Source organism: Symphalangus syndactylus, chromosome 18 (genome assembly GCF_028878055.3).
Source record: "Symphalangus syndactylus isolate Jambi chromosome 18, NHGRI_mSymSyn1-v2.1_pri, whole genome shotgun sequence".
Taxonomy (NCBI): domain Eukaryota; kingdom Metazoa; phylum Chordata; class Mammalia; order Primates; family Hylobatidae; genus Symphalangus; species Symphalangus syndactylus.
This window is the reverse complement of record NC_072440.2, coordinates 13,765,457-13,835,082: the sequence shown is the minus strand read 5'-3', so window position 1 is coordinate 13,835,082 and position 69,626 is coordinate 13,765,457. Positions and strand designations below refer to the sequence as shown.

The window sequence follows — 69,626 nt, the reverse complement described above, 5'->3', positions numbered from 1 at the left end:
TCCAGGCCCCAAGCCCCTCTCCCTCCAGCACATGCGGTGCGAGATGGAAGAGGCCCTGCAGCCTCTGCCACCTGGCTGCCCCCCTGCAGCCTCTGCCACCTGGCTGCCCCCCCAGAGCCCCACCCAGTGTGAGGATAGAGATGTGCTCCTCTTAATCCGTTGGGGCCAATTGTCCTGTGTGATTTGGTTCAAAAAGTATTCGCTAAGTCCTGCTGTGTGCCAGGCTCTAGGGTACTCCAGAAAGATGCCCAGCCTTCTGTTCTTTTCCAGAAAGGTCTCCAGACCCTAAGCATGGGTGGATGGGTTGAGGGCCTCATCGGGGTCCCCTAGTCCCAGAGTGTGCCTGGATCTGACACTCAGTACACTGTTCCCAGGGCAGTCTTGGCATTCAGTAGTGCTCAAACAATACATTCAATGGACAAAGGTGCATGGGAGCTCGTGTTCTCTTAAGGATCTGAGCACAGACGGGCTGGGAGGGACGAGGCCTGGGGTGGGAGGAGGGGACATCAGCATCTCCTTTGGGCTTCCTGGTGCATCTGGCGGGCTCCTGCATCCTCCCTTTATTTTGATTTTTAATTTTTAAAATAGAGATGGAGTCTCACTATGTTGCCCAGGCTGGTCTCAAACTCCTGGATTCGAGCAATCCTCCTGCTTTGGCCTCCCGAGGTTCTGGGGTCGCAGGCCTGAGCTGCGGCACCCAGCCAGGTTCCTGCATCCTCTCTGCCTGGCGTTTGGTTCTGTACTCAGAGATTCTTGTTTTCTGAGTGTGCAGAGAGCCTCCTTGGGCTTCCGCTGGGCTGGAGTTTTGGCATCATCTCACCATTGAACCAGTATCTGGAAAATACCCCTCCACTGGTTCCACAAAAGATCGCTGTGTGCCTACCATGCCCCAGGCTCTGTCACTGGGCTATTGTGGTAACAAGCCGGCCACCACCTCCAACTGAGGCATTCATGCCGTTCAGAACAAACCAGAGGTCTGGGGACCGTGCTCAGTGGCCAGTGACTGGGAGGTGTCTTGAGGTGGGGGCCTGGCGGGGGCCTGAGGATCAGCAGGTTGGCCACAGGGAGGTCTGTGGGGAGAGTCAGGGGCAGAGGGGCTAAGGGGCTGAGAGGCTGAGGGTGCCGCGGTCCCAAGAGGGGGCTTGCTTAACGAAAGTTGAGGACCAGGGGGGGCACAGACCTCAGAGTGTCAGAAAGGATTAGGGGCATCCTCGGAGGTTTTGGACGGGCTGCTGGTGTGTTCTGTTGTGCATGTTACTAAGGTCACTCAAGTGGCAGCTGGGAGACACGGTGGGAGGAGGGCGCAGAGTTGAAGGGACAGATGATGGTGCTTGGGCGGAGGGGATGGGGTGGCAGGGTGCAAGACGGGTGTTGGGGGTAGTGTTCAGGGGACAAAATTGGGGTTCCATGTTCTCACCTGACCCACAGGCAGACGAGGAGGGCCTGGGGAGATTCCACAGGGAGACTCTGACCTCCTTGGAGTTCAGATGATCCCTGGCAGGAAGGCCTGGGGTGGGGCATGGGAAAGGTAAGAGCCACTGGTCACTGAACATCCACTCTGCACAACACCTCACTCCCAATGCCCACGAGAGCCCTCGAGCAGGGGCCAGGATGACCTGGGCCAGGCTCAGGGCCAGGTGCTTTGCTGCACACGGAGCCCCAAGCGTCAGAGCCGACGCTCACCCAGGCCTGCCACATGCCATTACCCACCCGACCAGCAATCATGCTGCTGGGGTGTAATGCACCAGGACCCTTGCTTTTCTCCCCAAACCCCAATTCTGGATGCCCAGCTGCAGCCAGCTCCGATGGACCCTCTTCTGTCCCCTGCTCCAGAGGAGCTGCCCCTGGGGTCTTCTCTGAGCCTCTCTACCCAGGCCACCTGCCGGAGGCTGAATGATGGCCCGCAAAGATGTCCAGCCTCTGAGCCCTGGATTCTGGAGAGATTGCCCTGCAAGGCAGATGGGGTTGAGTGGAGGATTTTTTGATGGGGGGATTATCCGGGATGATCTGGGTGGGCCCTAATGCAATCACAGGCATCCTTCTAAGAGGGAGCTTCGGCCCCAAGGCCAGGGGAAGAGGAGCTCAGGGAGATTTGAAGATGCTGCCCTCCAAGGCCGGGTGATGCCGCCGCAAGCCGAGGGCGCCGCAGTCATTGGAGGCTGGGTCCTCCCCTGGAGCCGGGAGGGAGTGCGGCCCTGCCCACCTCTGGATTTGGGCCCAAGGGTGCCGATTTCAGACTCCTGGCCTCCAGCACTGTGAGAGAATAAATGTTGTTTCAAGCCCCGTTTCTGTCATTCATTCCAGCAGCCCCAGGAAACCGTGCCCTCCCACCCCAAGGTCCCCAGCATAGAAGCCTTTTTGCTGTCCCCACCGGCGGCTCAGCCAGACTTCCCAGGCCTCTCCAAGCCTGGGAGCTCCTGGGGAACATCTTGCTTTCTTGGGACACAGCTCAGGGTCCAAGATGGGGCCATCAGAGCAGCACCCCCAATAGGAGGACGCCGGCCCCCACATGGCTCACAGAGGCCCCGCCAATCGCTGCAGGGAGTCCTGGGCAGGGAAGGGCGTCCCCAGGGAAGCAGGGGGGGTTCCAGCCAACCCTAGGATGCAGGGCGCCACTGCACAACGCACCGAGAGGAGGCGCGCTGGAGCAAGGGCGAGAGGGGGAAGTTACCAGGCGAGCTGAGGAAGGGCTGGGGAGCTCAGGGAGGGTGGGGACCCTGGGAAGCTCTCTGGAGCGGGAGGCTGTGCGGGGTGGGGCCTGTTGGATGACGCAACCAAGCGTGTGCTTCAGGCCCCAAGCTCTCCATTTGAGCCCTTTTAAGAATAAAAACAAATATTTGTGTTGCATATTGTGTGTGTTGGGGTTGAGTTTTCTTCTTAAGGCTAAAAATAGGTGCATCTCCGCGTCCCCACAGCGATTCCTCCCGCCCCACCCAGAGTTGTGCAAGTCCTGGTCTGGTGCCCCGGATCTCATGCCAAGTTTTGACTTCACCGCCAGCGATGGGTGTAGGAAAGGTGGCAGAAAACGATTATGAGGTGGAGGCTGCCCACTGCAGCTGCAGAAGGCTTGGCAGGGCCAGGCAGGCCACGCCCAGGCAGGTGGCATCGACCCTGTTCTGGAAGAGGCATCGTGCCCACTGAGGCCTGAAGGGTGACTGGGTGAAGGGACTGTGTCTCTGCCTGAGGGAACTGCCAAGGTCAGGCTGGGACAGTCCTGGACTTACTGGCCCCGGCTGGGCTGGTGTGGAGACTGAGGGGGCTAGTGAGGGGGAGCCAGGGAGCACCGGAGGATGAGAAGTCTGCAGGGCCTGTGGGGGGGTGTGGGGTTGTGGGGTCCAGGGTAGACATGTGGAAATGATGGTCAGCCACTTCACGGGGTTTGGGAAAGACGCTGCAGCCCCGAGTGCCTGCGATGGGCAGAACAGTGTGGGGGTGCAGCTTGGCATGAACATAGGGACCCCCAGGAGAGGGGACTGTAGGGTGCAGGGGGAGCCCAGGGCAAGTGGCCCCAGGCAATCTCCAGAAGGGAGGGGCAGTTCGGGGAAGGCGCAGCTCTTAGGAGATCATGATAAGTACGGAGGGGATGGGGGGTTCAGGGAGGAGCTGTCTGGCTGGCTGGGGACAGGAGGGAACCCAGGGGCCAGTGAAGGGAGAGAGGGCCCTGGGGAGGAACTGAGGAGAGGTGAGAGACACCAGCTGAGGGGCCCTTGAAAAGTAGCAGAGAGGCTGGGGCACGGGGCTTCTGGGCCTCAAGGCTGAGCCAGATAATGGTCATAGGGGCAATTCGTAAACTGTAAAGTGCTGTTGGCACATGGGCAAGGGGCTCTTTGAATCTTCACCAGGAAGCGATCCAGCTGCCATGAAAACCCCCTTCCAAAGCCCCGACTTCCCAGAAGCCAGCCCTGTGCTGCCCCCGGGTCTGCAGAGCTCCCAGGACACAGCCCTGCCCTCCCCTACTGCACCCACACCCCCATCTCCCCTCCACCCATGGGGCTGCCCAGGGGAGGGGAGGGACCTTTGCTGGGCCCTGAGCAGGGCAGGTGGCTAAGAGACCTCCCAGGGCTCCTGGCTTGGCTGCCAGCTGGAGGGACACAGCTGCTCTCTGCCGGTCTCTTGGCCCCCAAGGCGGGCAGGGGGAGGGGCTTCCGCAGAGTGCGCCTCCCTGCTGCTACCCAGGCACTCTCAATTCAGCTTACAGGGGAAACTGAGGTAGCATGAGGCCAAGGTCACACAGGTAGACCCCACCAGAGCCTGTCTGAGAGCGGCTGTCCAGCCCAGAACCCCTGCTCTCAGCCCGCTCCTGGGCCCAGCTAGCCAGTCCCTCCACCACAGGCCATGCCGGGTGAACGAGGAGCAGGTGCCTCCCACCCCAGGTTACCCGCTGAGCCTGTGTCCTGGCTCCTTTCCCCACCCCTGGGGGGCCCTGGGGCAAGTCCCCCCACAACTGAAAGATAGCTGGGGTGCTCAGCCTGGGCCAGGCACACACTTGCCTCCTCTGGCCTTCCCCTCCTTAGGGTCGCTGTCTAGAGCCTGCCTGACCTCTGTGTGGGGACGCCCCTGGTCTGCCTGCAAAATGCCTCCAGAACCCCATGCTTCTCTCATGCACCTCTTGACCTGACCTGAAAGTGGCCTCCTCGCCCTCTCCCTCCCTCCTCCCCTGCCCCCCTGGGCTTTTCCCTGCACTGCAGCTTAGGGACCCTCTTAGAAATGAAGGCAGACCATGTCCTTGTCTGCCACCAGCCCTGCAGTGCCCATTGAGTCACTGAGAGGAAAGGCCACATCCTCTTGGTGGCCCAAAAAAACCCTGCTGTCTGCTCGGCCACACCTCTGCACTCCTCCCCTCTCGCTCTGTCCCAGCCACCGACCTTCTACAGCTCCTGGCCATCATTCATTCTCCCGCCTCCCAGCCTCATGCCTGGAACACTGTCTACACCCTCCACACCCCACTCCCTCCTCTCCTGTGCTGCCATCTCTGTGTGGCCTGCTCTGTCTCTGGCTCTTCCTGAGCCATGATGACCTCCTTCCATGCTGAGTGCTTGATGATTTATAACATCTGCTTCCTTCATAGTAGGAGTTTATGGTCTCACATCCCCCTCCAGACTGTCACATCCCTGTGGGCGGGACTTTTGCCAGACACATGGGAGGAGCAATAACGTCTGTGGAATGAACAAGGGTGAGACAGAGCTTATCACCTCTGAAGAGAACTCCCAGTGTCAGGCACAGAGGCTTCCCCCAGACCCTGGCCCAGAACTGCAACCCCTTCCAACCACAGAACAAATTCTCCTTGTACCTACAACTAAACATACAGCCTCTCAGCATCTCAGAATCGTGGAATCAGAACACCGGGGGCTGCACACCTCCCTCTCCATCATGTGGAGATCAAACCATGCTTGAATTCCTCCAGTGGTGGGGAATTCCCTCCTCCTAGTGGCTTGGCTAGCCTGAAAAAGGCCTTTCAAATGCAGCCTGAGGGCTGCCCCTACTAGGCCTCCTAGGGCTGCCCCCTGCAGTGTCTAGAATGAGAGGTGCTGGTGGATCCACATAGCAGTAACCCTTGCCACAGAGCAGGGCCCTTTGAGATTGAGGAGTGCCCTTCCCTGCAGAGTACACTCCCTGGCTCCCTGATACAGTCCTGGTGACTCAGATCTGTTGCCGCCTGCCCTCCCCCTCCCAGAGTGTCTGTGGTTGAGATTTAATCGATCCCTCTTTCCTGGGAACCAGGAGAGGAAGCAGATGTTAGTCACTGTCTGTGTCAGGACCCATTGGTCAGCCAGTCCCCCCTCTCAGCAGGCAAGGTGCCCACCTTGCAGGGCTGGTTGACAAGGAGCTCAAAGCCCTTGGCATTGGCCTTGTTGGTGCAATGCAGGCAGGTATGATGAGCCTGGGGGGGCAGCCTGCTCTGTGCCCACCCAAGCTCAGCCCATCCTGGGGTCTGATAGGATCCCCAGGGATCAGCCTGTCCAAATAGTGCAACTGAGGCCCAGAGGAGGAGTGTGGAGCCCTCTCCTAGAGGGCTTTTGCTGGGCTAGACAGACCTGGGGAAACAGCCTCCTCCCCAGGGCAACCTGAGGCCAACAGCCCTAGCCCACCAGGCCTGGCAGGGGGCTTGAGACGGGGCTAGGAATAGCACCAAGAGGGGCCTCAGTGCCCAGCCCTCACTCCCCACTCCCCTGCAGCCCCCTCACAGCATGGGACACTTTCCTTCTGGGACCTAGGAGCTTGGCAGGCAGCCGGGGGTGGCCGGGCAGCCACAGGCCTTGTCCAGATAGCACCAGGCTGCAGGGCCATAGGTGGCTGGGGTGGAGGGGGTGAGAGCTCCTTGTCCAGAGGGCACCAGGCTGCAGGGCCACAGGTGGGTGGGGTGGAGGGGGTGAGAGCTCCTTGTCCAGAGGGCACCAGGCTGCAGGGCCACAGGTGGGTGGGGTGGAGGGGGTGAGAGCTCCTTGTCCAGAGGGTACCAGGCTGCAGGGCCACAGGTGGGTGGGGTAGGGGGGTGAGAGCTCCTTGTCCAGAGGGTACCAGGCTGCAGGGCCACAGGTGGGTGGGATGGGGGGTGAGAGCTCCCGATGAATGCTAGAAACCATGGGGCTCAAGAGCAAGAGTCCCCTCTGTCCCTCCAGAATCTTCTGAAACCTTGTCTCCAAGCTCCACCGGCCCCTGCCCCAGCTCCCACTAACTGCATCTCCACTGTCCCTTCAGTTACCCCAGGCTCGCCGCTTCCTTTCCCTCTGGCTCCCACTGTCTCCCCCCTTTCCTTTCCTACTTTTGCTTCTGGTCTCACTCTCCACACAGCTCCTCCAGGAAGCCGTCCCTGATTGCCCAGGCAGGGCTGCACTGCTGGCCCCTACTTCCCTCCATGGTACACTTGGTCATGGAGGCTGAGGGTAACTGTTCATTTGTCATTCTGTCCCTCGTCCTGGCCTGGGGCTAACTGGGAGAGGACCCCACTTGAGACTCAGCTCTGAGACCCCACAATGCCCAACCATGCTCCAGGCGCTGAAATGCCCAGCAGTGATGGGCACGTGAAGACATGAGTGGAGAAACGAGTGTGTGACTGGGTGGATGTCATGGGACGTGCTTGGTGGGAACCACAGGGAGGGTTGGAGCCAGGGGCCAGGGAAGAACACTGGGCAGGGCCCCCACCCATCTGGAAAAGTGGAATGGTGTGCACACGCTCGGCCGGCAAGTGGCCCCAGCTGTGGCTTGGCCCCAGCAGCTCGGACGGGGATGGTGTGCGCAGGCTCGGCCGGCAAGTGGCCCCAGCTGTGGCTTGGCCCCAGCAGCTCGGACGGGGATGGTGTGCGCAGGCTCGGCCGGCAAGTGGCCCCAGCTGTGGCTTGGCCCCAGCAGCTCGGATGGGGATGGTGTGCACGCGCTCGGCCGGCAAGTGGCCCCAGCTGTGGCTTTTTTGGCCCCAGCAGCTCGGACGACGGCTTCCAGAACGGCAGACGCTGCAGGGACCTCTTCAGGAGTCCTGTCTAAGACCTTCCACTGAGCTTGTCCTGGCACTGCTTGTGAGGCCACCCTTAGTCCTCAGGGTGGGTGGACTGCCCGCCCAGGGAGACCAGTGTGGCCTCAGGTAGGACACCTGGGTCTGGACCCAGAAGGTGTCCCGGCCTTGCCCCACTGGCCGCAGGCCCTTCCCTGCAGATGGAGTGAGAGGACTCCTCAGCTTCTGCCTGCATCTCCTCCCTGCTGCTTCCGAGTGAGGCTGGGAGGGTTTTCCCTTCTGTGGCTACAGGACTCCAGCTGTGAGAGGTGAGTGGCCCAGACCACAAGAGGACAGGACAGTGGCCTGGAGGTCCAGGCTGCCTCCCCTGGCACAACCTCCATGTGTCCTAAGGTGCGGTCAGTAGATGACTCAAAAAAGAGCTGGGTCTCCAGTTCTGGCTGGCGGCACTGCTCACCCCAGGGTCCTGGCAGGAGCACCTACCCAGGGCAGGCTGTAGGTGAGCTTTGGGTCCTGGGACCCCCTCTGCTTTGCATTTTGCTGGCCACCTGCCCACTGGGCACTGTCTATTTGTGGGGAACTGCTGTGGGCATCAACATGCAACTCCCTAGATCCCCAAAACTCACAGGCTCTGATTCCCAAGGGTCCTAGGGCACCCAGGCCAAGCAGCTCTGAGTCCTCAGGTCCTTCAAGTGCAAAGACCTGATGAACAGACGGAACCCTAGGGAAGGAAGGCAGGTGCAAGCTCAGGCTCAGAAGGAAACAGGCTAGGACGAGGCCTGGGTGACCGCCAGCTGGACTCCCCGTTTCCCGTGGCGAAAGGAGTCTGCAGCACCTACTCCAGCTTTGGACTCTCCCGGGAGCAAGCTGGCGGCTCTGCTAGGGGAGCTCAGGTTTTCCTGTGTGTCTGGCACACGGCGACTCAGCCACCCCTCCCTGTGCACCGCTCTGCCCTTCTGCCCCTCTACCACCTAGACCACGGCCCCTCCCAAGGGGCCAGCAAGACTAGCCCAGCTTGGGGAAAAGGTGGCCCACGGCCCCTCCTTCCTGATCCCCCTCCTTTACCTCCCAGTTCTGGGAGTTGTGAAGTTCACCCAGAGGCATCTAACTCAGACCTTGCCTGCTGCTTTTTAACTGGGTCTTTCTTGTTCTGTTGCTGAAGATACAGTGTTGCTTGTCATCTCTCTGAGACCAGCCGTAGCCACTCTTTTCCCCTTCATCTCTCTGTGACCTTGGACAAGGTCCCTGGGCCTCTGTGTCCCCTAATGGGAGGAGGCACATGAGTTGGGTAGAAGGAAGACCCCAGAGGGCCTGGGTTCAAATCCTGGTTCTGCCTTTCGCTGGCTGTTGAGCTTGGACAGCTTCCCTTGCTCTCTGTGCCTCAGTTTTGCCGTCTGTAAAATGGAACTAGCACTGACCTATTTGGGGAAGGGGTGTTGTGAAGGTCGTGGACACAGGTGGAACAGGCCCAAGGCCTAGCACGGGGGTGTGCTGGACCTCAGCCAGCTTGGGAGACAGGGGTCGTCACAGAAACAGGACCCCTGCCCCTAAGGGTGGGAGCTGAGGCAGGGGAGGAGGAGAGAGCAAGACTCTACAGCCAGCTTGTTGCAAGCCGGAGTCAGGGAAGGAAAACTGTGGGGTGCATCCTGGGAAGAGCCAGCGGGAGCAAAGGCAGGGCTGGGGCTCACTCTGCAGGGGGGCGGGGAGGGGATGGGCTGTGCGCACTGCAGTGGGTCAGGAAGGACTCTAAGGGTACACCAGTGAGACATCCTCTGCCCTCCCGGGCCACAAGGCCCGTGTGTGCTCTGGCCACCAGACAGTGCCAAGTGAATGGCACGGGCAGCCCTGTGGGACAGGGCAGGGTGGGAGCCAGGGCTGCAGCTCAGCTGTGAGCCAGGGAAGGACGTGGATCCCCCAAGAGAGGAGGAGGGGACCAGGTGGCAGCAGGGCAGAGGTTTTGTTCCCTTATGTCCATTCTACAGAGCGGGAAGCCCAGGCTCAGAGGCCTGCAGTGAGTGCAGAGAAAACCCTTTCCTCGCTCCCAGGCTGCCTTGGTCGTCAGCTGTTGCATCCCCCCAGATGGGCCACTGGCCTCACCACTGGCAGCTGTGGGCACAGGCACCACAGGGGAAGTGGGGAGAAGGGTGAGGGGTCGGAAGTCAGGGCCAGTCCAGGGCAGAACTGAAGTTGCAAAGGAACTAGCCAGCGAGCCTGGGGAGAGATGGGCTCCCAGAACTCCGGCCCTTCCAGCCATCGGTCCCCACACCTTACCCAGCAAAGCCCACAGGAATGGCCTATGTCTGGGAGCAGCCGGGTGGCAGGCCTGGTGTGGGAACCGCTGGGGCCAATCAGAGGGCAGGAAGGCCCCTGGTGTGGGCGACACCTGCAGGGCAGGGCTGGCCAGGGCTAAGCACGTGGGGGCACCACCCCATGCAGCAGTGAGCCACTGAGTGGGGGTGTGAGGGGCTGGCCAGGGGGAAACGCTCCCAAAATATGAGCCTTAGGGGCGGAGCCTGGGGCTGGGGTCAGGTGGGCCCCTGGGCCAGGCCAGCAGCAAGGGCGAGGCCTCCAGCAGGCCCCCGGGAGGATGTGCAGGGCAGCCCGAGGGGACTGGGCGGGGGTTGAACCAGAGCCAAGAAATCAGTACAGTCTGGGCACCAGGGCTGGGCATCTCAGAGGCTTCCTCATTCCTGGCCCCGTGGGAGTAGCCGGACCCCGGCGTGCCGCTGCTGCCGCCGCCGCCGATTCACTTACTGTCTCACGGGGAACCAGGGCCTCCTGCCAAACTGCACAGCCCAGGCTCCATGCACGCCAGCCCCACGAGCCCCACCGACCACCAAGTCCTGGCCCCGGGCCACCCTCTGCTCTTAGATGGGGAGACTGAGGCTGTACATCCAGGAGGGTCGCCCCGGAGGCTGCCCATGCATCAGGAAGGAACAGGGCTGGGACTGTGAGTCCAACACTCTTTTCTGGCTGTCGCCCCCTCCACACCCTGGAGGGGTCCATCCCCCTTGAGACGCCCCTCCACGGGGATCTGGGTCTGGGGCCAGCTCCGTGGGTGCCCAGGCTGGGCACAGCAAGGATGGGGTCTGTTTGATCAGCAGTTCCGCCCGATGCCAGGCTGTTGGGACAGCAGGCAGTGGCCAAACCGGCCCTGCCACATGCCTCCGGCCCTCGGGGAAGCGCTGTGCATCGCCGTGTGCGTGGCTCTCACAGGCTGCAGGCTGGGAGGCCCTGCCACAGCCAGGCTCTGGGGAGGAGCAGCGGAGCCTGTGGCCAGCCGCAGGCTGTTGAGCTTCTGGGGGCCTCATGCCACCTTCCCAGGCCTGGTGAGAGCAAGGCAGGCCCCAGGGCTGTGGAGCCCAAATCCACCAGACCCAGCTGGATGGACCTACAGGGACCCTGAAAGCCAGACCCCATCCTGGTCAGAGGGAAACAGAGGCACAGGGGCCATTGGGGCCTGCTGTCCCTTCTTCTTACAGCAGCTCCAGCCCAGCCCCTGGTAACCAGGTGCCAGGCCCATGGCCCTCCTGTTCCTGCAGCCTGAGCCTGGTGCTGTCCAGCAAGGCCTCAGGGTCTGTGTTCTATGCCCCAGCGCCCCTGGCTGGGTGGGGCCAGCCCAAAGGTGCCTGGAGGCAGGCAGGCGTGACTTGATCTCAAGGGTGGGCTCTGGGCAAGGGTGTCTGGTGTGAGGATGGGAGTGACAGCCCACAGAGGAACATGAGGAAGCCAGACAGCTGGGGGCACATGAAGGCCTCGGGGGCTCGTTCTGGGTGGGCAGAGCATGTGTCCCCACCGGTGGGGCCGCAGCTGCAGGCACATCGCATGGGGACTCCACACACACTTCTCTGATTACAGCTTTTATTGGGCCGAGCGCTCCCCTCCAGGGGAGGCTGCCATCAGAAGGGTGGGGACGCAGCACCTTGGTCGCCATCACCCCCATCTGGGCCACCCTGACCCCCGTCTCACCCAGGCAAAGGGCCTGTTGCTGACAGACTTCAGGGTGGGCAGGGGCTCAGTGGGGTGCCCGGCAGCGAAGGGACAGTGCGAGTGACTCGGTGGCATCAGGGGCCCCGAGGGTCTGTTCAAGCAGGAGGAGGAGCCTGGTTCGGGAGATGGGGGATGGGATGGGGGGTGGGTATGGGGAATAGGGATGGGGGACGGGATGGGGGATCGGGGTCAGGGATGGGATGAGGGATGAGGAATGGGGGCCGCAGCCATCCCCCCTCCGGTACCCAGTGTAGGTCACAATAATTTAAAGACACTATAGACATTTCAACGCTATATAACAACATAAGTTAACCGGGTTCCTTGCAGAGGCTGCCGGGCCTATGGACTCAGGTGTGTTCTGGGACTTGGGGAAGGTAAGGGGATGGGGCCAGGCTGAGGATGGGGCATTCACGGTGACCCGCAGACTCAGAGCATCCAGGCATGGTTGGGGCACATGGGCTGGACCACAGGGCCAGAGCCCCCAGGAGGGACCCACTTGCCCCAGGCTGAGCCCAGGCCCTTGGCTTGTCGGCTGCTCAAGAACACATTCCCACGGGCTTCCAAGAGAACACACCCTAAATGGGGGCCAGGCCGTGGGCAGTGGGGGTGCACCAGGAGCCAGCTGCAGACCATCCTCTCTGGCCTCGGTCAAGTTCCTCCCTCTGTCACTCATGCTCCTCAGAGATGGGTGGGAGCGTCCAGAAAGGACACGTCCAGCTCTAGATCCAGATTCTCTCAGCATTGGGGTCAGGGTAAAAGGACCAGGACAGGGTTAGGCAAAGCCTCAAAGGCACCGAGAGGAGTGCAGGCCCCAATGAGGCTGTCAGGGAGTGGAGGGAGCAACCGAGTGCCTCAAGGCATGGGAGCTACCTCCTGCCACCCTGGGCATCCTGATGTGTTCTCCCAGGTCCAGAGCCCCAGGCTGGGCAGGAGAAAGGTAGAAGCCTCCACTCAGAGTTGCAGGGTCTCTGGCAGGTCCTTGTGCCACTCTGGGCCTCAGAGTCCCCATCTGTCAAATGGGACAAATATCCCTGACCACTCACCACCTGCCTGTCCCCCGTGGCAGCACTGTCCCAGGGGTTAGGCTGGCTCCAGGGGGAAGGGGGTCTCTGTAAACTGGAGGTGCCAGGCCGGGAGGGTGACAGGATGAGGGAGGGAATGAAGCACTCCTGGAACCTGACGTGGGTGACATTTTGATTTGCTTGATATTATTCTTTTTTGTTTGTTTGTTTTTTTGAGACAGAGTCTTGTTCTGTCACCCAGGCTGGAATACAGTGGCACAATCTTGGCTCATTGCAACCTCCACCTCCGGGGTTCAAGCAAGTGTCCTGTCTCAGCCTCCCGAGTAGCTGGGATTACAGGTATGCACCACCACGCCCAACTAATTTTTGTATTTTTAGTAGAGACAGGGTTTCACCATGTTGACCAGGCTGGTCTCGAACTCCTGACCTCAGGTGATCCACCTGCCTCGGTCTCCCAAAGTGCTGGGATTACAGGCGTGAGCCACCACGCCTGGCCATTGATAGGATTTTCAAAAGAAGGAAAGAAGGCGTGGAGGAGCCTGTCCATGGCTCTCCTCCAAGGCCCGGTCAGGGCTGTGTGGTCCGACTAGCCCCTGCCCAGCTCACTTCTAGGACCCGCAGGCACCGCGTGGTCCCCATCAACCCCAGGCTGCCTCAGCTCTGCAGGGGCAGAGGGCCGGCCAGGTGGGGCCGGGAAAGGAAACAGAGGGTGTCGAGGGGATGGGCTGACACAGAGTACGAAGTTAGGGCTGGCTACGCGTTAGTGCTGAGAATCCTCTTCTGATACTAAGAAAACATAAATAATTTGTGTCAACATCTGTCCCCACCGCCCCAGCACCTGGTGGCAGACCCAGCCTGGGAACTGGTCTTGAGAGGCCAGCCAGCGTAGCTTTTCTGTGTCCCTGCTGCCAGGTGGGGCCGGGGACGCTCAGTCTCATCGTCACTTTGCTCTCTGGGATACAGGTGTGTCCTGGAGGTTCATTTTCCAAGAGAGAAGAAAGGGAACTTGCTGGGCCCCGTCGGGGAGCACCAAGGCCCCCTGGCCTTGCTCTCTCAGTGGGTCATGGGCGCTGTTCTGCCGCAGGAGATGATGGGAGGAGGTGGCAGGAAGGAGCCCCAGGGAGGTGGGCAGAGGGCGTGGGCCCCGGCCGGTGCCCTCCTGCACCTGGAGCTCCCCGCTTCTGCACCCGCCTCTGTCTGCCGCTGGCAGCACCAAGGCAGGGAAGGCGAGGAGTGGATGTGCAAAATGCCGCTGGGTTCCGGGGTGCCCGTGGCCACCTCTGGGCCTGGCCTCACTTGCAGGTGAAGACCTCGGTGCGCTCGCTGCAGGTGTTGCACTTGACGAAGCAGCACCAGTGGAATTTGCAGTTGCACTGCCACACCTTGGTGTACTGGTGGGTGTTGTAGCCGCGGCCGCAGCACATGGTGTCACAGCCGTCCGCGCCGGGCGACGTGCGGTTGCAGAGACGGCCCTGCGTGCCCACGCTGCCCGTGGCCGCGTCCTCCTCGCAGTAGTTGGGCGACTTCTCAATGTACACCAGGTCCGTCTCCATGGGCTTCTGATAGCTGCGCAGCTGTTTGATGCGCAGGAACGTGGGCTGCCGCAGACGGCTGGCCCGCACCACCTCCACCTGCACGGCCGCGTTGTACTTCTCCTTCAGCAGGTGGCCCACCTCGCGGAACTTGGGCAGCGTGGTCCAGCAGGTCTTGGTGGTGCAGGAGCCAGACACGCCGTGGCACTTGCACTCCAGCTGCATCCGGTCCTCTAGAACCTGAGGGCAAGAGGGAAGCTGCTCGGCACGGCATGGCCCAAGCTGGGCCCCTCCAAGTTCCCCTACCCCTGCCTCCAGCCCAACCCTGGAGCCCGCTCCTCCACTTGCGGCTGTGTGACCACAGGTAAATGTCTCTCCCTCTCTGAGCCTCAGCCTCCTCACCTATTACATGGGGCTGCTAACAATAGGTCTCCACTGCATAGGAGGTTGTGAGGGCGCAGTGAGAATATTCAGGACTTGGCGGAGCCTGCTGTACAGTTATTGAAGGTATTTTATTAGACTCTCACAGCCCTTCAAGGAGATGCTATATCCTGGTCATGCACTGGTGAAGAAACAGGGGCTTGGGGCTGTGGGACCTGCTGCAGGTCACAGGCAGCAGGTGGGGTAGGCCCAGCAACAGTAGGTGCTTAATAAATGCTCATTACCCCACCCTGCCATCTCTCCCGCTCCCCGCCCTCGGGCTTGGTGTAGGGTCTGGCATGCAGTTGGTGCTTAACAAATGGCTGTTTAATGGAAGCCTGGAGTGCGGTGGCCCTCGGCGCACGTTTGCCCAAGGCCGAGGGATGAGCGGGGAGGCGAGTACGTGGGTCAGCGAGGCCCGGGCGTGCTGAGAAGCCAGCAGCCCCGGCCCGCCCGCTGTTGTTCTTTCTCCCCAGCTCCACAAGGGCCCTCCACGGGTGCAGCCGAGTGTTTTCCTTGGGCCTCCCTCCATGGCCCTGGAAGGCTGATTCCGAGAGCCAGCCCTGACCCCAGGTACTCATTTACCCGGATCGAAAGGGCCCTGCCAGCCGGGCCTGATTGAAGATGGGGAATTATTAGCTGGCGCCCCGCGGCTGCAGAGAGGCCATTTGTCAGCTGTCAGAGCTCTGCTGGCCTCACTCAGCAGCCCAGCCCTGCCGGGGCTTGGCCACCCTCTGTCCCTCGGGCCAGAACTCACGGACATGGGGCACCTGCTGTTGGCCCCCAGCTCTAGCCTGGTGGAGAAGTCCCCCAGAAAATGAATGAATGAATGAATGAGTACAAGAAAAAGAGAGAACCCCACAGAGACGGCTACTGCCCCAAGCAGCTTCCCTCGCCTGGTTGCATGAGGTCCTCTGAGGCTCACAGTTCAGCATGGGACATAGTGAAGGTGCTGCAGGAACCCAGGAGAGCCTAATCCTGCTGGAGTGAGGGTGCTTGAGGTAGGGGCTTCCTGGAGGAGGTGTGGGTATTGATGGATGAGTCGGAGCTCATTAGACAAAGAGGACAGCATCCCAGGAGGGGTTCAACATGAGCGAAGGTCTGGAGACCACTGAGCACGAAAGAAAAGACTGGGTCCTAGACTGGCAGGTGGGTGCCGGGTGGACCCTAGACTGGCAGGTGGGTGCCGGGTGGGCCCAAAGGCTCATCAAGTGGGTGCTGGGTGGGCCCTAGGCTGGCAGGTGGGTGCCGGGTGGGCCCAAAGGCTCATCAAGTGGGTGCTGGGTGGGCCCTAGGCTGGCAGGTGGGTGCCGGGTGGGCCCTAGGCTGGCAGCCTGGAGCTGGGGTGTTCTCTGCTCTGCATGAGTGATGCCCTTCAACAAAGACTGGGGAGACTGGAGAGACTTGGGGGAGGTGGGAGAGGGAGGCTGATGCCCCTCCCAGGATGGCTGAGGGTGGGAGGAGCCCAGGTGTTCTGAGAAGAGGGCGGGGTGGCTTTGGGGAATTGCAGGGCTCGGAGGCTGGGCTGAGGGGCATCTGGGCCAAGGTCATGGGCCAGAGCCTGGACTGGGTGTCTGGGTGACCCCCAGAGAGTATATTGGGACCTCCTCCCTGCCTCCTGTCCCTCTCCCATCCTGTCCATCACCCCAGCTCCCTGTTCATCTCTGCTGGGATCTGTCCCCTCCTGGAAAAGCCCTTCCCTCCACTAACCTGCCCTTCAAGCCTGGAAGTGTCCCTGGCCCTGGCCACACGGCCTGCTCGGATGCTCCCCAGGCCAGGCGCCACCCCAGGAGCTGCCCTGATGGTGGCCCCTCTCGGAGTTCCCAGCCAGGAGAAGTTCACCCCACCTCGGGCTGCTCACCCTCCTCAGATGGGCCTGGATGGCCGGAGACCTGGCAGGCCTGTCCAGACTAGAGGGTGTGCAGGCCACGTGGTCTAGGCTCAAGCTGCCCTCTAGTGCTCCCGCTATGGCCCAGGATGGCTGCCTCTGGTACTGTGCCCTGTATCCCAGTCTTCATCAAGGCCAGGGAACCCAGCTGCATGCTACTGCCCGCCTGGGGATAATCGGCCCCTGCAGGGCCAGGCCCGTGACCATCCGCAGATAAAGCCTGTTGGGCTGCTGCTTGCAGAGCGAAGGGTCACATCCTCGCTTGGCTGGATCCTTTGGGTCAGAGCCTCTCCCAGGAAGTGATCACGGGGTTCAAGAATGTGCCATTTCCTTCTCCAGTGCCCTGGCCATTCGAGCAACAGCAACGGTGGCGCCAGCACTGAGACGGGCCCCCTGCCCCGGGAGACCACCTGGCAGGGCTCAGAGTGAGCTCATCTTGCTCAGGGGAGCTGCAGGCTGCAGCAGGGGCCGCTTCTCCAGGCCTTGGTTCCTCCTCGACCCTGGGGGCCTGGTTGGGCGGGGGGGTGGTGGACTGAGGGGGCTCCAGGAAAGGGCCGATTCAGTGTTCTTTCCAGAATAAGGCTTGTAGCCTGTGCTCTGGCAACAGTGCTCAGTTATAGCCAGGCAGGGGAGTCATGGGGTTGGTGGACTAAAGTCCTTCCAGTGGGAGGCTGACCAGCCCAGGAGCCTGACGTCCGATATTCCAGCCACTGGGGCCGACGGAAGGCACCTCACCCTGGATCCTGGCCACGGCCTGGGGCTGTGGAACGAGGTGCCTCACACCCCCTTCCACAGCACCTCCCCTGCCTGCTGGTCCCTGCCCCTAAGTGTGGCCCTGACCTGTAAGCCCCTCAGGGACACAGCCCACGTCTGCTTCACCCTCTGACCACGAGCCCACAGAGTGGATTGAATGTGGCCTCAAGTGAAGTTACGTCATGAGCCACTGGCCGAGGAGGAGAGAGTGTGGAGGGCGTGTCCCTCCCCAGAGCCGGCGTTCCCATGAGAACGGTGTGAACGATGTGCCCACCCCGCAGGACGCTGTGGACCCTCAGTCAGGGAAGGGCTGTGCAAAGACGTGGAACATGGCCAGCTAATGGGGTTCCCACCCCCTGGCTCCAGGAGCTGGTGGCACTCCCCGACAGCAATGGCTTCTAACCTCATGTCACCAAGAGAGGTGCCCTCAGCTGTCCGGACAACAGCCCCCAGGCCTCTGCAGGTGGACAATCTCCTGCCTTCACTGGGTTGGTCTTGGGGGCATGGCCTCTGTCTGCCCTGCCCCACACAGCAGTGGGGACCATGCACCAGGGGCAGAGCTGGTGCCGGGCACTGGGCACTCAGGTCTCCAAAACCTCAGGGGCTGCTCTGAGAGCTTTCTGCACAGGCACCCTGTGGCAGCCCATTAAAGGCCACCCCAGCCCACCAGGGAGCCTGGGGAAGGGCAGCCAGGGCCTTGGTCTGGTAGAAGTGGGGGCAGGGCAGGGACGGGCCTCCAGACTCTGCCCATCTCACCTTTGCCCACCAGGGACACCAGTCTGGGCCACATACCAGCTTGGGGAATGGCATAGCAGCCCCCCAAATTCATGTCCGCTCAGAGCCTCAGCAAGTGACTTTATTTGGAAGTAGGGCCTTTATAGATGTGATTAAGGAAATGATGGAGAGGAGGTCACCCTGGGTTGTCCAAGTGGGCCCTAAATCCAATGAGAGTGTCCATATGAGAGATGGAAGAGGGCCAGGCACAGTGGCTCACGCCTGTTAATCCCAGCACTTCGGGAGGCCGAGGCAGGCAGATCACCTGAGGTCAGGAGTTCAAGACCAGCCTGGCCAACATGGTGAAACCCCATCTCTACTAAAAATACAAAAATTAGCTGGGCATAGTGGCACACGCTTGTAATCCCAGCTACTCGGGAGGCTGAGGCAGGAGAATTGCTTGAACCCGGAAGGCAGAGGTTGCGGTGAGCAGAGATCAGGCCCCTGCACTCCAGCCTCAGCGACAGAGCGAGACTCCGTCTCAAAAGAGATGGAAGAGAAGGAGACTCAGGCTCAGAGGAGACCTGGTGCAGACAGGCGGGGGCTGGAGGGATGTGACCACAGCAGAGGAACACCGGGAGCTGAGGAATGCTGGGAGAGCCAGGAAGCCTCCTGCCCTGGTGCCTGGAGGGAGTGCAGCCCTGCCAACCAGCACCTCGATTTTGGACTTGGGGCCCCAGAGCTGAGAGAGAACAGATGTCCTTTGCTCTAAGGCCCCACCCGCGGCACTTGTCTGTGGCGGCAGTCAGCTGCTTTCCACCCACCTCATTGTGCAGTGGGGTCCTCAGGATTGGGGGGCAGGGGCAGGCCTGGTACTCTGTGATGGGGCCAGGGCCCCAGCACCAACCCAGGAAGGGCTGGATTCAGTGCTTATGGAAACTTCCAGAAGCCCTGCCCTACACCCACCTCCCACTGCCTTGATGAGCACCGTGCTCTTCAGAAAAGACCCTGTCCTTAGACACCACCACCTGCGGCCTTTTCCAAGGGCTCAGGCCATACTTGTGCCCCACAGATGCACAGGGTAGGGGCTGTTGGAGGGGCAGTGAGGAGTTGGGGGGACAAAGTGCATTGCACCCACGGTGCAGATGAGGAGGCCAAGGCCCAGCAGAAGCATGGGTCAGCCAGGGCCTCACCAACCATTGGAGACAAGGCTGGTAGGAGAATTGGCCACTGGTGGCATTGTCAGAGCCCTTTCCTGTGGCTGTCCTCTTTGTCCCCTGCCCACCCATGGGGACCGTCACCAGCCTTCTTGTTTTCCCACCTCCTGTCTCCCCAGGGGCCAGTCCTGCCTGCCTCCATTTCCCTTCTGTCTTTCCATCACTTCTGAGTCAGCTGACACCAAGTCAGCCCTGGGGTTCACACAGCACCCTAGAGCTAAATCAGACACAACCCTGGTCCTTGAGTTGGTCAGTGTCACTGCCCCAGGGCCCTGCAATGGCACCTGTAACCCAGAGACCAACACCACCCTACCCGGCCCTGGTCTTGCCACACTGCATACCACGACCGGGGTCCCCCATGCCTTTGCCTGTGCTATTCCCTCTGCCTGGAGTGCCCTTCCCCGCATCTCTGCTGTGTACACTTCCCCACGAGCAGGGACCTGAGCTTAGGCCTCCAGAGCCACTCATCCAGGTCTGCTGCTCACTGAGCCTCACTCTCCTTGTCTTTAAAATGGGGACAGTGAGAGCTGCTTCTCCAGGGGTGTGGGAAGGGCTCTGCTCAGAACCTAAGCAGCTGCAGAGGCTCAAGGGTGGTGGTGGTGGTTTCCACGAGGGCTCAGCCTTGCCTTCTCCTCCAGGGAGTCTTCCCAGACGCCTCCAGGTAGGTGACCCACACTTTCCTCTGGCCTCTCAAGGTTCGTGGGCCTCCATTATGGCATGGACTGTGATCTGCCTGTACCTGGAGACTAGTGCTCACATGCTGGCTGTGTCACTCATTCCTTCATCTGTTCACCCATCCATCTATCCTTCCAACCACCTACCCCTCCAGCCATCCTTCCATCCACTGATGAATCCATCCATCTATCCTCCCATCTAGCCATCCACCCACCAATACTTCCGCCCACTCATCCTTCCATCCATTCATGCATCCACTCATACACCCACCAACCCACCCAACAATAACTTAATACCCACCTGCATGATAACCTCCACATCTACAAGAGAAAGTCAAACCCCCGGCCTGGTGTTCAAGATCTCTTCTGTGCCAGGCCCTACTTGCTTCCCAAGCCCTGTGGCCATCAAAGCTTCACTCTGACACTCTCCTATGCAACCAGGCCCTCACCGTCCTGCGTGTGACCCCTGCACCCCTCATGTAGCCAGAGCCCTGGCTGATTCCTCTCTGCCCCGTGCCCAGCCTAGCACTTGGCACAGAAAAGGGCAGTGAGTGACCAGTGGCCTCAGCTATGGTCCCTGGGCCCGAGGGATTCTTCAGCTCCTCTTTGCCGGGAATGGCAAGTCTGTCCCACATCTGAGGAGCCCCCTAGGCTCTGCTGCCCTGGGTGCAGCCCCCAGGCCTCGCAGCCAGAGCTGGCGGGGCGTTCCACTTGGCTGGCCACCCTATCTCAGGCCATCTTGCCGCCGTGCGGCTGCTCCTCCCAGCCCAGTATCTGGGGCCCTCATCTCCAGCGGGTGGGGCCCGGCTTGCTCTGACTTCTTCCCCAGTGTGTCCCTGCCTGAATTTCCACCATTGCCACCCACCACACTCCGTCCCGCCCCGTACAGGAGCGGCTTGCTCCCCAGCAGCCCCCGGCTCACAGCTTCCACCTTCCTCAGGCTACTCCTGCCTCCTGGGGGCATCCCTTCCTTGCCGAGTAAAAAGGCTGCCTCTGCCAGGAAGTCTTTCCTGGTGTGCTGATGTGACCTCTGGGACCAGGAACGCCAAGGGCAGGGACATGAGCTGTGGCCTGGGACCTCCCCCCACCGGGTCCCCAGACAAGCCCAGCTCACACCCTGCATGGAAATGGGGTCCCCGTCTTAGCTGGGGGCTGTGAGCATCGCGTCAGCATTCAGAGCCTCGGCTCTCACATCTCCGGATGGGGACAGCCTCCTCCAGGTGTCGGGAGGCTCAGAGCCACGCACGTGGAGGACCCAGACGGCCCCACCTGCTGCACACCTACAGCGACTCAACTGCTTCTGCTAGAAGAGGAGCCTGAGGCTCCGAGAGGTCAGCGGGTGACACAGCAGTCCCAGCTAACGCCCCCACCAGCCGCCCCCGCCCCCTACCTTCCTGCCGGCCTCATTGTTATGCAGGTTCATGAGGCGCCGCGCGTTCTTCTTGATCTCCCGAGCGTCCACGAAGCGCCGGGAGAAGTCGATGCCGTAACGCACGTCGGCCGAGCAGCCACCCCACTTCCAGCCCTCGGCTTGGTTGTAGTAGCCCTGCTTCTCGCGGTCGCAGCCGCAGTTGCTCAGGTTGCCTTGGCTGCAGGCAGCGGTGACGGCGTGCGCTACGCCAGCCGCGGTGATGGCGTACGTGAAGGCAGCCTCACGGCTCCCTGCGGGGACAGACAGGTGCAGAAGGTGAGACCCCAGGCCCTGGGCCAGGTGGGCTCAGGGATCGGGGTGCCAGGCCTCGATCCACCTGCGGTTGGCTGGTTGCGTGACCCTGGGCTCATCGCTCGCCCCCCTCTGAGCCTCTGACTCACCAAAGCCGGGCTGATGGGAGCCACCTCTCAGGGCTATAGTGGGGGCAGCGCCTGGTATACAGCAGGCCCCAGGTCACCCTGTGAGCGCCTGGTACACAGCAGGCCCCAGTGCACCCTGCGACCGCCCTCCAGCATGCAGCGCTGCCAACGGCTTCTCTCCCTGTTCCCAAGACTGTGGGCGGGAGAGGCCCAGTTTCTCCAGCCCTGAGAGTGAGCGGTGGGGACCTGTGGAGGGGGATGGGCGTCCATGCCTCTGCCAGCCTCCCAGGAGCCCCTCCTCATGAACGGGCATTTGCACTGACCCCCGTGGGGACCAGGCATGCATGGCTGATGGAAGCTGGGGCCACGGGGAGCATGGGGGGGCCTCATCCCCACCTAGGAACCCAGTCAGAAGTCACACAGCTCAGAAGCTTTTTGTTGCCATCTCCCTCTCGGTCCACCCACCTTCAGTCCATCTCCAGATCCTCGGCCTCTTTTCCTCACTTCCTCCTAATACCCCTGCCTGACCCAGGGGCCCCAGAACTGCCTGGACTTGGGCAGCAGCCCTCCCTGCCTCCTCCATTCCCCCAGCCACCAGCTGGTTCCAAGCGCAGTCTGGCCAGGGCCCTCGCTGGCACCTTCGCTGCTCCCCTCCGCCAGTAGAGCCAAGCCCACGGCTGAGCTGGGAGGGGAGGGTCCCAGGTCAATGCCCACTGGCTGCCTCAGCCCTCTCTCCCCAGAACAATGACTCAGTCCTTCCACGCGCTGCTCACATCCCCTGGGGATTATGTGGTCTTTTTGGTGGAATTCCCTCCCACTTCATACCCAAATCCCAAGGACCTTCCAAGGCCAGGGTCTGAGGCCTCCCTCTCCAGGCAGCCTTCCCAGACCCCCAGCCAAAAGGGAGCACTTGGTACCTGACCCTTCAGTTCCAGATCTGACCCAGATCCGGACACCCTCTCCCTGGTGAGCCCTACAGGTGGGGACTTCCGTATGGGTCCGAAGGCCCCTGAGATGGGCAGCTTCAGCTCTCATTTCCTCTTTGTTTCCCCCAGCTCCAGGCCAGGCCCTGTGCATCCTTCCATCCTGGCTCTGGACTCTTGGGTCCCTCTCAACCTGCCCCTGGCTGAGTCCGTGTCATTTCTATGTCCCCAGCGCCTGGCCCATGTGGACACCGAGCAGGCTCAACCATGCCAGCTGGAGGACCAACAGCCAAACTCCAGTGAGCGGGAACCTCCCTGCCCATCTCAGCAACAGGCAGAACAGGGCCAGTGCTCAGCCGAGGAGAGGGCAGCTGGAGACTCACGCCACTGGCATGGCACAGTCTCCTGCCCAGCACCTGCGAGCACCTGCACAGCCCTCAGTTGCCCACTGCTGTGCCTGTTATTGGGGCTGAGGTGACAGCCCGCAGATTGAGAGTCGAGTCAGGTCTGTTCTATGAACAATCATTGAGCACCAATGGCATGTCCAGCTTTGTGCTAGGGGCTGTGTGCATGCTCTGGGGCCACTTCCTTGCCTGCAGCCTGCTGGGGGCTCAGCCAGGTGGGGTCCCTCTTCCCCTAGGGTATCTTCCATCAGGGTGAGGACTGGGGTGGGGCCCACCAGCCTTAGGAGAAGACCGTGGTGGGCTGTCTGTCTGCCGTCACGCAGGGAGCCACGGCTTCCTAGGAACTTACTTCCTGAGAAGAACTCAAGGGGAGGGTGGTGTCCAGCATCCCTCCCTCCCCAGCAAGGTCTGAGACTGCAATGAGTAGGCTGGCAGGGCCACGGCTGGCTCTGCACACTTGGAGGACGCTTCCCACAAGCCTCCCGCAAGCGCCCGCTCTCACCTGGCTATGCCTGCCCCAGGCTCAGACTCGGTTACTCACTGGTTACTCATCGCCTGCCGCTCCCGCTAATTCCTTTTTTATTTGCTTTTAATGAGCCAAACCCTCTGGTCTCTCGTCACGGAGACAAGGGGGAGGTGAGCTGCAGAGAGTCGTAGTTTTGGCAGAATCAGTAAGAACGACGTTAGGTCCGGCCAGAGTCGCTGCCGTGGACTGCGGGCTCCCGTGCGCCCGGCACGTTTGCCTGTGTCGTCCGGTTTAATTCTCACAACAGCCCACGGGGGAGGGCCCGTTACCCCATGTTACAGACCTAGACGCCCACTCCGAGGGTGTGCCTGGGTGTGTAGTGGGAAGGGCTGCAGGCTTCCCCCGTGTCCCTCCTGGGGCTGTGACTGGGGCACCTTGCCAGTCCGCGCACACGCCATGCTTCCTCCAGGCTGACAGCGAGCCAGTGCTTAGAAGCCGGTCCTCTGCAGCGGGTGCAGACAGCCTGGACCCATGCGCCTTGCTCAGCAGCTGTCAGTGGCCCCCAAGGCCTCTGAGACGACTTCCAGTGCCTTGGCCTGGCCCCCAAGGCCCCGGAGGCCTGACCCCACCGGTCCTCACCCACCACTGCCTGCAGGTGGGGCAGCCACCTCTGGTGCACAGTAACTACTCCTGAATAAAGGACCTACTGGCTTCCTGCCACCTGCCCTGGGGGACAGCGGCCCCCTCCCTTCCTGGAATACCTGCCCACCCTCCCACATATCCATGCACTACTCAGGCTCTGGATGCAGGGAGGGAGGCTCCCTCCTCCCCGAATGCCCACTGTGGTGGGCACGCCCTCCTCTGGGCTCTCACTGGGTGTCCCTCTGGCTGCAGGAGTGGTGGGCAGGATCCACATCTGATTCTTTTGTGTACCTCCCACCCATCGCTGTTTCCCAAATCCCATGCATGAGAAGGTGTGGGCTGGGCACGTCCCCCACACCACCTTATCTCCAAGACAGCCCCATTCTGATCAGACCCATTTCACAGATGGGAAAACTGAGTCTTCAAAGCAGGAAGGGATTTGCAATAGGTCCATGGCGGTGACCACAGCCATCTGAGCTCAGCAGCTGCCCTAGATGTGTGTGGTGATGGGGAAGCTGGATGAGGGCAGCATGGATACTCTGTTTGGGGCCGGCAGCTGTCCTGCTGGTACACTTGGGTCTTGGGAGGCCTAGGGCATCTCTGAAGACCCACAGCCTACCCAAGCACAGATCTGCACCCCCAGACTCTAAAGCCAGCAGCAGCATCCAGCAGTATCCCTAGAAAATGCCAGAGCAGGCTATATTCTGGCCACCCCTCACCCCACAGCCCTCAAAAGCACTGGGTGGGTTTCTGAGTAATAGTCCTGAAGGTTCCAGCCCTGCTGCAGGATTCACTGTTTCCAGTGCAGTCTATCTTTGGTGCCTCGGCAAGTTACCAACCCACTCTGAGCCTGTGTTCCCATTTAACACATGGAACTCAAAATCCTCACCTTGCTGCACAGCCCTAGCTGCCAGCTCTGAGAGCAAACAGGACCAATGGGCGTGGTACCCACATCACCAAGATGGTGGACAGTCCAGGGCCGGCTGTAGGTGGACGAGATGCAGGAAAGGACTCCAGGACAGACCCAGGCATCTCTCCGTGCTCCATGCAGACTGGGCTGGAAACAGCCTCCTCCCCAAGGCCAGCCCCATCGGCCCTGCCCAGCTGTCCGGAGTATCAGAGCAGCAGAGTCCTCAGAGACACGTGGGTAAATGGAGGCTGCTGGGTCAGAAATTGCCTGGCCATACAAGGGTCCTCCAGCTCTGCTCTCTTTTCTGTAAGTTATTTGAACTCAAGCCCTCACTGGACCCCCTGGCTGGGCCCAGGACAGGCTCAGAGGGAGGAGACGCAGCCCCCTGCCCTGCCCCTGCAGTGCCAGCCAGACCCTGATGTCCAGGGAAAGGGGGGGTGTGCTGGGGCAGAGCTGGGCCCTCATCCACAGTCATCTCACTCTGACCATGAGGAGGATGGTGGGGATCCTGGCAGATCTCTGTGAGCAGCTTCTAGAAAGAGCAGACGTGTCTCCTGCACAAAGCCAGGGCTTGGGCAGGATGAGGCTTCCCCCTCTTCTCCTCAGGGCACAGCTAGGGGCTGAGTCCACCCTCCCAGCCACAGCTGCCACAGCTGCCACAGCTGCCACTCCTCGATATCCACTCAAGCTCCCTGCCACTTCCTAGCGTCCATAGGGGCCAGCGCACTTTTGTTAGAAAGCCATGGTTGGGCTCCTACTGACCTCATTAACTGCATGGAGGAGGAGGTGGGAGAGGCACTTGGTGCCCTCCTAGGAGGAGAGCCAGGAGTCTGCAGCCTCAGTGCTGGGAAGGCCCTCGGGGACCATCCAGTGCAGCTCCTCCATCCCCAGCAAGGAGCCTGAGGCCCAGCGATGGGCAGCATGCTCCCCGAGGTCACACAGCAGCTCAGGAAATGGGGGATCCAGAACATGAGGTTCTCAAGTGACTGACGTGAGGGCAAAGGTCTGGGGGCCACACATGCTCCCGGAGTCTTCTGGAAGCAACGGGGAGGCTCAGAGTCTGACACCCTGCCTTCAAGTCCAGACCCTGAAATTGGCCAGCTGAGTGACCTCAGACTGGTGAAGGGGCCTTTCTGTGTCCCTGTCTCCCTGCCTGCAAAATGAGAGAATTGCTCCAATCTGGCCAGAGGGGCACACACAGTCCTGGGGGCAGGCTGACCTGAGCTTCATGCCTGCAGGTGTGACACACCACACATTTGGGATCTTTGTGGGCAGACACACATTTGGGCATCCCTGGACAGCAGGTGTGCGTGTCTGCATGTGTCCCTGGGCATACACCTGGGCTGACCCTTGGAGGCAGTGCCCACCAGTGGCCATGTGAACCTGTGCTCATGGGTCTGTGCTTCTGGCCCACATGGTTCAATTATCCTCCTGTACTTGCTCCTCTTTTTAAAAAATGACATTTTTGTCCGGGCACAGCCCAGGTTCACGCCTATAATCCCAGCAGCACTTTGGGAGGCTGAAGCGGGCGGATCACCTGAGGTCAGGAGTTCGAGACCAGCCTGGCCAACATGGTGAAACCCCAGCTCTACTAAAAATACAAAATTAGCCAGGCATGGTGGCGGGCACCTGTAATCCCAGCTACATGGGAGGTTGAGGCAGGAGAATCGCTTGAACCTAGGAGGTGGAGGTTGCAGTGAGCCGAGACTGCGCCATTGCACTCCAGCCTGGGCAACAGAGCAAGACTCCGTCTAAAAAAAAAAATGACATTTTCTACAAGTCAATAATAAAATGGTTAACAACTCAATTAGAAAGGACAAAGACTAACGGATGAATGGATAAAGAAAAGGTGGCATAGATACACAACGGAATATTACTCAGCCATGAAAAAGAATGAAACCCTGTCATCCCTGCAGTGGCATGCAGGTCATCATGTGAAGTAAAAGAAGCCAGGCACAGAGAGACAAATGTCACATGTTCTCACTCACGTGGAGGAGCTAAAAAAAGTTGATGTTATTGAGGTAGAGAGTGGAATGACAGACGCCAGCTGCTGGGGAGGGTGTCGGAGGATGAAGAAAGGTGGGTTAAGAGGTATAAAGATGGCTGGGTGCGGTGGCTCACGCCTGTAATCTCAGCACTTTGGGAGGCCGAGGCGGGTAGATCGCCTGAGGTCAGGAGTTCAAGACCAGCCTGACCAACACGGTGAAATCCCGTCTCTACTAAAAATACAAAAATTAGCCAGGTGTGGTGGTGCGCGCCTGTAATACCAGCTACTCGGGAGGCTGAGGCAGGAGAATCACTTGAACCTGGGAGAGGGGAGGTTGCAGTCAACCAAGATCTCACCACTGCACTCCAGCCTGGGCAACAAAGCAAGAATCTATCTTGAAAAAAAAAAAAAAAAAGAGGTACAAATACACACAGGTGGAAGGAGTGAGGTATAGTGTCTGACAGCACAGTGGGGTGACTACAGTTAACAACAACATGTTGTGTATTTCAGAACAGCCAGAAGAGAGAACTGGAAATATTCTCAACACACAGAAATGATAAATATTCTAAAGGAAGGAAATCTTAAATACCCTGACTTGATTGTTATACACTGTATACATGTATCAACATATCACATGGACCCCGTAAATATGTGTAATATTACGTATTAATTTTCAATCAAAAAATAAAAGCTAAAAAATAGTAGGTCAAGGACCTGAACAGACATTTGTCCAAAGAAGGTATAAAAACATTCAATAAGCAGACAAAAGATTCTCAGCATCATTAGCTGTCAAGGAAATGCAAATCCAACCCACAATGAGATGCCACTTCACACGCACTAGGAATAAAAGGCAAAAAAGACCGACAATACCAAGTGTTGGTGAGGATGTGGAGAAATGGGGACCCCTGTATGCTGGTGGCAGTGTAAGATGCCGATGGCAGTGTGAGATGCTCGTGGCAGTGTGAGATGCTCGTGGCAGTGTGAGATGCTCGTGGCAGTGTGAGATGCTGCAGCCACTGTGGCAAAGTTGGGCAGCTCCTCAAAAACTTAAATGTAGAGTCACCATGTGACCCAGCACCACCACTCCTATGCATACACTTCAGAGAAATGAAACAGGCACCCACTTATATATTGTGCAGAAGTATTCATAGTATCCTTATTTGTAACAGCCCAAGGTAGAAACAACCCAGATGTCCATCAATGGACGAAAAGATAAGGAAAATGTGTTCTATCCCTACGGCAGAATATTACTCAGCCTTAAAAAGGAATGAAGTATTGATATATGCTCCAGTGTGGATAAAACTCCAACACATTGGCTGGTCGGCTGGGCACAGTGGCTCATGCCTGTAGTCCCAACACTTTGGGAAGCCGAGATGGGCGGATGCCTTAAGCCCAGGAGTTTGAGACCAGCCTGGGTAACATGGCAAAACCCTGTCTCTACCAAAACACACACACACACACACAAATAGCCAGGTATGGTGGTGCATATGCCTGTGGTCCCAGCTCCTCAAGAGGCTGAAGCAGGAGGGTCACTTGGGCCAGGAGGTCAAGGTTGCAGTGAGTCACGTTCACACCACTGCACTCTGGCCTGGGCAACAGTGAGACCCCATCTCAACCCTCACCTCAAAAAACCCCAAAACACCATGCCAAGTGAAAGAAGCTAGACACCAAAGGCCACATATAGTGTGATTACATTTCTACGAAATGCCCAGGCCGGGCACGGTGGCTCATGCCTGTAATCCCAGCACTTTAGGAGGCCGAGGCGGGTGGATCACGAGGTCAGGAGATCGAGACCACAGTGAAACCCCGTCTTACTAAAAATACAAAAAATTAGCTGGGTGCAGTGGCGGGCGCCTGTAGTCCTAGGTACTCGGGAGGCTGAGGCAAGAGAATGGCATGAACCCGGGAGGCGGAAGCTTGCAGTGAGCCGAGATCGTGCCACTGCACCCCAGCCTGGGCGACAGAGCGAGACTCCACCTCAAAAAAAAAAAGAAAGAAAGAAAGAAATGCCCAGAGGAACAGGAGTTGGAGAGACAGACAGCACCTTAGTGTTGCCAGGGGAGAGAGGAGTGGGACTGATTAAGCCACAGGGTTTCTTTCTGGGGTGATGAAAATGTTCTAAAATCAACTGCAGTGACAGCTACACAACTCTGGATATACTAAAAACCGTGGGCTTGTACACATTAACTGGATGAATTGTAAAGTATGTGAATTAGATCTCAGTGAAGCTGTGATGCACACATAGGGGCAATGGATGGCTTTCAGAGGGTTTCATACCCATGTCCTACTCAATTTAAACCCTCCCTGAGGCCCCAAGGCTATGAACTAAGACCCCCCCACCTCACAATTAGGACACTGGACTTAGGAGAGGCAGGCGACTGGCCCAAGGTGACACAGCAGGTGAGACACCAAGCCAGGATCTGACCAGGACCCCAGAGTTTGTGCTCAGCCCACTCCACACCCACCGGGACAGGGAAAGCTGCAAAGTCTGCCTTGTGCCTCACTGACCTGGGTGCCACGCTTGCCTGTGCCAGCCTCTGACACTCTACACACATGCGACACTGCCTGTAACACTCACGTTATTGCCACCTGGCTGTCCCCGGCACCAAGTACAGCCTCCCTCCTGGCCGGACCTCCCAGAATCCCATGGGTGAGGCTCTCAGCCTCCCATCCATCAAGTTGTTGCCCAAGGTCAAGTGCAAGGCCTAGCACACAGCAGGGCAGGACCAATACACCGAACCCGGGGAGCAGACAGGCTGGGAGCGGCTCACAGACAGTGCCGCCAGAGGCCAGGGGTCAGAGCCACAGAGGAGCCGGCAGGGCAGGGTGGCTGGAGGGACTGGGGTGCAGGGTGGCCAATGAGGGCTCCTCTCAGGAAGGGATGCTGAAGGTGGGTCCCGAAGGATGGTAGAGGTGAGGAACACAGAGGTGCAGGGAACAGTGCTCCAGGCAGAGGGAACAGCAATGCTAAGACCCCGAGGTGAGAATGAGCTGACCGTGAGTTGTTTGTCCCAGCAGAGATCAGTGATGATGAAGTGGGGGATGGTCCTTGGGGGCTGTACCAAGTTGCCCTCGGAGAAGACCTTGGACTTTGTTCTGGAAAGATGGAAGCCCCTGGAAGGTGTCACTTTGACTTACATTGAAAGGGACCCTCCACCCCACCCACTGGGAGGCCTGTGCGAGGGTTTGGGTAAGAAATGCTGATGACCCGCCAGGTAGAGGTGGTGAAAAGTGGCCAGGTCTCAGAGTCTCAGGGTAGAGCTAATGGGATTAGCAAGTGGATCGGGTGAGGGGGTTTAGGGAGAAAAGAGTGCGGAAGGGCCGGGCGCAGTGGCTCACGCCTGTAATCCCGGCACCTTGGGAGGCCAAGGCGGGCAGATCACCTGAGATCAGGGGTTTGAGACCAGCCTGGCCAACATGGTGAAACCCCGTCTGTACTAAAAATACAAAAATTAGTCTGGTGTGGTGGCAGGGGCCTGTAATCCCAGCTACTCGGGCAGCTGAGCCAGCAGAATCACTTGAACCCAGGAGGTGAAGGTTGCAGTGAGCTGAGATCGCGTCACTGCACTCCAGCCTGGGCGACAGTCCAGCCTTTGTCTCAAAAAAATAAAAATTAAAAAAAAGAGTGCAGACTCTTTTGCAGTGAGGACCCCAATGCAGTGAGGGCAGCTGGTGGGGCGCTGTTACCAGGAAGCTGGACAGGATCAAGTGGAAGGAGTTTGCCTCGGCCACAGGTGGTTTAAGGTGCCCAGGGATGGCAGGAGAGAGGCGACGGGCAGGTGGGAACTCAAGCCTGGCACCGAGAAGATGCCCCAGCGTTGCCCAGCCCCCACCTCCCGGGGCCAACCCCCCATGGAACCGGGGCTTGTGCTCCGTGACCCTGGCCAAGGCCCTCACTCCTCGAGCCTCGGCTTCCCCATTACCATGGGATGAGGCCTGGTGTCGTGGGTTCTTTAAAACCCCTTTAGCAGGGGAGCTTTTGTGAGATAGACTTCCCTGAAGAATAGGTCAGGGGAGGAGGACTGCTGGGGCTGAGGTAGGGTAGGGATGCAGGGTGGGGTGGGGTCCCTGAGGCCTGGCTGGGGAGGGGTCCCTGGGACACGCCTGGCTGGGGAGCTCCTTGGTTATCTGAGCCCCGGTCTGCCCCCTACCCCACCTGATTCCCAGGCTCTTCACAGCCTAGAGCTGGACGGGGGTGTACTGTCCCCCCTCCCCAGTTTACTGGTGTAGAGATTGCGACCAAGGGAGGTGAGGAGACACCCCTGGGCCACATCCGCAGCTCCTGGTGTTACCCGGCCCAGCTGGTGTGGCCCCCGTGTCCAGGCTGGGGGTCTTGGTCTAGACGGCTCGAAGTGGCTGTTGGGCACAGAAGCTGGAAGAGAAGCTCAGAGCCCAGGTGGGGCCCCACAATGGCCCCCTGTGGCTGTCCACGCCCCAGCCTGCCCTTTGACCCCAGCCAGGGCTCAGTCACAGGGGGATAACTCACTGCCTGAGCTAGTCTGGGATCTGCGTCCCTGACACACACAGAGCTCAGGCTGGGGTCATCGGGGTGGAGGCAGAGACCAAGGCACGGGCAGAGAAGCCTCCAGGCCACAGCTTGGCCCCAATCCCTGCTTGTGCAGTTGAAGGATCAGAAGCGCAGAGCCCTGGCCTGCCTGGCCCTGCTGCAATCCTGGCCTGGACCACCCGGGGCCGAGATGCGCTCTGGCCAGGGAGGGCTGGACAGGCTGCCTCACACCCTGTGCCTAATTCTGTGGCTTACACGAAGGTGATAGCAGCACGCACCTCGTGGGGTCCTACGTGGGTGAGTTGAGGCAGTGGAGGGCTCAGGACGGGTAGGAACATAAAAGTGCTGGATGCGTCTGGGCCACTTTTATTAATATTACCCATCTCCGAGTAGGCCTGGACCCTGGGCCCCATGGTCCTGGCCTGGGTGCAGCCTGAGTGGGTGCTGCACATGTGTGCATGTATGTGTGCGTGTGTGTGCGTGTGTGTGCAGTGTGCACATGTGTGCAGGCATGTATGTGTGTGCAGTGTGCATGTGTATGCGTATGTGTGTGCGTGTGTACAGTGTGCATGTGTGTGCGGTGTGCACATGGGTGCATGTGTGTGCATGTGTTTGTGTGTGTGTGTGTGTGCCAGGTGTACTGCTGTATGTCTCTCCACACGTCTCTGTCCTTCCCCCTCTGTTTCTCGCTCTCCCTCTGGGTCCCTTGGTCCCTCTCTGTCCCTCTGTCTCTCTCCAGCCCCACCCGGCCCCCGCCCGGGCTCGGGCTGAGTCAGCGTCTCCACACTAAGCTCTTCTCTGCCGTTGTCATAAACAGATCATTGGAAAAAGTCATGCCAGGTCCAAACACGCCAGCGCCCGTGCGCCTGAGGCCTTTGTTCCGACCCAGTGGAGGCCCTCACACGCCAAGCGGCAGCCCCCCAGGTGGGGACAGCAGATTCCGAGTGGGAAGGACCTGGCCTTCCGGGAGCTTTTCCCCAGCCCTGAGGTGCTGGGGGAGCCCAGGAGGCCCCTCCTGTGTCCAGCCCAGGGTGGCCTGCCCTCGGGAGCGCTCTGGCAAAGCCAGCAACCGCCTGTGTGAGGTGGCACAGAGACCCCTTCCTCCCCGGGGCTGCTCCAGGGCTTCTCAGCACCTGGATCCTGGCGGGCAGTTCCCTGAGGGCCTGCGGGCTTCTCTGGCCCTTGGGGGCCACATGGCCTTGGGTGAGTGACACGGTCTCCTTGTGAGCCTCAGTCTCCCCATCTGTGTTGTGTGGGCGACAGGACCTGAGACGGTCACGTGACAGGGCCCAGCCCAGGCGGCGGCTACAGCCATGAAAGAAATGACCCTCCCAAAAAGGAGGCAGGAGTTGGGTTGAGTAATGGCTGAGGGCCGGGCTGCTGTGCCCCTGTGAGGCCGAGGGAGGGGCCCTACCCACCCTGGGGTCTGTGTCCTGCCTCAGTAGCCCAGGGCTCTGGAGCCTTTGCCCATGGAACCCACATGGGAAGCTCTGTGGGGACCTCCATGTCCCCATTCTGAGGAGAGATCCCAAATCCTGGCAGAGTCCCAGCCTCCGCCTCGGCCCCTCATGAGGCAGGTAGGGCACCAAGGTCCCCAGGGCACCAGGCTGCACCCAGGGTCACACAGTGGGACCCGGGCAGGTAGGGCCTGTGTCCTTGGCTGTGGCGTCTCTGCAGCCAGACCCCATCCTCACTCCACTCTTGTCCATCTGTCGGGGCCCTGCCGGGGAGGATGGAAAATTCCCAACTTGGATGAGTTCCAGGTGGCCTTGGAGGGGCCATGTGGAAGGACTGGGACTGGAGGGCCAGCCACCGCCCAGCCCACAGGGCCTCCGTGCCACCCCCAGGAAGGGCCACAGCCCTGCCACTGCCACAGCCCCTCAGGCTCCATCCTCCCAGGAGCCTGTGAGCTGCCTTCCCGGGGAGGGGCAGCCCCGGCCTCATCCCACCCCGAGCCAGGACTGGGCTTGGGCAGCTTCGCCCCCAGGAGAGTCTTTCTGACCCTGACTTTCAAGGCCCCAGTTGTCCCTACAGTCCTGGCTGCCTGGCCCCTGAGCCTCAGAAATGCCTGTTGAGCTGCTTTGGGCTGGGCCCCTGGGATGAGGGTGGAGGTGGGGAGTGACCAAGTTTGTCAGCCTGGGGCCTACAGACCACCAAGGTGTGGCCAGCACGAGACTGGGCCCAGCAGGCATTGCCTCCCGGCCTGGCCCCATTGGCCTGTGCTCACCCATCGTGTCCTGGGTGCAAGCCCTGGCCTGGCATACAGCAGGCACTCAATGAATGCAGGCTGAAGAACAACCAGGCCTGATGAAGGGGGCTGCCCTCCCACCCCCATGCTGACTGTCCTCCAAACATGGCTGCTCAGTGACCCTCCGCCCTCAGACTGCCCCACCCCACGCTGGAGGGCAGTGTCCTGGAAGTGACGGTCAGATCCAGGTTCAAATGTCCCGTCTGTCCCTGACCAGATGACTAGGGGCCACCCCCTCCTGTCCCCTATGGGTGCAGCACCGCTCAACAGAAGGTTCAGGCGAGCCGCAGGTGTCAGCTGAAATTTTCTAGTAGCCACATTAAGAAAGGTGAAAATAATTTTGGTGAACTTAATTTTTTTTTTTTGAGACGGAGTTTCACTCTTATTGCCCAGGCTGGACTGCAGTGGCATGATCTAGGCTCACTGCAACCTCCACCACCCGGGTTCAAGTGATTCTCCTGCCTCAGCCTCCTGAGTAGCTGAGAGTACAGGCATGTGCCACCACACTCAGCTAATGTTGAATTTTTAGTAGAGATGGGGTTTCACCATGTTAGTCAGGCTGGTCTCAAACTCCTGACTTCAAGTGATCCACCCACCTCAGCTTCCCAAAGTGCTGGAATTACAAGTGTGAGCCACCATGCCTGGCTGGTGAGCTTAATTTTGATAGTATATTTTATTTAGCCAATATATCCAAAATCTTACCATCTCAATATGTAATCAGTAGTTATTCAAGAGATACTGCATTTGCTTTTGGGGTTTGAGTCTTCAAAATCCACGCGTATCTTACACTTACTGCACATGTCAGTTGGCCAATACCATATCACAAACACTTGCCTGCCAGAGGTGGCTTGGGGCCACCAGAGTGAACACGTGAAGAGTCCAGCCCTCGAGAACTCATCCCTGCTGGGGGTCACAGGGCCTGGCCTGCAAAGCCCCGCAGGGCGGTAGGTGCACCTGGCCTGGGAGTCACCCTCTCACCCCACGACCCCTGGCCTCTCAGACACCCCGAGATGGGTCCCTTGGCCCCTCAGACTGTCCAGCAGCCAACAGCCCTTGCTGAGCCCCTGCTGTGTGCAGCCCAGGAAGACACTCCCCACGCAGAGCTCCCCTCCAAAGCAAACAGGAGCAGGCGACAGCTGTGCTGGTGTCCCGGGCCGCTCACATGAGCATGGATTAGGGGCAGTCCCTATGCCTGGTCATGTCTGAGGCCAGCACATGATGGGCAGCACTCAGCGTTCCCTGGCAGCTCAAGGGTGGAGCTAGGGGGCCCGAGAGCACCCAGTCGCTGCCCCAGGCCCGTGGTCCTGGGGGACTCTGGGCTCTGGGGGGATGGGGGCGGCGCAGTGGTTGGAAGGAAGCGGCCTGCAGAGGGAAGTCCTCGCCTGATCAGAATCTCCTATGCCTTCTGGGCCCTCCAGAGCTTCACTGGTGCTCCAGCCCTGCCCTCACCCTCCAGCCTCTCCTGTTAGCCCTGGAAGCTCCTATCATTCCTGGAAAAGTGTTCTTGGCTTTCCGGCCCCAGAGACTCAGCAGATGCTGTTCCATCCACCTGGCGCCCCCTTCCCTGCGCTCACCTCCAGTCTGGCCTGGGTCACCTCCTCCGGGAAGCCCTTGCTGACATCCCCGATTCGATGACTGTGCCTGGTTGAAACTCCCTGCCTTGCTGGGGGGGCCCCAGGTTTCCAACAGACTTTCCTGGGATACAAGGTTCTCCTGATGCTCACGGTGCCCCTTCATCCTCCTCCCCCCACTATGGCAGAAGACTGCTCAGCTGGGGACAGTCACCCCTAAGCTCATTTCCAGTCAACAGAAGAGACATGGGACAAGCCTCTCTTGACACATGAGGAATAGGCCTGGGGTGGGCTCAGGAGGCCTCAGGCATGAGGGGGACCACAGCAGTGGAGGGGGCCTTGTGTGAACCTTGACCCTCTGAGGCGAGCAGAGCAACTGGAACCCAGGGGCCCAGGGCAAAGCTGGCACAGGGTCATTAGAAGAAACATCTCTCTAATGGGGAGAAGCGAGCGCCCCATCCCCAGAGGCATACAAGCACCCACACCAGGTGATGGAAAAGGGATTGGAACTTTGCACAGGGGGTTGACTTGCCCTTTTAAGGGGTACCCTTTCAGCCCTCGAGATTTAGGCACAGCCCAAGGTCAAGGCCTGAAAGGGGCTGTCCCACCCACGCAGGCCAAGCCCCTTCTCAGGGCCAATCATTAATTGGCACTGCTTGAGTGGCTGTTCCCACAAGTGTCCTGGCAGCCTGCCAACCTATGGCCTAGCTCCCAGCCCATGCCAGGGCACCCAGCTGGCCTCGGACATGGCTGGCCTCCCCGATCGGCCCCTCTTCCTGCTCATGACTCCCCGCAGCTGAGCCCTGGAAGGGGAACAGGGCCTGGCGTGCTTGGGGAGGAGAGAGGAGCCAGATATGCTTGAAGCTCTGGTTTTCAGAAGGGATGTGGGGAACCAGGGTGAATATGGGAGGCAGCTACTCAGATTCCAGGCTAAGAAGTTCACTTTATCCTGAGGCCATAAGGAGCTACTGCAGGTTTTGGAGGAAGAGCTTCTGTTTAACTCAGCAACTAGGGCTGGTGTGGGCAGGAGGCAGTGACAGCTGCCAGGGGAGGGCCAGAAAAGCAGACTGTGCCGCGGCCGTGAGGCAGAACCCTGAGACGTGTGGGGAAATGATACCAGGTTTCTGCTGAGACAACTGGCCGGGGGAAAGCTGGGGACAGGAGATTTAAGTAACAGGGTGCTGAGTGTGTCAGGCCAGAGGTTCGCATGGGTCGCGGGGAAAGGAAGCCGTGAGCAGGAGTGAGCCTGCAGCTGAGAGGGCAGAGCGGGGCGAGGGGGCCAAGGTGCACCTGGAGGATCTGGCACTTCCCAGCTGGGACTGGGCAGAGAAGTCCAGGCTACAAGCCGGGGCCCAGAAGCCAGGGAAGAGGGGGGACAGTTGACACCAGGAAGGTCAGGAGTGGCCCAGACCAAGAGCAGTGGGGGCGATCAAGAGTGTGAGGTGAGGATGGTGGGTGTGGACAGCTCTGCCAAAATGTTTGCTTCTGAAATGCTCAGGAAAGCAACGGGGGTGTCTTAGGTGGGCTTCCTAGCAGAAGAGACTGAGACGGGATGCAGCGCTTCCAGGATCAAGGAACAGGACAGGACACACAGCCACATGGCCACACAGCCTGATCCCCAGGCCAGCTCGGGGACCCCACAGTGATGCCCAGGGTGGTCCACATGTCCCTCACCCCGTGTCTCATGGTCCCAAATAAAGTCCAAGCTCCCAGCCCTCTGTCGAGCAGCAGGACGATTTCCACGTCTGCCCCCCTCCTGGCGCAGCGAGGCAGCAAGGATTAGCAGGAACGGTGAGGGGCACCTGATCGATACTCAGCTCCACCACAACTCCCCAGGGGCTCGGCCGGGAGGCAGGGGCACCCACAGCTGCCTCTGAGCCCGCCAGCTCAGCGCTCAGGGGCCAGGCAGGCAGATGGGCCCTGGCATGAGTGAGCACTCGTGCTGACGCCCTCCCCACTGGGGTGGATGGGCAGCCCTGCCTGCCACAGCTGGCACCTGGAGGGAGGGAACTGCACTTGGGTGGTGGGGCCCCAGGGAGCGGGCGGTGCCACCCTCCTCACTGTGCCAGGCGCCACCCACAGGCTGCTCACCACAAAGGGGGCCCCAGGGGCTTTTCCCCTGCGCCACCCCCAGCCCCACACCAGCGTTCCAAGCCCTGCAGAACCTAGCTCTGGCCTGTGTCCCGGCAGCTGCGGCTCTGCTCGGCTCCAGGATCAGAAGGACATGTTATGCCCATGGGCTGGGCAGCCCTGCAAGCCTGGCACTGTGCCAGAGTTAGCCCCCCTTCCTCTGCCTCTTGCCACAGCCTGGAGGGCAGGGCACATCACTAGCCCCACTCTCACACACACAACAGCAGTTTACTGAGCACCTGGGAGAGCCAGGGGGACCCACACAAGGGCCTACTGGCTCGGAGCTCACGTCACCAGTGGGGAAGCTGAGGCCCTGAGCAGCCCCGAGTGATGTGTTCAAGGTCACACAGCTGGATTCAAACCCAGGTCAGGCTCCAAAGATCCCTTTTTTTTTTTTTTTTCTGAGGCAGAGTCTTGCTCTTTCACCCAGACTGGAGTGCAATGGTGCCATCTCGGCTCACTGCAACCTCCCTCTGCCTCCCAGATTCAAGCAAGTCTCCCGCTTCAGCCTCCCAAGTAGCTGGGATTGTCTGGCTAATTTTTGTATTTTTAGTAGAGATGGGGTTTCACCATGTTGGCCAGGATGGTCTCGATCTCTTGACCTCAGGTGATCCACCTTCCTCGGCCTCCCAAAGTGCTGGGATTACAGGCGTGAGCCACCGGGTCCAGCCCAAAAGTCACTTTTTAAGGCCCCTCTCTGGGCCTCAGTCTCCTTGTCTGTAAAATGGGCATGATGAAGCCTTACCCCCAAGGCTGTGAGGACAGGGAGGGGTTGTGGCCTCAGGGGCTGTGCACAGGCAGCAGGGACCTTGCCAGCCCACCTGGCAGGTTTAGGTGATTGCTTGGTGTCCATCAAACCACTCCCCACACCCACCCACCCGCCCTGCCCTCCAGCCATCGGATTTCCTGTGCTCCACGTGTCATGCTGGAGCGTCCTGCACAGTTCACTCGGCTCCCTCTACCCAGCTCCACTCTCGGAATCCACGACGTTCACACAGCACTTCCTGTGCCCCAACTGCCCCCCTGCAGTAAGTGTTACTATTCCCTGCTCTCCAGATACAGGAATGGAGGTGCTGCCAGAAGAAGCAACGTGCCTCCCTCTACACAGCGGCTAGGCAGCGACAGAATGGGCCCCCACCACTGCACGGCACCGCCAGCACGGCTGTGCCACCAGCCTACAGGCCCAAGGGCCCACGGCCACCTCACGACGATGTCCTCCAGCCCCGAGCAAGGACCCTCATCTGCACACAGCCTGGCTCCCATTGAGGCCTCCCCTGCCCCAGATGCAGCGGTGCCGCCCAGGGCCAGGCCAGGCACGCAGAAGGGCTCACAGGAAGGCAAAGAAATCGGCACCCCAGGAGGTGTGTGTGGAACAGCAGCCTGGGCTGGCCTTCAGTGGGTGGCCTGGCCCACTGCCCCCGGCCACAATCGCTGGGCCCCTTGAGCCCAGAGGCGCCCTTACCTACTCGGAGCTCTTGCCCGAAGACGGTCTTCTCGCCGAGGGCAGAGCAGTTCCAGCGTCCAAAGCGGAACTGGTACTGGCACTCGTTGATGCCCATCTGCGCCCCCTCCCCGATCACAATGATGGCATCGGGCCGGCTCTGGCAGATGGCACGCTGCCGCGGGGCTAGGCCAGGAATCTTGTTGCAGATGATGTTGGCTCCCAGGGCCACCACGGATGACAGTGCTCTGCAGAGGGGAGGAGACAGAGGCCGTGAGACGGCGGCGGCCATCGCCCCTCCTCACCCCCAACACCTTCCCCCCCACTCAGCCTCTCAGTCGCAAGCCCTGCACTAGCTCCGCCCACCAGGGCACAAGCAGATCCCTGCCCTCGAGGGGCTGTTTCCCATCAACTCACACGCATGACCCCAGGAGACCACACAAATCACCCCAACTCACACGCGTGACCCCAGCCACACACACCCAGGCCTCTGAGCCTCAGAATGCGAGAATCACGCAACCGCAAGTCCCACAGCTCTCCAGGCCACTGAATCAGATCCACAGCCCTTCAGATGAGACAGCATCATGCTTCGGATGTGGCAGCTGCCAACTCGGGACTGTCTGCGCTGTCTCCAAGCGGCAGATCCCAACTCCGCGACCAATGGGGCTTCCCCTCATTTATAAATTCCCTGATGGCCCCTCCGTGGCACCTGGGCCAGGCAGGCTGCTGCAAAGGGTGGCAGCCAAGCCCATCCAGTACTGACTCCAGCTCCGACCTGTGTGTAACTTTGAGAAGGCACTCCCCGTCTGAGCCTCAGTTTCCACATCCATGAAATGGGGGTATAAAACACTCATCCCCCACCACCCAACCACAGGCTCAGACAACCACAGGGAGAAAGCCTGCACCGGGAATGGCGGCTGTTGCTGTTTTCTCCCCTGTCGGGGTGACCAGACACGCAGAGGAAGCAATTAGGCCCGCAGCAAATTGAGCACCTACTGTGTGCTGGGCTCGGCAGGGGCCTTATTGCAATACTGCAGCCTCGCAGTGGTCCACTGAGGGGAACTTTGTCATTAATCTCCTAGCAACTCTCATGACCTGAAGCCCTAGACAGGAACCCACAGGTCACGCTCACTCTACTTCAAGTGATATCAGTGGGGTTGTCATTTGTTCGTTTATTTATTTGTTTGTTTGTTTTGAGACAGAGTTTCGAAGTCTCACTCTGTCGCCCAGGCTGGAGTGCAGTGGTGTGATCTCAGCTCACTGCAACCTCCACATTCCGGGTTCAAGCCATCCTTTTGCCTTAGCCTCCCGAGTAGCCGTACTACAGGTGCCCACCACCACACCCGGCTAATTTTTGCATTTTTAGTAGAGACAGGATTTCACCGTGTTAGCCAGGCTGGTCTCGAACTCCTGACCTCAGGTCATCTGCCCGCCTCGGCCTCCCAAAGTGCTGGGATTACAGGTGTGAGCCACCGTGCCCAGGCTTGTGTGTTTTTTTTAATGAGGTGACATTCCCATAACATAAAATGAACCATTTTGAAGTGTACAGTTCTGTGGCATTTAATACACTCGGTGTTGTGCAACCTCCAGCACCGTCAGTTTCCAGATATTTCCACCACCCCAGAAGGAAATGGTACCCATCAGTCACTCCCCGTTCTCTCCTCCCCGACCCAGCAACCACCAGTCTGCTTTCTGTTCCCATGGATTTGCCCATTCTGGACGTTTCCTATGGATGGAATCATTCATCATGTGACCTTTGGCGTCTGGCTTCTTTCACTTAGTGTCGTGTTTTCAAGGGTCATCCGCGTGGTCGCAGGTCAGTGCTTCATGCCTTTGTAAGGCTGAGTGATATTCCATTGTGTTGATAGACCATATTTTGTGTATCCATTCATGGCTGGTGGGCATTTCGGCTGTTTCCACCTTTGGACCGCTGTGAGTAATGCCGCCATGAACGTGCGGGTAAGGTTTCTGTTTGAGCCTGTTTTCAGTCTCTGGGGCATGGACCTATACGTTGCTGGGTCAGGTGGTTCCTTCGCTTTCTGAGGACTTGCCGGACCGCCCTCCACAGCGGCTGCCCCAGTCGTCTGGCTTTAAGCACCTATGGAAGGGGCAGTGAGCTGGAAGGAGGGGGGCGGCTGGTTTCAGGCAGACCTGCAGGCAACAGTGAGTTTCAGCACAGCGCTTGGCTTCAAAACAACAGATCAGGCCTGTTTAGTGAGGGGGCAAGATGTGGGAGTTGGGGGGACCGCCGGGGTTTCCCCGAAGCTGATGCCCATGGCCCTGGGCCCCTAGTGTGCTGGGGACCCTTCTTCTACCTACTGCCCCCGCCCTTTTCTTGAGGGAAACAAGTCAGTGATTTTCCAGGGCGGCCGAGCACCCACAGCCAGCTGGAAAGTCCCCGTGTGGCCTGAGCCCACAGCACGTGCTGCAGCCGGGCTGCCAGGGCGACACTCAATCCCCGAGGCCCGCCCGGCCCGCCCACTAATCTGGCCAAGACCTCCCTGGGTCTCCCACGGGCACAATGGGCAGAAAAGCCCCAGGCTGGCATGGAGGAAGAGCATCTGGATGGGTGGGGCTGGGAGCGGGCTGGAATCTGGGGAATTCAGCCCAAAGTAATTGTAGATCCTCGGAAAACCGAGCTGGGGAAATGAGATGGATGGGAACTCTGCCGGGCACCCTGTTTACCGTGGGGCAGAGCCCGCCTCAGTCCTGGCCTGAGGGACACTCTCCAGTCCCAAATTCTCCCAGCAGGCTCAGGCCGAGAAACCCCCATAATCTGCAGTAGGTGCCCTTGCTGGGGGGACCCTGATAGGACTTAGCGTGGACCCTGGGGGCGGCAATGGATCATTGCAATGGCCAAAGCCCTGGCCTCCTGCCTCCAGCCAGCTGTCCACCACCGGCCCTGCCAGCACCCAGATCTGACTGTGTCACTCCTCTGCTCAAAGCCCATCCGTAGCTCCCCATTGCCCAGAGGACTATCCAAGCCCCTGTGCCTGGAACTAGAGGCCTCTCGGGGTCTGGGCTCGGATGACCCCGCCTCCCAGCTGTGTCTGCTGGTCCCTCCCCTGGCTGCTGCCCCTTCTCCGTTTTTCTGTCTGACATATTCCATTTCCCTTTCAGGGCCCAGGTAAAAGCCCCACTGTGCTCAAGCTCCTTATTCCCTGGCACTGAGGGGGAGCATGGTGGGCGCTGGTTTTGCGGGTGTAGAGCTGATTCTGCAGTCTCACAGTCACCGCGTCCATGCCCGGCTTCCCCTCACAGTCACCGTGTCCGTGCCCAGCTTCCCCTCACAGTCACCGTGTCCATGCCTGGCTTCCCCTCACAGTCACCGTGTCCGTGCCCAGCTTCCCCTCAGAGTCACCGTGTCTATGCCCGGCTTCCCCTCACAGTCACCGCATCCGTGGCTGGCTTCCCCTCAGAGTCACCGTGTCTGTGCCCGGCTTCCCCTCAGAGTCACCATGTCCTTGGCTTCCCCTCACAGTCACCGTGTCCGTGCCTGGCTTCCCCCTCACCGTGTCCCTGACTTCTTCTCATAGTCCGTGTCCCGAGCTTCCCCTCACAGTCACCGCATCCGTGCCCGGCTTCCCCTCACAGTCACCGTGTCTGTGCCCGCCTTCCCCCTCACCGTGTCCCCGGCTTCCTCTCACAGTCCATGTCCCCAGCTTCCCCTCACAGTCACCGTGTCCGTGCCCTGCTTCCCCTCACAGTCACCATGTCCCCAGCTTCCCCTCACAGTCACGGTGTCCCCAGCTTCCCCAGCAGACGGTGGGCCCCTCCAGGACAGTGTTAAGTCTGCGCTCAGTCAGGTCTCAGGGCTGCTGGGTGTGGCCATCCGGAGTGTTTGTGGAATAGATAAATGAATAAATGAACAAGTCAGTACTTAAGAACCACATCTGAAAGAACTACAACTCAACAACAAAAAGACAAACAACCCAGTGTTACAATGAGCAAAGCGCTTGTAGACATTTCTCCAAAGGAGATATACACATGGCCAATAAGCTCTGGAGAAGATGCTCAACCTCAGCAATCACTGGGGAAGTGCAAACCAAAACCAAAATGAGATGCCGCCTCACACCCACTAGGATGGCTATGATTAAAAAAAGAAGAAGAAAGAAAAGAACAAGTGTTGCCAAGGATGTGGAGAAACTGAAACCCTCACACATTGACGATAGGAGCATACAACGGTATAGCCACTGCAGACAATGGTTTGGCAGTTCCTCAGTAAGTTCAACCTGGAGTCACCCAGCGATTCCACCCCTTGGTATATATTCAAATGAACTGAAGACAGGTGTTTAGACTAAAGTGTGTACACAAATGATCATAGTAGCACTATTCACAATAGCCAAATGGTGGAAACAAACTCAATGCCTGTCGACAGCTGAGTGGATAAACCAAATGTGGTCCATCTATACAATGGAACATTATGTGGCCATAAAAACGAGCAAAGCACTGGGTTATGCCACGGTGTGGAGGAACCTCAACAATACAATGTTACATGGAGGAAGCTAGACCCCAAAACCACGCACTGTGTGGTTCCATGGCTATGAAATGGCCAGAATAGGCAAATCCATCGAGACAGAAAGTAGAAAGGTGATTGCCAGGGCTGGGAGGAGGAACGGGGAATGGGGAGTGGCTGCCTAATGGGTATGGAATTTCCATCTGGGGTGATGGAAAGTTCTGGAACTGGGGGTAGTGACTGCACCACATTGTGAATGGACTAAATGTCACTGAATTGTTCACTTAAAAGTAGTTAAAATGGTAAATTTTATTTTACGTATTTTAACCATGATTTTAAAAAACTCTATCGATACACAGGACTTCCGCACCCCAGTGAAGATTAGGACCCAACTGAAGGGGATGTAAGAGGCCCACCCAGCCGACGCCCTGCTTGCTTTCTTGCACACTTATCTGGGGTGTGTGCGGCTGACACAGCGGGGGGACTAGAGCCCCCAGCAGCCCCCTGCGTGCCCGTGCATGGGTTAAAGGGGAAGTAAAGGCATCAGGGAATAGAATACAGGCTCCTGCACTGTATTTTGTTCCAGGAGTATAAATAATTAGATGTGGTTGATAATTCAGAAATAATTTCAAAATTGTCTCCCTTACTAAGTGGGGCTGTTTGTGTTTCCACTAACAATACCAAGTGCTCCCATTCTGAGGGTCGACTCTGGGCCATCGGGACCTCAGACCTCACCTGTGTATCATTTAATCCTCACCTTGCTAGGTGAGTGGTGCCATCCTCATTTTGCAGGTGTGCAGACTGGAGCTCAGAGAGGCTAGGGGACCTGCCTGGGGCTGCACGGCCAGGCTTGGAGCCCAGTCTCTGAATCCAGAACTCAGGTAGAAGGAGGAGTGCCACATAGTAAGTGTGGGACACACACTAGAACGTGGCCTGGAGCAGGCACTGTGTCGGTTTTTCATTCTCAAAACAGCTTAAGTTCTTCCTTTGCTTAAAATCCTTCAGGCCGTGCAGCAATTCATTCCAGGTGCACAGGCGGCTCCCATGCAGCTGCCATCCCTGCCCTCCTACTGCTGCCCCGGGCACTGTCCAGTCTGACCCCTGCCCTCCCCAAGCCAGCCTGGCCCTGCCACACCCTAGGCCTGGCCCATGCCATTCCTTCCACCTGGAGGCGAGGGGGCTGGGGATCGGGGTGACTGGGACTGGCCCTCCTTAGAGAATGGTCGGCGTGGGAAGTGGGGGAAAAATATCTACCAATTATTTTTATAGCCAGTGATTTAGAGGAGGCCAGAGAGCCATGTGGGTAGTGTGCTGGGGCCACTGGGGAGCGTGGGGCCACTGGGGAGCATGGGCCGGCCATGGGCACCCTCAGCAAACCCTGGGGGGCGGACCCAGCTTCGCGCCAAGTGTGAAAACTCTCAGTGGTAGCTTCCTCATCCTCAGCTGCTTGCCTGGGTGCCCAGGGAAGGTTGGCCAGGAAGGCTCTGAGTAGCTGTGAGTGCAGAGATGCTGGGAGCGGGGACATTCATGTCTCAGTTGCTGACCTTTTTCATGGAAAATTCTGCCCCCGGCTTGTCCCCCTGCACTGAATGGGGCCTCGGGACACAGGCGAGATGCCAGGTGGGATGGGCAGGTTGCAAGTCTGGAAAGTTTCCTTACCCCAGCCTGGGCCAGTCCGCTGCAGGGAGGGCACTTATGGGAGAAGAGTTTAGCCCTGCAGACAAGAAGCCTCCTCCTCATTCCCCAGGGACCGTAGACAAGGCCCTGCAGTCTCAGGTCAGAGGCCAGCAGAGGTCCAGGAGCTTCCTGAGATGCATCTTGGAGCAGGCTTTGAGCTGGCCCCGTGTACAAGGAGGGGCTGCTGCCAGGTAGCAGGATGACCCCAAGGGAGTGGGGCTGCCTCCAGGAGGAGGTGGCTGCGGTGGGGGTGAGGGGCAGGTGAGGACACTCCAGCCCCTTCAACCACTGCCAGGTGACAGATGAGAGCAGAAGTGGACAGAAGGCAAGTCCCTGGCTGTGGTGTTAGCCAGGTACCAGGCCAGCCCCGTAGCCCTGGGGTGCCTGAGTCTGCAAATTCCTAGCTGTGAGACTCAGGCGAGTTTCTTAACTGTGTCTCAGTTTCCTCCTCTGTCAAATGGGAGGGATAACAGCCCCCATCCATCTCAGAGCTGCTAGGAGGGGCCACCCTGTGGCGTCCACAGCATGGGCCACTGGCCTGCAGTGACAGCCCTCATTATTAACCCTTGAAGCTTGAGACTGCAAGCTCATTACTGACCTCATTCACTGGACACACAATCTCTGAGCCCCAGGATCCAGCCTCCCCCGGGAGATCAGGGACCAGCTTCATCTATGGGGCCCCAAGTCCGAGACCAGTAATTGTGAAGCTACTGGGTATCCGCGTCAGCCACTGCACCCACCACCGATGGGTCCATGCCCAGATCAGCCCTTCCCTGTGACCCAGCAATCTCTCTCCTGTACCCAGGATAAACCCGCGCGTGTGATCACCCAAGGATACCCACATGGGTCTATACCACAAATGGGAAACAATCCAGGCATCTGTCAACAGGAGGATAGATAAATAAAGTGTGGTCCATCCATGCAGCGTGACTACACGGCGAGGAAACTGCTGACACGCGTCAACACGGATGGGCCTCACAGACACCCTTGTGCATGAAAGAAGCCAGGAAAGAGGATGTGTGGATTCCACCACTTCTAAGAATCTCCGGCCAGGCGCAGTGGCTCACGCCTGTAATCCCAGCACTTTGGGAGGCTGTGGTGGGTGGGTCACCTAAGGTCTGGAGTTTGAGACCCGCCTAGCCAACATGGTGAAACCCTGTCTCTACTAAACATACAAGAATTAGCCAGGCATGGTGGTGCACGCCTGTGATCTCAGCTACTTGGGAGGCTGAGGCAGGAGAATTGCTTGAACCAGGAGGCGAAAGTTGCAGTGAGCCGAGATCACGCCACTGCACTCCAGCCTGCATGAGGGAGCAAGACTCCGTCTCAAAAAAAAAAAAAAAAAAAAAAAACAGAAAACACACTTCAAAATTCAAATGCCAACATTAAAAATCATGCCCGTGTGCTTTGTATGTGCCCAGCCCGCACGGGGGGTGCTAGCCTTTCCTGCACACATGCTCCATGGGGCCACTGGGCTGGGCCAGCCACCGACCTAAGGCAGAGCTGGGCTGAGCCAGAATGCCCTGCCAGGGCTCCTCTGCCCCAGCCTGTGCCCATCAGCCAGCCTGTCCCCACCAGGCCCTCAGCCTCTGTGGACCCTGAATGCCAGCAACAGCCCACTGCAGCAGCTCCCAGGCAGTGAGAAGGTTAAGTGCAGGAGAGCTCAGGGAGTTGTGGGGGCTCACAGCCCTTGGTGGAGTGCCCTCCTGCTCCTCCCGTGCCCAGCCTGGCACTCAGGCAGTGGACAGAGTCACCCACATAGCCACCATCCTTCCTCTCAAAGGAGCAGGGCCCATCAGCAGTGATGCGGAGGCTAGGAAGGAACAGGGTTGTGGGACGTGGCCCCTCTGGCTAAGACCCTCCTCTGGGCGACACCATCTCTGCCAAGGCCCAGCCTGGGGGCTCCCTCCTCCAACATTCTCAGGAGCTTTGGGGTAACCTGTCATCTCACTCTTGGGTACCCTGAGCCCAGGTGGCAGGGAGTGGGCAGCATCTCACCTGCGACCAGAATTAGAGCCGCCCTGTCCTCTCCCCGACACCCCTGCTGTGCTCAGGAGTTTCTCCCGCTTCAAAGCCTCCCCCAGCAGGTAGGAGTCTGACCTAAATCCCTCATGCTGTCAGGGTCTTCAGTGGTTGAGGCAGAGTGGACACCCACTGCGTGCCTGACTAGCCTCAGAGTCCCCTCAGGGTTGCTATTTCAAAGCTCGGGAGGCCAAGGGCTAGAATGGTGACAATAATCATGATTACTCTTCCCTCAGAACAGGAATCGGAGGTCCAGAAAGGTTCAGCAGCCTGCCTGGTAGCTCAGGAAGGCAGGGAGCGAGCAGGGCTGGAACCCACCCCCGCCGTCCTGGGGCTGGCCAGTGCCCTGTCATCAACCCTGCCCCTGGGACATGCCCCATTCCTGACCCTCAAAGACAGCGGGGGCAGAATGGGCAGAGTGTGGCCACTTGTCCTCCTGGAGAGCCACCCTCCCATGTAAGTCCCTAGAGGCAGGAGGCTGCATCTGGGGCCAGGCTGTGTGGGGTGGGCCTTTCCCAAGGAGCTCTTGGAGAAGGAAGCCCCCGACGTGCACCAAGCTGCAAGGAGTCTCTCAGGCTCCAGACTGAGTCACGGGCCCTCCCCGAACAGTTCCGAGCCCCCATAGCTGGGTCCAGGATGGCAGAACCCTGTCTTACTCCCCACGATATGCTGGGCCTGGTGCAAGGCCAGGCGTGGCAGAGCCTCAGCTGTCACCGCAGAATGAGTGAATGAATGGTGGGTGACGAGTGGCTGACAGACACATGTGGGAGACATTCTTCCCCGACAGAGGCCCCTGCCTGTGCAGGCAGCAGGATGGGGCAGCTGGGACACCCTCAGCGGGGCTGGGGCTGCAGGCTGGACACGGGGTGGGCAGCAACGCGGCCGTGGGCTGTCCCTTTGTCACTCAGACTGTGTTACAGGTCAGTCGAAACCAGCTTGCATCCCCACTTCACACAGGGTTGAGAAAATGCCCACGACCCACGTCACGGCCCTGCGTTTAAAAGTGGGGGAACGGGTGGTGAGGATTATGAGGGTGAAACCACCCAGAGTCACCATCGAGAGGGCACAGCTCCCCGCCAGCAACAGGACAAGCTGTGTCTTTCTGGTGATGAAGCCTGGGAGAAATCGGTTGTGCTATGACACAGATGTGGGCTCGTGTCCCGAGGAGGCCTGGGAGCCAGGCACCTCCACCTCAGTATCCCGTTTCTCCTCCAAATTCCCAAAAACCGACCCCACAAACCACAGCTCAGCTCTGTTTTGCCAGTGGGGGTGCAATTGGCCCCACAGCAGCAGAGACTCCTCCCACCCGGCTGGACCCCCGCTCTCCCGCCTCGCTCTGGACTGGACACCGGCTCCCAACACAGCACCCAAGCAGCCCTAGTGCTGCCCAGCCCACCCAGTTCAGGGTGGAAGTAGCCCCCTACCCCGCCACTGAAAGCATTCCCCAGAAGGACCGGGGCCGCTCTCTGTGGGGGAGACACGAGATCTGACTTCTTCCTGGAACCCAGCTGGAGCCTGCCCGGGCCTCAGCATCCCACCAGACCCCCTAGAGCCACAGGAGCAGAAGCGGGAACCCTGGGGCCGTCTGCCCTCCCCCGCAGATAACATGGACCTCTATCAAAAAGCTCATCAGAGGTCAGAAAGGCTTTCCCCAGCATGCCCCGCTCTGTCCCCAGGACACCCAGCATCCTGCCCCCCCAACCCGCCATCCTGCCCCTGGCATGGGCCCATGCCCCACCCTGACACCAGCAGGATCATGGCCTCGAGGGGCCCAGGCCTGCCCCCTCAGCCCTCACTCTTGCCCACACCCGTTCCTCCTTCCTAGCATGCTGGCCCGCCCCCGACCTCTGAGCTCTCCACTGCAGAGACCCCTTCTTAGGGCGGTATTCTCACCCACCAGCCCCCTCTGCGAGCGCCCAGACTGTGCTTGACCTCTCAGGCTGTCCTAAAGCCACTGTGTCAGCGGCAGACTCCCCAGGGCAGGGGTCCCCAGCATTGCCCAGCAGCTGGCCAGGCCCTAAGCTCACCTTGGTCATGAGCCACCCCACCCCCCCAGCTGAGGGAGCATGGGCAGCCCCCTCCCCAGCTCTCTGGGTGGCAGGGACAGCCTGGCTGAGCCTGGGCCTGATCTCCGGCCTCCCTCCCGGCCCCTGGCCCTGGCTGCCGGGCTGCCCCGGGCTCCTGCGGCCCACGCTGCTGGCCCGGGGCGCTTTGTAATTCTTCCTTCTCAGGCATCTTCTGGCAAAAATATTTGAAGAATGTTCCAATTATCTGTGATCAGCCAGGGAGGCGGGCCTGGGTCCACCCATCCAGGAAGTAAGTCAGCAGATACCCGGGAGGACAGCGCCTGGCCCCCGTGCCCACCCAGGGCCGAGTCCTCGCCAGCCTCTTCCTCGGGTGGGCAGGGGGTTGGCCCGGAACTTTCCATCTATATAGGGGCTCTTCTATGGCCTTGGAGCCCAGCAGGGTTCCTTGGGGCTGAGTATGGGGCAGGGGCTGGTGGTGGCCTCAGTGTTCCTGCCTGTCAAATGGGGATAAGAATGTGGGCCAGGTCTGGGGTCATTCAGCAGACCCCATGAGCCACAGGCTGCAGACTGGCCAGATACCCCTACTCACCCAGAACAGAGCTCTACCTGCACCTGCCCCATAACGCCTGACCCCCACAGCAGCTCTGGCGCTGCCCTCAGAGGAGGCTGGAAGGGACGCATTGCAGCCCAGAGCTGGGCGCACCGGTGAGAAGGAACCAGAGAGAATGAATAGGACAGGTCTGGGCTCAACAGCTGGTGCCCCGTCCTTTCTCAGGGCCCAGCTCCGTGGGGTGGGGGTGGGGTGGGGGGGGTGGGGTTTGGGCCAGAAGTTTCGCCCGGCCACCCCAAGGCTGTTCTGAGTCTCAGTTTTCCCATCTGAGAGCAGGGAACAATCACCTCTCCTTTGGCAAGTGGCAGGTGAGGCCCGGGAGGGGCCTTGCACCTGTCGGGGAGGGACAGGCCCAAAGCGCTCCCCTCTCCAAGCAGGGTTCATGATGTGTGGGGTCCTGGAACCGTTTCCCACCCTGTCCCACCCTCTCCCCACTCTGGTTCCCCTGCTGGTCCTTGCCAGCCTGACCTTACAGATGAGGAAACTGAGACTCAGAGAGAACAGCCAGAAGAGAGCAGTGTGGGTGGGGGCCGGGGCAGTGAGTCCTCAGAGGAGGCACAGGGAGCTGGGCGGGTGGGGGGTGGGCAAAGAAGGGGCTGGGGAGAGCAGAGGGCTGACACCCCCAGGGCCCAGCTCAGGAATGAGGCCATCCCTCTGCCCCTCCCTGCCCCTCCCGGCCTCAGTTTCCCAACTGTGTAGTGAGGGGCTGAGGTGACAATCCGGGTACCTGCAGCTGTGTCCTAAAGAGGTTCGCTTGCTTGCTTGGGTTTGGGGTCCTGTGTTCCAGTTCTGCTCAGCCGCTGGCTCTCGCTGGCCTCCCTGAGCCTCAGTTTGCCCGTCTGTCCAATGGGGAGAACCGGCCTGCTGGGGGGTGGGGCATCCTACAGGCTGCACCCCACCACAGTCCTTCCTGCCACTCTTTCCACGCCACTGCTCTGCTCAGCTCTCGGCTCGCAGTGTTCCCAGGGAAGGGAGCAGAGCGTCCGCTTGCTCCCTCACGCCCCCGGCGGGCGGCTGCCCTCCCACCCTCCCCACATAGCTGGCATTCCTGGCTTGGCAGCCTGGGACCCCACCCTGGAGAAGAACCAGAATGCCTGGGAAAAAGCTGGTGAAGAGCTGGGGGCCCCAGGCAGGGCTGAGGCTGCTGCAGGTGGATGAGCCACAGCCATGGGGTCCATTGCACCCCTGGCCAACACAAGCAGCCCGCAGCTAATGAGGTCAAGGGCAGACACTCCCAGCCACCGTATCTGCTAAGTCTGTGAAATGAGAGCCTCACCCACTCACTGTGACCCCCAAACCTCAGGACACTGACCTCTGACTTCAGAACCTTCCAGATCTCCACCGGCACCCAGGGCCCATCACGATGCACCAGGTGCTGGCCACACTGGACTAGCTCCTCCCCCTCCAGGGGCAGGTACCTTGCCCCCTCCAGCAGCCAGGCAAGATTCCAGAGCCAGCTTGGTGCCTCCTCCTCCAAGAAGTCCACCAGGGTCTCTCTCAGTTCTCCCCTCTCCACTCCCTGCAGGATCACATCTGTGCTGGTCTCCTGAGAAAGCTGTTGGGACTGAAATTCAGCTATGCCCTTCCCTAGGTCTTACCCTGGCCCTTCTCTTTGCTTCCCACAGTACAGATGGGAACAGCAACACCCAGAGATGCCACAGCACCTGAGACCACACAGCTAGCTGAGACCCTAGCAAGGATGGGACTCCCAGTCCTGGCCCTGGCCCTGATGCCACAGATCTGTTGGAAGCAGGGGCGCCTTGCAGGCCTGGGTGACCAGGATGCCAACCTGAAACCTCAGGACAGATGGGTGGGTGGACAGACAGGTGGAACATGTTGGAGGGAGCTGGCAGGCCCCATTGGCCCATGGCCAGGATGGGAGTCGGGACACTTTGTGGCTGGGCCAGCACCCCGGCCTTCCTGGCTGCTCTGGACTTGGCTGAGTGGCAGGTCTGGGGGCTGAGCTATCACCTCTCTGCGGACTGCAAGACAGGGCTGAGCTCCCCGCCCTGGGACTCAGCCTTAGGCCATAGTCCTGAAGGGTCCTCCTTCCAGGAACAGATGGGAGCCACGCCCAGTCCATGCCTGGGCCACACAGCGTCTCAGACAGAGTGTGAGCCAGATCCAGGCCAGCCCCACGTAGGTCATCTGCATTCTCCAAAGCAGAGGACCCATTCTGGGTCAGAAGTCCCCTATGCATAATTCTACATCCCCCTCACCTTTCAAGCAGCCCACTTTTCTGGAATGCTCCCTCCAAGAATTCTTAAGCCACCACCGCCTCCTAGCCAACTGCTCAGCTTGGATGCCTTGTGGCCCAGAGTGCCCACTTCCCCAGGGGCAGCCTCCTCTGCCTCTCATCAGCCTGGCTGAGTGAGTGCTTATGGAGCCTTCAGAACTCCAGGGGCCTTGACTGAACTGAACTGGGCCGAGGTCCTGAGTGCCGTCCCTGCCTTCCCCACAGCGAGCCCCCAGTTGGAGTTCATCATTCCCATTTTACAGAGGCGGCTTAGAGAGGAGCGGCATCTCGGGCCAGGCCACACAGCAACGTGGCAGTGGTTTGGTATCAGAGACAACAGCAGGACCAGACCCTGTGGCTTTTCCCCCACCTTTGGGCTCTGCCTCTTCCCACCCTCCCGTCCTCCCTGCCACAGGAATCTCCCCTTTGGAAGGCAGTAAGGGGAAGCCGAGCTGGGCTCTGGGCTCACAGTCAGAGCTGACTGCAAAGCCTGGCTCTCCCCAGCCTCTGAAGGTAGGGGACCAGCCCCAGCCACCCCTCCAAGGCTGCTCCGAAGCAGGGGACTCCCGCAACAGAGGGAGGCATCACACCGCACACCCTGCCAGGCTCCTAAAGATGCCAGAAGGAAATACAAGAGCACGATGGGGCGCCAGGTGACCCCCCGCACCTCCAGGAGCTGCAGCCTGGAGGGGAGCCCCCAGGCCACACGCTGGGGAGGCAGGTTCTGAGAGAGAGCAGGTGCGGCCCATGTGCAGTCTGCAGCCCTCAGCCCAGTGCCCCTCCCCAGGTGCAGTTCCACAGCAGCCCAGCCTGGCCACTTCGGGGACTGTGTCCCGCAGGTCCCCAGGCCCCGCATCCCTGTGTACTCTGGACTACGGCAGACATGGAGTGACTAGAGCCCGGAGCCACTGACTCCCTATCCAGTGCTCTCTCCACGACACCAGCCTGCCTGGCATCCAGGATCCTGGGCCTGTCACCCCCAGGAACACTCCCTGAACACCCTGAGGCTCAGAAAGGTGTGCCCGACATGTGATTCCATCCCCAGGGCAGCGCCACCAAGGCGGGTGACAACCTTGCTGGAGCAGTGATGGGGCCCAGCAAGCGCTTCAGCCTGTGGCCCCTGAAGGCCAGAGCCCTCCCCAGGCTGAGGGCAGCCGTGGGGCACACAGGAGGAACCCCGGGCAATGGAGATGGCAGAGTGATGAATCTGCCTTCCTAGTGGGGGTGTCAGCCGCACCTGGAAATTCCCAACACTTCCTCGCCAGCGGTGACGTCACCCTGGGAAGACCTGAGTCAGGGGACCCCGGAAGTCATCCAGCCCCCGGCCACCCACTCCCTCTTCCCACCTGTGCCACTAGGGGCCAAGCACACCTGGGGCCACCACCGGCTCTGCCACCCCTGGGCAGTGGGCCCTGACCTGGGAGTTCACTGGGTCCCAGACCCACAAGTGGTCATCAGACTGACAGATTTGCTGGGTACCGACTGAGTGAGGGCCTGGTACTGCCCTGAGCGCTGGGGAGGAGGCAGGCAACCCTGCAACCCCAGTCCTGGCCAAGCACACTCCCTTGGCACCCCGGCCACCAGATGGTCCTACAGACTCAGCCATCTCCTCTCAGCCCCAGAGTGGCCCGGGCCCTGCATCTGCAGCTGGTGGGCAGGACCAGCCTCCTCCATGCTTCCCCATCCTCCACCTCATTGCCCAGAAGGGTCTTTCTAGAGCTCTGCCGAAGCCACTCCTCCCTGCCCTGGGCTCCCCAGACCCGAGATCACTGCCTCCGGCCCCACACCCACCTCACCTTCCCCTGCTCCAGCCTACTCGAACCTGCTGCTCCCCACTCCCGATGCCGCCACATCCTCTTCACACCTCCAGGCCTTTGCCCACATCTGTCCCTTTCCGAGGAACCCACCTTCCTTCCCTCCAGCAGGTCCTTCAGGGCCGAGGTCAGAGGCTGCCTCCCTAGAGAGGTCTTCCCTGGGCCACCCTCATCACAGATGGCTTAGAGCTCCTGCTGTGGGTCCCACAGGGCTTTGTGTAAACGACGCTGGAAGGGAGGGCGGTAGGGGCTTTCCTTCCCAGTCACACCTGCACACCTGGCCAGCCCTGATCACCCACCCATGGGGGCTGCCATCACGCTGTGGGCATGAAGGGAAAGTTCAGGGTGGTGGTGGGGCCAGCAGGAAGGGGAGGAGGGAGCAAGAGGACCTGGGGGAGCATCCAGACCCACCACCCAGATGGGGAAACTGAGGCCCAGAGAAGGGGAGGGATACCCTCAAGGTTGCCACAAGCCCACAGCTGAGCCAGGAAGAGGACCTGGGCATCCAGGACCACACACACACTGACCCAACAAAGCTGGCCAGGCTGCTCTCAGAGCTCCTGGGTCAGGGGCGAAAGCAGCGCAAGGCCCAGAACAGAAGGCCTCTGGGCTTCCCATACCCACAGGACAGCTGCACCTCTGGTTCCAAAGCTAACCTTGGAGGCAGCCCCTGCAACCTTGAGACCCTCGCTCAGGGCCCCGGGGACTCTTGGTCAACACACAGTGCTAAGCAACTGGAGGCACTGGTTTCTGCCTAGAGAGGACAGGCAGGAAATGGGACAGGCAACAGAGCCCGCCCAAGGCTGGAAACCTGCCTTAGTAAGACACCGTGACAAGTGGCATGGACCCGACAGCCAGGAGTCCCTGGGCTCAAATCTGGGCTCAGCTGCTTGACCCGGGCGAGTGACTCTGCACCCTGACCTCGTCTTCCTCACTCCACCACCTACCAAGGCAGACGGGCCTCTCCTAGCTCCCCTTCTCTGGCAGCCCGAGGGGGACACAGATTCCAAAGCAGACCTGGGCACTGTGCACACGTCAGTCCCACCAGGGAGGGCCTTCTGGGGGAAACTGAGTCCTCCAGAAGTGGGAATGCCTCACCCTGTGTCCCCCAGGCGGGGGTCTGCAGGGCAGGTGGTGCATTCCCATGGAAGGGGCTTTGCCATCTGTCTCACCACTTGGGACTGCGCAGTTCTCAGTCTCAGCTCTGGACGCCTCGTCACACCAATACCCACTGCGCAGGGGCCAGCTGAGACACCACCAGTCCTTGTGCCCGGGCTCCCTCCGGCCTGGCCCATTCAGAGCTCCAACAGGGCACGGAAAGGTTGGAGCAGGGATCACAGTGCGGGAGGGCTCCAGAAAGCGATGGAGGCCCGCAGGGATCATGGGATGGGACTCCAGGGGATGCTCACTAGGGCTCTTCTCCGTTGCTGCTGACACCCAGCAAGCTGCTCGTTGGGTGGGGTGGCTTCCTCCCAGGCCCAGCTCCGGGCACCTGCAGGCTTCACACTCTAAAGCTGCAAAGGCTGCTTGGGGGAGCAGGACATTAGTGTCTTCTGCACACAGCCTCAGACCCAGCCTCATGGCAGCCCCAGCACCTCAGCTGCCACCTGCTCCAGCCTGGGGATGGAGGAAGTGTCGATGGCCCTGTGCCAAGTCTCACCTGCCACTCTACCACTGAGACTATGGGATGGCCGCTGGAAAGGCCAACCACTCCACCCGCTGCTTGCACAGAGAACCTGTGAGCACCGCTTCTCTGCCCAGGCAGGGACCCTCCCCAGCATCCCCGGCCCTCACTTCTGCATCTGCTTGTATGCCTCCGGGGCTGGGGAACTTGCTGCCTCTCTGCTAACAGCGGAGCTGACCCAAGCGTCAGGACCCACACTCAGAGGACGAGAACGCCCTGGGTGAGGGGCAGGGATGGGGGAGGGGCCCCAGGCAGGCTGAGTGGGAAGACAAGGAAAGGGGGAGGGAGCGCACCTGTACCCACCCCCACCCTGCCGGCCAGCCTGAGGTGAGGCCCCCAGCCCCGCGCCAGGGACGGAGGACAAACGGTGGTTTTGTCCTTGGCCAGCGGGCGGCCCGCACCACACAATGACCCTTTCATCAGGCTGAAGGAGCCCTGGGCCGGGGTTTCATCTGACAAGGGAGGGCGCCCGGCCTCCTGTCCCTTTGGGAGGGGAGCTGAGCCCCATCTGAGCCGGACCCAAGGCTGTGTAGGGCGGCAGCCTTAGGAGCCTGTACCGCCTCTCCATCTGTCCGGGATGACGGGGAGCAGTGTGAGCCGTGAGGGCTTGGGCTCCCACTGCATGTGGGTCCTAGCTCCGGGGGCTCCGCACCCTGGCCCTGGGCCGATGACCTAGACACCCACAACCAAGCCCTCTACCTCATCCAACACTGCCATGACACACCCAGGGTCTGTCAGGGTCCTCTGAGAACACAGCCTTGGTCCACACCCAAGCAGGGGCCCTGGGCTCCCCACAGGCACCCACCTGCCCTGCCAGGGTGACTCAAGGCTCCGGGAACGTGGTGGGTGGGAGGAGAAGGGGTGGCAGTGTGACTTGCTCGGCCATTGCCCACTGTGTCCGCAGAGGAGCCCAGGGAAGTGTGTGAATGAGGGAACAATAATGTGCCGTTGCGCCTCAAAAATCACCAAATTCATGATCATCACTTCGCCTCCCATCAGCACCTCCAACTGCTGGCTGGAGCCTGAGGCCCTGGGAGACCCCGATTCCAGTCCCCGTGGGACTGCATAGGGGGAACTTCCCTTCAGGGGCAGCGCTGGCACTGGGTGAGGAGTTGGAACTGGGAGGGCTGAACCCCTGGGATCCAAGGTGACCTTGGGAAACAGCCTCTTCTCTGGATCCTGGCATCCCATCGGCCCACCTCAGCAAGATGCTCTGAGGCTCCCTGGAGGGGAATCCCTGGTGAATGTGTTTGACAGTATTGTTCCCTCTTCTAGGGGTCTCTTTCATGTGCCTGTTTAGTCTGGCCAACTCCTATCCATCCTTCAAAACCCTGTCTGAGAGTCATCTCCTCTGGGAAGCTCTCTGAGATGCCCTAGGGGGTCCATCACTCCTTCCTGAATGAACACAGCCACTGGGCCTCCCTCTGTGCTGCCTGTGGCCAACCTCCCTGTTCCTGATAGCTGAGAATGGCCTGTCTCCCACACACCGACCGCACCAGGCATCGAGCTAGAGCTTCCCACAGCCACCCGGTGAGGTTTGTGCGCCCATGATCTGCACCGGAGAGGGAAGAGCTGGGCCTAGGGACACAGCCAGGCAGTGAGGGCCCCGTGGAGTCAGGATAAGGACCCAGATCTGAGTCACTATCATGCCCCTTGGCCTCACGGGAAACCATGTTAGAAAATGGCGCGTTATCCTACAGGCCTCAGTGCACAACCGAGGAGCCCAGTGCCACCCCAGGACCTCCTGTCCTCCCTCTGCACACAGACAGTCCAGGATGCACATTCTCCCCTTTAGCCAATGGCTGATGGGTCTCGTCCACATGGTGATGAGTTCTGGGGAGTTTCCTGTGATTAGAGAGGCTCCACTTGTCCACCTCCAGTGGGGGGTCCCCAGCTGAGATCTCATCAGATTTCCCAGCTTGAACCACACATGCACACCCTCTATGGAACGTTCTACACTTTCAAGTCCCAACTACACGTGGCCTGGTCTGAGCCTTGGGGGAGGGATCACCATCCCAAAGGACCCATGAGGAGACTGAGGCCCAGAGAGGCTCAAGCACCTGCTCAGGGCACACAGCAGAGCCCCTCCCAGACTTGGATCCACACAGACCCTCCAGGCTGGGAGGTGTCCCTCCCTCAAGGGCAACCTGAACATGCCTGAGCCACGGGGCGCATCCTGTCCCCACACAGGCCATGGTGCCATGGGAGTGGGCCTGGTTCATCTCCTCCCCCTCGAGGGTCATGGCCACAGCACTTCTGGGACTGTGGCTGGCACCGCTGACAAAGCCACAGCGGTGGAGCCAGGAAGAGGCCTGGCCTGGCAGGGCAGTGGTAAGCGCCCCCCCCACCCTGCCACAGCCAGGTGGTCGGTGAGTAACCGCCCCGTCACCCATGACTCACTTGGCTCCCCAGAGCGGGCGGTCACCATGAGAGGCTCCTACCGGAAGACCTGGGGGGTTCGTCAGAGCCAACCCCCACATCTGGGAGAGGAAGGCTGAGACCGGAAGAGACCTGCCTGGGATAGAAGCTCAGCCTGGTCCTGGTCAAGGCCTCAGCCAGGCCCCCATTCCAGCTGACCGAGCACCACAAGCCTTCCTCTTGGCCTGCGGTCCCCTACCTGCCCTCCCTTGAGCCCTTACTGACCCCCGCTGGCCCTGGGATCTCCTGCACTGACAGCAGAGCTCTGCACAGAGAAGGCGAGGGCTGGCCAGAGCCGCCTAGCATGGCTGCAAGTCAGCATGTAGCAGGGGCGCAGGGCGCTTCCAGGCCAACACACCCGTCCAACCTGATCAGTGGCAGGGGCCCAGGCATGCGTCTGGGATTCGGTGTGCACAGACCACAGCCCAGGACAGGGAGCTAGGGGAGCAGTCCAGATGAAATGGGGAGGATCAGCTGTCGGCCAGTGTCTGGGATCCCAGCAATGGGATCTGGAAAGTTCCTGAAAGTTCTCTGGAACAGAATGAAGCCTCCACCCAGCGACCCTCCTAGCCCAGGCATCCTCAGATCCAAAGGCCAACGCCATCGAGTGTGCCTGCAGTGCTGAGGGTGGGCTGACACTCACCCCCACCTCTCACAGCTCTCCAAGCACTTGCTGCTGGCTGCCTCCCCCAAGTGCAGCCATTGGGTCGGAGACACCGGAACCAAAGTCTTCTCACTTTGCATGCTTTCATTCAAATGGAATTGCGCAGGCCCTACTCCCACCTATGGTCAGCCTTGCGCCCACCAAACAAACGGGGCAAGGGAAATCTGAGACCCGCCCCCCTCGCTCCGGGAACGTGTCTGGGTTGGTCTGTGCTTGGGGAAGGCTGGCATCAGCGTTTTCCTCCCTGTGGGGCAGGAGCTGCTGAGGGCAAGTCAGGGATGCAGTCTGCCTTCCTGTCCCCCACGACCCAGGCCGGACCCCAGCACTGGCCCAGGGATGTCTGGAAAAGCTGTTTCCTTAGGAGAATTTCTGCCAACACAGCTGGCGGTGCACACTCCAGGAGCAAGCCTGGCGGGTGTAGTCACTGCAGGCCTGGATGAGGGGCCAGCCCTGAGGTAAACCTGGGGTCTGCAGAGGTACACTGGGCACCACCTTGCCCCAGAGGCCCCTCACTGCTGCCTTGGCATCAACTCCCACCAGGCTTCTGGGGCCCCTGCGCACCTCCCTCTCTCCGACCCTTACCCCAACCCCCTCTTCCCTCGCCCCCACCTCCGCAGGACTCCTGGTCTCCCACCCCGGACACCTCTCCATGAACACGGAACCTCAGCCAGTCCGCTCCAAAACTGATTTCCCAAGCACCGGAGCTGCCAATTCTCTCTAGCAAGGCCTAAGGCTGAAATGCCCGGACTCTGGGGAGGGGGAGGCTTCCTGGCCTCCAACCGCCAGACGCTGAAATTCCAAGGTCCCCTGGTTGATCCAGTTCCTGGGAAGGACACCAGAAGCAGGACCCAGGGACCCTAGCACTTTATTAGCCTGGGTCCCCACTGCTCAGGCGGTCCCCACCCGCATGCGCCCTGCTACCCCGCCCCCCTCAGGCGATGTCTCCGCAGCCGGGGCTGCCCGCCGGGCCTGGAGCGCTCTCTGTGCCCGGACCTTGTAATTATGTCCCACAGCCCGGGAAACCGCGGGCCTCGCAGCATCTGGCTGCGGTTGCGAACTTTTGTTTCAAGATGCGCGACTATTTATAGAAGGAAAACTGGTAGGATAGTAATTTCCTAGGAGCAAGAGGAGAAATTGGCTGCGTCTTTATTAAATGGGGGTGGGGGCGCGGCGATGTATTAGGACTGCGACTGCATGGGGGGAGGGGGTGGCGCAGGGAGCGGGAAGGCAGCGGCTGCCCCCTCTGGCCGCGTCAGGCGACCCCGGACGTGGCCCGCGTGTAAAGGAGGGGGAGGGGGAAGGGAAGAGGAGGGGAGGGAGAGCAGGCTCTGAGGTTTAATCAGTAGCATCCAGCTTAAATTCCCCCAAACGGCGGTTCCATAAATCAAACTTCTTTTTAAGTCAGAGGCCAGAGCATATGCGTCCCATTAGGAATCCGGCGAAGCCACCACTGCGCGCCCCCTGGGCTCACTGGGCTGGACTCGGCCCTGCCTGGAGCTTCTCAGAGCCCCATGGGCTCTGCCCTTCCGGACGCACACACGCGCGCCCACGCTCCGTGCTCTCCCTCGGCTGAGACACCTGGGCGAACGCGGCCGCCAGCGCGCAACGCGCGTCCTCCTCGCCCCCAGGTGAGGACTCCGCAGGGGCAGGGATCAGGCCACCCAGCGCGGCAGGAAGGCGTGAGAAGCCGCAGCGACTTCGGGGTACAGTCCGGGCGCTGTCCGGTGAAGCGCGGTGTGCACGTGCGTGCCAGTGTTTGCACGAGGGAGCGGGTGTGTGCGTGCGGCTCTCCCAAGTGTGGCATGGTCTTGCGCGCCGCGTAGGTTAATATGGGGAGGGGTCCCCCGCTGGTCCAGGACTCTGCTGGGACGCGCAGGGAATCTCGGCGCCGCTCGCTTGCCCGCGGGCCCTCGCGTTAGGCGTGCACAGCCTGCTCTACTCCGGCAGTCGAGCCGCTCTCGGGCCATCCTTTCTTTGACCCCAGAGCCAGGACTTCTCACTGCCGTAGCTGCCCGCCAAGTGCTCCACCTCGGCAGCTTAGGCTGGCGAGGCGACCTAAAGTCCCCCGGCTCCCGCGTGCGACGGTCACCCGGTGCCCCGCCCAGGGGCCTCGCTGCCGCGTTCCCTGCCCGCCCGGTTCCAGCGCTGGGGGCCCGGGGGGAGCCCACCCGCCCACCCCGCACGCCGCCCGCCGCCCGCGGCACTCACAGGTAGCTGCCGCTGGACAGGAGGAGAAAGATCTGCGGGCAATAGACGGAGACGAGCGCGCTGCGCGGCGACAGTAGGAGCATGGTGGGCCGGCGCGCCTGGCGGGGCTGAGCAGGCTTCGCGGGCCGGGCGCCTGGGCCAGCCGAGGCCGGGGTCCCCGCAGAGCTCCCCGATGCAGGGCGGCGGCGCTGGGCGCTAGGGTCCGGGTCTCGTGGGCCCGGGCATAGTTGTCGCCCGCGCCCCGCCGCTAGGGCCGCGCATGGCGCTGGGTCTGGGGCAGCGGCGGCAGCTGGGGCTGGAGCGCGGGGCGGGGACCCGGCTGGGGGCAGCGGACGCGCCTTGGCTGCGGTCTGGACCTCCGTCCGTCTGTCGGTGCGAACCGGCTCTGTCGCTCGCTCTGGCTCACTTCTCCAAGTCTCCCGAGGCGCGCAGCTGCCATTGGACGGGCCGCCCCTACATCCGCCTCCTCCCCCGGCGGGTTTTTTTAAAGGGGAGGCTGACCGGAGCGTGCGGTGGGAGCCGCCTCCAGGGCTTGCCCAAGTTGCCTTGGCTGGGACACCCGTACCCCCACAAAGCTCTGGCCTGGCTCCGGAAGGTGCACGTGGGGGCGGCTCCGCGGGGGAACTGCGCGGAGGCGTGTGCTCCTCTTGGGGGCTGTGCTCGGCAACGTATGCGCGTGTGTGCATGCATGTGCCTACATGTGCCTGTGTGTGCCTGCGGGAGCGTGGGCAGTCTGTGAGGACAGGTGTGTGTGCACAGATGCACTGAGTGTCCTGAGCCTCTGCCCCCGTGTTCCCTGGATTTAGTGAGGCTGGCTGTGGGTCGCACACAGGCACTACCGTGGCTAACCAGGCCCAGCCTTGTGCTGGTGCTGAGCCTGCACGACCCTGTCTTGCTCAGTCCAAAAAGGGCCCTGGGTGACAAACTGTGACTCCCTGAAGCCATCAGGTTTTCAAATTGCCCCAAATCCCAGGTGCATCTGTTCTTAGGGCCCTGACCCCTAAGGGGATTGTGAGGGCTGAGTTCTGGGTCCAGCTGGCACTGGAGTCCTCCAGGGGTTGTACATGTGAGTGGCGCCAGGCTTTGGGGCACTTGTGTATGATGGCTGCACTTGCCCAGGTGGCCCCCCTGTGTAATTAAACACAGGCAGCATGCAGGGGAGTGATCACGTAATATCCCATCCATGCATACAACCTCTGATCCTTGGTCAGAACTTTATGACCCTGAAAATCCCAACTCCTGGGATGCAGACGCCCTGGAATACACCATCTGGAGGAGTCCCCAGGGTGTCAGCCTCAGTGACATCATTGTCGTTAACAATAAGAAAGATTCTCCTGGTATCTACAGGTGTTCATTGGGACACGTATCTCCACCACCCACAGGGCAAAGGCCCTCAGGACTAACACGGGCAGCATGCAGTGAAGGCGGTGTTGTGACCCCATTTTTTGGATGAAGAAAGGGAGGCTGAGAGGTTAAAGGGCTCACTCAAGGCCACAGGCTAGGAGTGACAGGAGGACAGAACAGACAGCCCATTGGCCCCAGACTCCCCAACCTTCTCCTTAATGCAATGGGCTTCCAGGTCATTTAACCCCTGAGGACACACCTGGGTCCAGCTTCCCCCTTCTACGGCTGCACGTAGCCAAGATGGCTTGCGAAGAAAGCAGGGCCCTTCTCTCCAGTCCTGGCGGGCAGGGGCTGAGCCTCGAGGGAGGGATTGGCTCTCCTTCCCTTAGCAGATCCCAGGGTAGATCTCTGGCTTTCCTGTTTGCCATTCCACAGGGTCACATTTTCGGAGGTCACATTTTGGAAATCCAGGAGGTGGGTGGGGAGTGTGTGTTTTAGATTGGCACACCGGGGGAGGAGTTTCCTCTCCAGGGGTCCTGGGTGGGGCCTGAGGGCAGAGCCATGGGCACACAGAAGGAAGCTCAGCCACTGCTTCGCTCTTACCCCCTCCCAGAGGGAGGCTGACACAGGTGCCCAGGGCTCAGGCTGGGCTACACGGAGGCCCGGTGGGGTCTTGCTCACTCAGACCTCTCTCAGACACTGGCCACCATCCTGTTCAGGATGGCCAGAGCTGCAATCCCTGTTTACAGAAGGGACCAGGAGGCTTGGGAAGGGCACACAGACCTCAAGCCCTGGAAGCAGCCCCAGGAGCGGGGCTGGGGTGGACCCTCAGCTCCTTCTGCTGTCTACGGGGGTTCCTAGAGCTCTTCCCACCCGCTCACTCGTGGGAGGAAGGGCTCCTTTCCGATGACTGATGCAGAAGAATGGACTCTAGGAACAGCAGCCCGCAGTGGGTGGGTGGGGGGGGGCCACAGCCAACTGCAGCCCCAGCTCTGTCACTGAATTCTGAGGACGGTGACTTAGGTCCTGTGCCCAGTTTCCTAATCCTTGAATCCAGGAGAGTAAAAGCGCCTAACTCTAGGGGTGCCAGGAGTGGGAAGGCCTCAGCGCTGAGAATCAGGCTGCAGGGACAAAGCCTCATTAAGGGTTGCCATCACTTTGAGGGGCCCAGCGGGAGTCACTGCAGGACTGCTGAAGATGCAGGAAAAGAGCAGCCTGCCCACTCCACCCCCAGCCCAGCAGGCTCAATGCCCCGCACCCCTCACCTCCATAAACAAACACCCAGGGACACAGCCTACCCACAGACCTATGATAAACGGGGCTACCGGCAGCCGCAGGCACGTCCGCCCAGACCTGCAGGGCTCAGGCTAGGACGGGGGCTTCCAGTCCTGCCTCTGAAGCCACTGGCTTTGTCTCTGCAGGCCTTGGGCCTCAGTTTCTCCACCTGTAAAATGGCGGGGTAGAGGTGGGATGGAGCGTGATGGAGAGATGATTCCCAGCGTCTGCTTCCACCTCTCCGCCTGGGAAGCCGCGTCTCCCACCAGTGGTAGGTACCTGGACCTGCCCCTCCCGCGGGTCTGTTCACCGCCTTGCCCGTGGCCTGGACCGGGCTTGCCTCGGGGCAGCCGGCGGCACACAGTAGGCGCGCAGGGCACGGCGGGGCGCGGGTCCCCGCAGGTGCGAGGAGCGCGGGGCCAGCAGCGGGCGGTGGGCGCCCCAGGCGAGGTGCACCGCACCCCCTCTCCGTCACGCCGTTTCTCCACCCCCACTTCGAGCGAGGCCGAGACAGATTCTGTCTAAAGGAGATCGCGGCTCAACAGGTAAGGACTCGGCTGGGTTCAGGAATGTGGAAATACGACTCGGAGCAGCTACCGCAGAGAGCAGCTAGCGCGGCTCGCCGGGCGCCCGCCCGCCCGCCGGGCCGCGCCAGGGGGAGCGCGGCGAGAGGGGGCCGGGCCCAGGGCCCAGGGCCCCGGGCGGGCGGGGCGCGGGCCCCGGACCGAGCCCGAGGCGGCCCGGCCGGCCCCACGGCCCATCCCGAGCCAGCCGGACGAGTTGTCAAGGTAATTTCAACACGTCTGGGTGATGGATAGAGACGAAGGGCCGCGGCGGGTGCCCCGGCCTGCGCGCTCGCGGCCGGGTGCGCGCCCCCCGCCCTCCCGGGCCTCCGCAGGCGTCGGACGCCCCCCGACCCCGCCCCGGCGCACCCTCCAGGCGGCGAGCGCTCGGCCCGGGCTCGGCGCCCAGCGCAGCCCGGGGGAGGGAAGGCGCGTCCCATCCCCGGGGCCTGGAGCCCAAACAGGTGAAAGTACGCGCCGGGCACGCTCGCCGCTACCCGCGAGCCCGGCCGGACCGCCCGCGCGCCCCGCTCTCTCTCCTCTCGCGCTGGGCTCGGCGCCCCTCGGAAGCTCAGGGGGTTGGGCTGTGTCTTTGCTGGCGTGGGGCGAGGGTCTGACACACGGGCCAGCCCCGGAGCCCAGAGAGCTGCCGTGGCCCCCCTCCAGTCCCCATGTCCCCACGGGGACGCCCTGGAGGCAGCTCCTTCGTGCTGTCTTGGCCCCTGGCTGCTGCCCCCGCCTGGGATACTCACCCGAGCTTCACGTACAGGACGCCAAAGCAGAGAAACACGTAGAAAATCCACTTGCGAAAGTTTCTGTGCATGATCCAGGGAGGGGGGCTGCGCCATAGACAGCGGCGGCCGGAGGGGACGCGCGGGCCCGGCAGGGCCGGGCAGGGGCCAGGGGGCTGCGGGCAGACGGCGCTCAGCCTGCGCTGCGGCTCGGGCGGCCGGCGACGCGCAGGCACTCGGCGCGCGCTGCCACCATGGTGAGCCCGGGATGCCGCCGCCGCCGCCGCGTGAGCCCGGGGAATTGACCCAGGCTAGGGGCCGCGACCTCGAAGCCCGGTTGAGCGACGGTGGGCCCCTGCAAGCGCTGGCCGGGGGCCCGGGCGCGGCTGGCGGGCGGGTGCAGCCTGCACTAGGCGCAGCCGCCTGAGGCCGTGCGCGCCTCGCCGAGCGCCGCGGCGGCCAATGTGTCCGCACTTGTCGGCCTCCCCAGGTGACTCGCGGCCCCGGCAAGCGAGCCGCGAGCGAGCGAGCGCGCCCCAGGTAGGAGGATCCGCCTCCCGCCCGCCCTCCTCGCTCGCCGCGCGCTCTCTCCCTCGCTCCCTGGCTCTCCCCTCCCTTTTCTCCTCCCTCCCCCGTGACACACAAACGCATCTACCCCCCGGCCCCCCCTCCCCAGGCCAGCTCCCTTCCGATTGCCCTCCGGGGACTGGGCGAGGGAAGAGGGTTTGGGTGACGGGTGGTGGGGGTGGGGGGAGGGTGCGGCTCGGAAGAGACACCTGCGCTCCTCCGCGCACGCGGGGGTAGGGGCGGGGGTACAGGTGGGGGCGGGAAACTACTGGTACAGGTCGCGGTGGACACTTGGCTTCCAGTTTCCAGTGGGGGAGGGAGAGACCACCCACTCCCATTGCATCTCTGAGTGCACTTCCCTGACCCCCAAAAATTATCCGCATGGGGTACTCTGGGGCCATCCTTTTAATCCAGGCATCGCTGCCACTCCAGTAAACCTCAATGGGAGATTCCCACAACCCCAGGTCCCAGCACTGGTGCCACCTGCGCTAGCCCAGCTTTGGGACCTGAAAGATGACAGACGGGCTAACCTGGCCACATGCAGGGAGATGGCGTGCGTGACCTCCTGCAGAACCCATTGGCCAAGCGCCGTGATGGAGGTCTGTGGAAGGAGGTTGAGGGGCTTCCCCGGCACTGGGGGAGGCTCCTGGTCCCCGGAGTCCCTGCCCCTGCGCCATGGTTTTCGTGGCCTCCTCTGCGGCGCCCAGCTGTGTTCAGTTTCCCTGAGGAGAGCCCGAAGTCAGATTGACTCGTGCCGCGCACACCCAAAGCCCATATAGCCTGATTCAGCCCCGGGCAAACGAGCGCCAGAGTCCCGCAGACCCTGCTGCGCCAAGCCTGGTCTGTCCTCAGGGGGCAGGACCCAGACCACAGCCAGATTGCTGTCCAGGCCAGGCTTCCTGCCTGCTCTGTGCTTTCTCAGCCCTGGATGGCTCCCGGTGCTGCAGGCGGACGGCACAGGGAAGAGCTCAGTCCCCGAGGACCAGCAGGGAGTGCGGCCACCAAGGCGAGAGTCTGTGTATGCATCGGCTGCCCTCTCCCACCTGGCCAAGCCTGGGTAGGGACCTCGAGCCCAGAGCCTGCCTCCCCTGCCCCCCGCAGTCCCACCAGACCCCCTGCCCCTGATCCCTTCTTAATCCCTCCAAATCCCTGAACCTTTGCCACGACCCCGGTGCAGGTCATTCCTGGGCCCCTCGATCTGAGGCCCCTGGTGCCGCCGAGCCCCGTGCGCCGGTGGGGAGGGTTCCCAGATAAAAGGGACGTTGGCGATCAGCACAGACAGGGGAACCGGGGCACAGAAAGAAGTGAAATGGCAATAGCAGCTCCACCCCTGGGTGGCCCCTGCTCCCCAGAGCCCCACTCTAGGGCAGCCACCCCCATTTCACGGCCTGGAAGCTGGACGCGGTGAGCAGCAGGGTCTGGCCTGGCCCTCGCAGCCAGTGGCGGGTGCGGGCGCCGCTCGGGCGCGGGCGGATGCTGCCACCCGGCGGCGGCACTGAGGGCGCTGGGACTCAGGCGCGCTGGGGCTGGAGGTGGCGAGCGGCGGAGCCACGCCGGGCCCCGGGGCCATAAGGCAGGAACCCCATCCCCTCCCGGAGCCCGGGACCCCGTCCCCACTGCCGCCAGCCTCAGTCTCGGCGCCCTTTAATGGGGCGGATCGCCAGGAGCTGTCGGGCTGTGGCAGAGCTGGAACCACAAGGACTGCACCGGCAGCGTCCCTGCTGCGGGTCTGGGCGCTTGACCCCCGATCCAGCCGCGCCAACCTCCACCCGATCTTCTTCCGGCCCGAGGTGGGGTCGGCTCTGGGACCGGCCGGGCGGGGTTCATCCGGGAGAGGAGGGGGTTACGGTCGGTGGGCGGGATGCCCGGGTTCGTTAGCAGCCTCGGCTGCGTCTCAGTGCCTCGGTTTCCCCGGGAGAGCGGGAGGCGGAGCCGCGCCTCGGAGCGCAGAAGGACCGCGGCGTGGTGCTGCCCCCTGTCGGCCGCGGGGAGAGGAGGCGCGCGGAGAAGGGCGGGGCTAAGCGGGGTCCCAGCCGCTTGCAACCCAGCGAGTCGCTCCCACCGCGGGGTCTGGTTTCTCCGTCGTGGTCTCCGAGGGTCTTTGAATGGCTCCAAGGCTGGGGAAATGTGGGGTGGGAGGAGCTCACAGCCCGCGCGCACACAGCATACGTACACCACACACAAACACCACATACAAACACAACACACCACACACACACACCACACACACACAACACACACCACACCACACACACCCCACACACACAACACACATACCACACACAACACACATACCACACACACACCACACACACCACACACACACCACACACACACCACACACACACCACACACCACACACACACACCACACACACACCACACACACACCCCACACACACCACACACCACACACCACACACACACACCACACACACACCACACACCACACACACCCCACACACACCCCACACACCACACCACACACCACACACACCCCACACACCCCACGCACCCCACACACCACACACACCACACACACACCACACACACCACACACACACCACACCACACACACAACACACACGACACAAAACACACATACACCACACACAACACACTCCATACAAAAACGCACCACACACCACACACAACACACACACGCACACACATCATACAGACACACCACACATAACACAAGCACAACACAACACGCACATGCACACACAACACACCATACACAACACACAAACATACAACACACAAACACACACAACACAGAAACACACAGAACACACACAACCACACAACACATAAACATACACCATACAAACACCACACGCCAAACACAACACATGCAACACACACAACACACAACACACAACACAAACACACAATACACAGATCACACACCACACAACACACACAACACCACATGCAACACACACAACACACATAACACATACAACCCAGAAACATACACCACACAACACACACCACACAAACACCACACATACCACACACAGCACACACCAGAAATCACACAAACACAACACTCGACATACCACACAAATGCAACACACAACACAACACACCACACACTACACACACAGCACACAAACACAGCACACACAACACACAAACACAACCCACAACACACAGCCACCATATAGCACACACACAACATATACAAAACACAATACACACCCAACACAGAACACAACACACATACACCACACGCAAACACAACACACAACAGACACATGCAATGCAATACACACAACATACCATGCACAAACACACCACACACCACACACATCACAAACACAGAAAACACAACTCACATGACGCACGTAACACATCACACACACATTAGACACAACACACATAAACACACCGCACCACGCACACAACACACACAAAACACACACATAACACACCACCCACAACACATACACAGCACACACCCACCAGACACACCACACATACACAACACAAATACACACACAGCACACAAACACCACACACACAACACAACGCACACACGCCACATTCATACACCATGCACCCATACCACACCACACACACACCACACACCGGCAGCAGGAGTCCCCAGGGCAACGGCGGCTGTGTCTGAGCCTCCACCTAGCCTGTGCTTCTGCTGGGAGTGGAAGCCTCTCTGGTTCCCAGTCAACATGGAGACCTGTCAAGGCCTGATGTCTCCAAAGTCAGGACACCTTGGGGCCCTGGATGGTCACCTTTGGGCTCCATGGAACTCAGCTACTTCTCACCTGTGTGTTTCTGTGTTGTGTGTGGTGTGTGTTTGTGTGTTGTATGTGTGTTGTGTGTGTGCATATGTGGTGTGTGTGTGTGTTGTGTGGTGTGTTTGCGTGGTGTGTTTGTGTGTTGTAAGTTTGTGTGCTGTGTATGTGTGGTGTGTATGGTGTATGGTGTGTGTGCATGTGTGTGGTGTGTGTGTTTGTGTGTGGTGTGTGTTGTGTGTGGTGTATGTTTGTGTGTGACCACAGGTAGAACTGTCAATGTCCCCAGCCCGGGCATAGTAATCATGAGCCCACACTCCATGGGGTTCTTCTGACAGGGGAATGAGTTAACTCAAAAATGATTGACCAGCTGGGCACAGGGGCTCACACCTATAATCCCAGCACTTTGGGAGGCCCAGGCGGGCAGATCACGAGGTCAGGAGTGTGAGACCATCCTGGCTAACACAGTGAAACCGTCTCTACTAAAAATACAAAATATTAGCCGGGTGTGGTGGCAGACACTCGTAGTCCCAGCTACTCGGAGAGGCTGAGGCAGGAGAATGGTGTGAACCCGGGAGGCGGAGCTTGCAGTGAGCCGAGATCGAGCTACTGCACTCCAGCCTGGGCGACAGAGCAAGACTCCGTCTCAAAAAAAAAAAAAAAAAAAAAAAAAAAAGTGATTAACCTGGTCAGGCGTGGTGACTCATGCCTGTAATCCCAGCACTTTGGGAAGCCGAAGCAGGCACATGACCTGAGGTCGGGAGTTCAAGACCAGCCTGACAAACATGTTCTTTAGTAGAGACCAGTCTCTACTAAAAATACAAAATTAGCTGGGCATGGTGGCACATGCCTGTAATCCCACTACTTGGGAGGCTGAGGCAGGAGAATCG

General features: G+C 60.4%; 1 protein-coding gene across 2 annotated transcripts; it reads right to left on the bottom strand.

Moving 5' to 3' along the window:
• Positions 1-11,294: 11,294 nt before the first annotated feature.
• WNT7B (Wnt family member 7B) lies at positions 11,295-64,980 on the bottom strand. 2 transcript variants are annotated; one of them, XM_055253887.2, is made up of 4 exons: positions 64,431-64,980; positions 38,702-38,928; positions 21,051-21,322; positions 11,295-14,234 (listed from the first exon to the last, which is right to left on the bottom strand). In XM_055253887.2, exons 1-4 carry the CDS (start codon positions 64,499-64,501, stop codon positions 13,755-13,757), a joined length of 1,050 nt encoding a protein of 349 aa, XP_055109862.1. In that variant the 5' UTR covers positions 64,502-64,980; the 3' UTR covers positions 11,295-13,754. The 2 variants fall into 2 exon arrangements, with proteins under 2 accessions (XP_055109862.1, XP_055109860.1); XM_055253885.2 differs by lacking the exon at positions 64,431-64,980 and adding an exon at positions 60,497-61,032.
• Positions 64,981-69,626: the final 4,646 nt, after the last annotated feature.

Coding starts and splice junctions, on each gene's coding strand:
- WNT7B (XM_055253885.2), bottom strand. CDS start 60,579: ATGCTCCTACTGTCGCCGCGCAGCGCGCTCGTCTCCGTCTATTGCCCG. Junction 38,929..60,496: donor CTGTCCAGCGGCAGCTACCT/GTGAGTGCCGCG, acceptor TCCCCTCTGCAG/AGCACTGTCATCCGTGGTGG. Junction 21,323..38,701: donor CGGGCAAGAGCTCCGAGTAG/GTAAGGGCGCCT, acceptor CTGTCCCCGCAG/GGAGCCGTGAGGCTGCCTTC.